General features: G+C 38.8%; 2 protein-coding genes across 2 annotated transcripts; both read right to left on the reverse strand.

Annotated features, from left to right (window-relative positions):
* Positions 1–25,214: 25,214 nt before the first annotated feature.
* LOC103407256 (phospholipase A(1) DAD1, chloroplastic-like) lies at positions 25,215–26,621 on the reverse strand. The gene has a single exon (XM_008346198.4). The coding sequence runs from the start codon at positions 26,577–26,579 to the stop codon at positions 25,215–25,217; it is 1,365 nt and encodes a 454-aa protein (XP_008344420.2). The 5' UTR covers positions 26,580–26,621.
* Positions 26,622–40,601: 13,980 nt separating this feature from the next.
* LOC139191493 (uncharacterized) lies at positions 40,602–42,008 on the reverse strand. Its single transcript, XM_070812380.1, has 3 exons — positions 41,912–42,008; positions 41,068–41,209; positions 40,602–40,932 (listed from the first exon to the last, which is right to left on the reverse strand). The coding sequence occupies exons 1-3, from the start codon at positions 42,006–42,008 to the stop codon at positions 40,602–40,604; spliced, it is 570 nt and encodes a 189-aa protein (XP_070668481.1).
* Positions 42,009–72,089: the final 30,081 nt, after the last annotated feature.

A 72,089-nucleotide genomic window follows, 5' to 3' on the forward strand; every position in this document is an offset into this window, starting at 1 on the left:
GGTCACATCTTGGGAGAGCATGAAACGGGCTTTCTTGGAGAAGTTTTTCCCAACTTCTCGAGTCATCCTCCTACGAAAAAGGATAAGTGGAATTCAATAAGATGAAGGTGAATCTTTTCCTACTTACTATGAACGTTTTAAATCTCTTGTTGCTTCATGTCCACAACATCAGATGAAGGAGGAACTTCTTCTACAATACTTCTACGAGGGCTACTACCAATCGAACGTCAAATGCTAGATGCCTCGGCGGGAGGAGCCTTGGTGGACAAGACCCCCACGGCAGCCAAGACATTAATCTCCAATCGAGCGTTGAATGCCCAACAATACCAAGGTGTTGGACAAAGGAGCAACTTACGGCAAAACCAAGTGAATGAGGTAAGTGCCATAACCGAACTTCAAAATCAAATGGCTAACCTTACTACTTTGCTTTCTCAGGTGGTGGAAGGTCCAAAAGTGCAAAATGTGGCAGCTTGTGGCGTATGCTCCATGCAAGGACACCTTACAGACAAGTGCCCACAATTGATAGAGAATGGAGGTTGGGAGACGCTCAATGCCGTGGGATTTGGCAACCAATACCAACCGAGGAATGACCCATTTTCTAATACTTACAATCCCGGTTTGCGTGATCATCCAAATTTCAAATGGCGAGAACCCCAACAAGGCCAACAACAAAGCACATTTAGGCAACAACCCCCGGGTTTCTATCAAAAGCCGTTTGCACCAACTCAACCCCAAGCACAACCCGCCCAAAAATCAGGTTCTTCTATTGATAATGATCAGATTTTTAATTTACTAACTTCTATGGCGCAGGGCATGCAAACTAGGGACAAGAAGGTGGACGAGTTGGAGAAGCAAGTGGGGCAAATTGCCGAGTTTATGGGGCAGTTTTGAGAGCAAGGCAAGTTGTCTAGCTCAACCGTGGTCAATCCAAAAGGTGGATTCGAATTTGCAAAAGCTATAACTTTGCGAAGTGGGAAGCACGTAGGATCTGACCCCCAACACTCCAAATCACGTTCTAACGAGGTGGAGGAGTTGATGATTGAAGAGGAAGAACAAAAACCACCCACGGCAAAGGTGGAAACACCTTTGCCGCAAGCCCTATGTGATCCTAAGTCATCCAATCTGTCCAATAGAGGTAAGAACGTGTCAAATCCAGTTCCTACTAATGTTTTTCCTTCGAATGTTCCTTTTCCAAATAGGTTCAAGCAAACAAAGAAAGAAGAAGCTGAAAAGGACATTCTAGAGACATTTAGGAAAGTTCAAGTCAACATACCCCTTTTGGATGCAATCAAGCAAGTCCCGAGGTACGCCAAGTTCTTGAAGGAACTTTGCACCACAAGGAAGAGGATGTCGACCAAGGAAGTTGTGAAAGTAAGCGAGAACGTGTCAGCCATCTTGCAACGCAAACTGCCCCCTAAATGCAAAGATCCGGGTAGTTTTACGATTCCTTGTGTCATTGGTAATACTAGGTTTGAATCTGCCATGTTAGACTTAGGTGCATCTATAAATGTCATGCCATATTCAATTTATGCATCTATGAACCTAGGAGAGTTAAAAAATGATGGTGTAATCATACAATTGGCCGATAGATCTAATGCCTATCCAAAGGGAGTTTTGGAGGATGTTTTAGTGCAGGTTAATCATTTGATATTTCCGGTGGATTTCTACATACTTGAGATGGATGAATCGGACCATACCCCTTCATTACCCATCCTCCTTGGAAGGCCATTCATGAAAACGGCCCGAACAAAGATTGACGTGTTTAATGGCACTTTAACGATGGAATTTGATGGGGAAGTGATTAATTTCAATCTTTCTGATTCTATGAAGTTTCCTAGTGAAAATCATTCATGTTTTGCTATTGATATAATTGACTCTTTGGCGCATGACCATTTTGACAATTTGAAGGACGATGCACTTGAATTGGTCATTGCACAAGGAAAGAACATGAAAAACATTGAAACAGCCACCAAGGAAACCCACGGCATGCATGAGGATTCCATTGCCGTGCCCCCTAGTGAAGATATCATTGAGATGGTGGCTGCCCTTGAGTCATTGCCATCGCAAACTGGTAAGTTTTTGGACCCTATTTTAAGTTCGGTTTCGGCTAATAAAATGCTTCCCTCAGTTGTGCAGCCACCCACACTTGAACTTAAGCCATTGCCTAGTCACTTGAGGTATGTTTTCTTGGGAGAGGATGAGACATTGCCTATTATCATTTCATCCTCACTCACGGCACAAGAGGAGAGTAAATTAGTGAGGGTGCTAAAGGAGTACAAAACGGCAATTGGATGGACATTGGCCGACATCAAGGGAATTAGCCCTACTACGTGCATACATCGCATACTTTTGGAGGAGGGGTCTAAAACATCTCGAGAGGCTCAGCGCCTTCTCAACCCTCCTATGATGGAAGTTGTGAAGAAGGAGATCATAAAGCTTCTAGATTGTGGAGTTGTCTATCCAATCTCGGATAGTAGGTGGGTTTCGCCTGTTCAATGCGTGCCAAAGAAATCCGGAGTGACAGTGGTAGCTAATGCCGAGAATGAACTTGTTCCTCAACGCATTCAAACTGGTTGGAGGGTGTGCATCGACTATAGGAAGCTAAACGCCACCACAAGGAAGGATCACTTCCCATTGCCGTTCATTGACCAAATGCTTGAGAGGTTAGCGGGTTATGCTTTCTATTGTTTTCTTGATGGTTATTCTGGTTATAATCAAATTGTCATAGCACCCGAGGACCAAGAAAAAACCACTTTTACATGCCCTTTTGGTACATTTGCATATCGTCGCATGCCTTTTGGTTTATGTAATGCACCTGCCACATTTCAAAGATGCATGATGAGCATATTTTCGGATTATGTAGAGAAAATAATTGAAGTTTTCATGGATGATTTTAGCGTCTTTGGTGATTCTTTTGATGGTTGCTTGCATAATCTAAGTTTGATCTTAAAACGTTGCGTTGAAACTAACCTTGTTCTTAATTGGGAAAAATGTCATTTCATGGTTAAACAAGGCATAGTTTTAGGTCATATAATCTCTAAAAAAGGTATTGAGGTTGATAAGTCAAAAATAGATCTTGTACGTCACTTACCCTCTCCGACTTCGGTTAGAGAGGTTCGTTTTTTTCTTAGCCATGCAGGTTTCTATCGTAGGTTTATCAAAGATTTCTCAAAGGTGGCACAACCTCTTTGCCGTCTCCTACAAAAAGAAGTGGCGTTTGAATTCACCAAGGAGTGCACGGCATCATTCAACCAACTCAAGGAGTTGTTAACCACGGCACCCATCATTGTTCCACTGGATTGGAGCCTACCTTTCGAGCTTATGTGTGATGCGTCTGACTACGCTTTAGGGGCTATTTTGGGACAAAGGAAGGACAAGAGGCCGCATGTCATCTACTATGCCTCCCGGACGTTGAATGATGCACAATTGAACTATTCCACTACGGAAAAAGAACTTCTTGCCGTTGTTTTTGCTTTAGATAAGTTTAGATCATATCTAATTGGTACTAAAGTAATTGTTTTCACTGACCATGCAGCATTGAAGTATTTGCTCACCAAAAAGGAGGCCAAGCCCCGGCTAATTCGTTGGATGTTGCTACTACAAGAGTTCGACATAGAGATTCGTGACAAAAAGGGAAGTGAGAACGTGGTGGCTGACCACCTAAGCCGCATGGTGCATAATGAGGAGTCCCTACCCATTGTCGAGACATTCCCCGATGAATAATTGCTGTCCATAAAGGTTAGTGAGCCTTGGTATGCCGATTTGGTGAACTTTTTGGTGTCAAAACAAATTCCAAGCACTTTCACTAGGCACCAACGTGATAAACTTAGGCATGATGCACGGTTTTATGTGTGGGATGATCCATATTTGTGGAAATTTTGCCCGGATCAGATTGTACGTCGATGTGTGCATGATTCTGAATTTCGTTCAATTTTAAGTTTTTGTCACACATATGCATGTGGTGGTCACTTTGGCACACAAAGAACAACACTTAAGGTGTTACTATGTGGGTTCTATTGGCCTAGTATCTTTAAGGATGCTAGAAATTTTTGCTTAACATGTGATAAATGCCAAAGAATGGGTAACATAGGTGCTAGGGATCAAATGCTGCAAGTTTCTATCTTTAATGTTGAAATTTTTGATGTTTGGGGAATTGATTTTATGGGTCCCTTTCCTTCCTCGTATGGTTTCATGTATATCTTGCTTGCGGTTGATTATGTGTCGAAGTGGGTGGAAGCTAAAACCACCCAGACTAATGACTCTAAAGTGGTTGTAGATTTTATTAGAACTAACATTTTTGCAAGGTTTGGCATGCCACGTGTCATCATAAGTGATGGAGGATCGCACTTTTCCAACCGGACCATAGAGGCGTTATTGAGGAAATATAATGTCAACCGTAGGGTTTCTACACCTTACCATCCTCAAACGAATGGCCAAGCTGAGGTTTCCAACCGTGAGATCAAACAAATTATAGAGAAGACCGTTGGGCCTACAAGGAAGGATTGGAGCTTACGGTTAGATGATGCACTTTGGGCATATCGTACGGCGTACAAGACACCCATTGGAATGTCCCCATTTAGGCTCATCTATGGCAAGCCGTGCCATCTCCCCGTTGAATTGGAGCACAAAGCTCATTGGGCCATTAAGAAGTTCAATATGGACCTAAATGCCGTAGGAAGTCATAGGAAGTTTCAACTCAATGAACTTGATGAGATACGGCATGAGGCGTACAAGAATGCTAGCATTTACAAGGAGAAGACCAAAGCTTTCCATGATAAGATGATTCGAGGCAAAACATTCTCCATAGGCCAAAAAGTGTTATTGTTCAACTCCCATTTACTGTTGTTTCCCGATAAGTTACGTTCTAAGTGGATTGGACCGTTTGTTATTACTAATGTTTTTGTTCATGGTGCAGTCCAAATCCAAAGCTTGAAAACGGGACATGAATTCAAGGTGAATGGGCACCGATTGAAGCCCTATTATGAGCACTTTGAGGAGCATGCCGTGGAGGACATCTCCCTGCATGCCGTGGGCTCTAATGAGGAGTGAATGAGTTCTTCGTCCGGCTGCAAGACGTTAAAGCAAGCGCTTCTTGGGAGGCAACCCATGTATTCAAATAAGGAAGATTTTTTAATCGCTCCACAATCAGTTTTGCGTTTCTAAAAACCTTTCCTTTTCTACAATTTTATTTTGCCTTGATTATCATTTTTATTGTTGCTTGTTTAATTGTTTTTTGTGTGGGTTTATTTTTGAAACACTGATAGTTATGCAAGGTATTTTTACATTCATAAAAAAAGAAAGGAACATTAAGCAGATAAATACAAGAGGGAGCCTTCACAAAGGCTGCTTAGGAGAAGTCTCAGTAGTCGGTGGAGCCTCAGCAGTCGGCGGGGCCACAGAAGGAGGAGGTATCGGAGGTTGATCATTTGGAGCTTCACTACGCGGTACAGCCCAAGAAGACGAAGGCAAATGTTGTTGGAACAAACCCACAAACCTCCGATGATCAAGTAAAATCTGACCATCAGATTCCTGCATCTGGTCAATTTTCCTCTTCATGTTTGTGGCATAGTTGTGTGCGAGCTTGTACAACTGTTTATTCTCATGCTTGAGTCCTCTAATCTCCTGTTTGAGACTTATCACTTCAGCCGCCAACGATTCAACTTGACGGGTTCGAGCAAATAGGCGTTGGGCCATGTTGGACACAGAACCCGCACACTGCACACTAAAAGCCAGAGACTCCTTAACAGCCAACTCATCAGACCGTCTGGAAAGCAGTCTGTTATCTTTAGGAGTGACAAGATTCCGGGCCACCACCGCAGCGGTCATGTCATTCTTCATCACCGAATCCCCAACGGTAAGAGGACCAGTATAGGATATGAAGGATGGGCGCCAAATGTTGTCTGGAGAAGGCGGGACTGCCTCTTCACCAAGGTTCAACTCAAAACGACGGTCGGAAGGGCCAGACATTTTCAGAGGTGTTAAAGAAAGAAAAGGTCAGACAAGTCAAGATCGTAGAAGTGCAAGAAGGGAGTTTTCTATAGGCAAAATTCAAGTGTGCTTTGAACGTCCTGCGTACCTCTATAAAAATCAGCATGTGATGGGATTTCAGAGATTGAAGAGGCGAGTTCAGAAATCGAAGAGGCCAACTAAAAAAATCAAAAAGGCGCTAGCTTTCTCAAAAGCTGGGCTTGCTCAGAAACCACGGCCAATCTTCTTTTCCAGATTTGTCCGCAATTGTCACATGCAACCTCTGCACTCGACGGGATTTCAGAGATCGAAGAGGCAATTCCAGATATTGAGAGGCATCTGCTTTTCCAGACGTGTCAGCATCTGTCACATGCAGAGTAAGCTTTGCGGAAATCACGGGTAGTTTGTCGAAGCGCCGATTCCAACCATCTGCTTTTCCAGACGTGTCAACCTCTATCACATGCAGAGTCAGCTTTGCAGAAATCACGGGCAGAGTCAGCTTTGCGGAAATCACTGGCCGTTTGTCGAAACGCCGATTCCAGATATCGAAGAGGCACTTGCTTTTCCAGACGTGTCAGCGCCTGTCACATGCACACTCAGCTTTACGGAAATCATGGGCAATCTGTCAACGATTTCTGGTGAAGTAGAAAGCACGTGAAGTTTACTGTTCAATTATCCAACAGTTGCCAACAAGAGTGAAAGAACATTACCGGTTATTATTTCCTATAAATGTCGACCTTCACCCTCCATGGCAAGGCAGACATACATAACCTTACATCGTCTCCGAGAATGCCTTTCCAACAATCCCTCTCGAGTCACTCAGTGTTCCTTATTCCTTGGGGTACCTCTGCAAACAACCCATCCAAAGCAAAAGTATTTCATATCATGAAGGTTGAAAGCAAAAGTATCTCATATCATGCTTTCTCCATGTCCTTCTGAAGGAAGATTTTGTGAAAACATGTTCATTTAAGCAACATCAATAAGCATGCAATTAACAATTAAAGGCGGAATCATGCTTGCATGCACTTAAAAACAAAACATTAACCATGAAATTCAAAGCCTAGTAGATTGGTGAACCAAGACTCAACTCAAATCAAAGTGAGTTGAGAAATATACCTTTGTAGATTCCTCTTTGCATAAGCAAAGGCTAATCGCCCAAAGAGAGGGCCTTCATTCCTTGCATATTAAATCTATGGATTTGGATGGAAGAATAGGATTCTCCAAGTTCCCAAAATAGAGAACCTCTAAGTATCTTCACCAAGGTTAGATTGGAGAAGAAATGAGTGACCTTGGAGTAGTGGGATTGCTAGATGCACCCTCCAAGGGGGCCGTCCTCTTTAGAGAGAAATGGAGAGACATGTTCTCTCCAATTTTCTCCAAAACAAAACCCTTAAATGAATTTTGGCTATAAAGTCATATTTATACCTTAATTCATTGGAGTGGCAAACTTGTAAATAAGTCCAAGTTCACTACCCTTAACCATATGGCCGGCCTTAGGGTGTTGTTTGGCCTTTTGGGCTTTTGTGAATTAAGTTGTCATACAACTTAAGTCAATGGGCTTGACGTTCGAAGCCCATTGGGCCTAAACGTCCAAAACTATCCCGAGGTCTTTAACGAACTTATTCGTTTGATTAATTAACATATTAATTAATCCTTGCCATAAATAATTAAACCATTTAATTATTCTTACTCATCTCCATTGTTTCTTCAATCTCCACCTTACACGGTGTACGATCCATTAGGTTCCTTTTAGCGAGGCAGTGGGCGATTCAAACTCTTTCAAATCGATTGTGAATTGAAACTTACTTTCAATTCTCCCTTTAGTGATTATACACGTTTAAGGCTTCCACAAACCAAGAGTGACACCTAGCAGCATATCATGGTTACCCAAGCTAATCAGAAGAGGTGGAGAACCTATTCAGTTTAGGATTACAAATGCAATACGGTCTTTCTCTAATACAATACTCTTGACCACATTGTTTGGTTTGATAGTTTATTTATTCATGTCTACTATCCAATGTGATTCGTGTGCTTATATGATTACCTTGAATGTGATTTGGAACGCATTCCTAAATCTCATTCATACTCTGGCCAGAGATTCTAAATCATATCATAGAGTATTCTCCCTCAAACAGTTTGAAGGTTAGAGATCCCTTGTTGCGCATTCACTTGCCTCCATGGCTAAGTGGCTTAACCCCAACGATGCTGTGAACACTCCAATGGAATGACGTTTGACATAATCAAAGATCAAGGACTTAACCACAAGACAACAACGATGTCTCAGGTCAAATGACTACTTTGCATTATCCCAACCATGAGTTCTCATGTGACATGACTATGAGAACTCTTCGTTGATCGTGTTCAGTGAACTCATTCTCTATTGAGCACCTACGTACTTGTCTTGATGTCACACACACCAATGACTCGAGACTAGTCACTCTCCCTGAGAGAAGATACAACACGTACTGATCTTAACGGACTGTCAATGCCCAATTGGCAATCCTATGATCAGGAACGTTTAGGATGTGTCTACGAAAGAATGGTCTCATGAATCTAACTTATTTAGATAGCATTCTCCCAATCACATATTCCTTGGACTTTATCGTTTAAGCATATAACATTTATATGAGACGGCTCAAACAATAATCTTTGCCCTTTATAGTTAAACTAGATTAGTTTAACATGCGAAATGTCCGTAAAGTATCATCATATGATTGGTTTTAGGGTACATTTCCAACAATCTCCCACTTGCACTAGAGCCAATCAGCTTGGTCATCAGTGATGATACCTCTTCTGTAGTCATTTCATAAATGGCTGAATAGTAGGCCTAGACAATGGATATTTATATGTTATCCATAGAAGCAACCTTGAGAATAACGACGTCACCATTATACATGATTCTCAATCATGTGGTTCAGTCTCTAATTTGAGTTCGGACCTTGATGAGACCTTGATTCCCAGGCTTGAGCTATCGCCCCATTAGTGTCATAGTGTCAGTACACTATATACACTTTCTGGTTGGAACCGAATAGAGAGTTCATAAATGAACTTTCCCATCCAAACAACATTGTTGTAAGCTTCCATATGGCAATATATTTTGCATTCATAATGGAACACACTAAAGTCATTACTTTAATGTTTCCATCCAAATATCTCTTTAGTCATAATAAAGAGATATTTGTTTATCTCTTCATTCATAATGAAGAAACATCCAATGATGGATTAGATTCACAATCTAATACATTTACGCTTCCATTACGTTACTCTAATTCTTCCTCATTCTTTGAGGAATCTATTCTTTAGTATTTCTTAAATACTTAAGGACTCCCTTGACAGTTGCCATGGTTCTGATCCTGGGCTTGCACTGATATCGTCTTGCACCTTTCTAGGTACAACTCATATCAATGTTTTTCATACAATATGAAATACATAAATCACATTTCTGCGTATGCATAAAGGATTCTATTTACGCATTATTTCTTTGGGAGTCAAAGAGTATATTCTCTTTGAGAAGAGCAACTCCTTAGTCTTACTAGAGTTGTCCATTTGATTGAAGTTCATCATCATATGAGAAACTTCCTATCATCTTTTGTCTATATTTAGGGCTTGATATAATCCAATTATATCCTAAAATCTATCAATATAGATTTCCATCCCATGTATATATACTATGTCTCCCATATACATTCTATCTTCATATAATGTTTTTAAAGTCATAACTTTAACGAAGAAGTATTCTTTTCATTTCCAAAATTAATATATCATATATATATATTCATATATATCACATATATATTTATATATATATATATATATATACAAATTTAGGAATATAATTAACTCCCACTAATCTTTTGTAAACCTAGTAAACAAAAGATTCATTTACATCTTTATGAGAAATCAAACGATTTGATCCTTTTCTCATAAGATGCTCATAGCTCCCACTAGCTTGCTAAGATCCATGATGGATGGATCTCTACATCTTACATGTCTTGTGATTTATAGTTTTAGACATATATTATCAAGACTATCTTAATAATGGTTTTGGAAACCCATATAATGTCCAATTATTGAATCACAATTTAGTTGTAGCTAGCAATCTTTGAATTAATTGAAACCTAGACTATCTCAAAGATGGTTTCTTCAAAGTCAACCATTCTCTTTGATTGTAGTCACCTTAAGCTACCAATTAGCTTATGAAGGTTTCATTATTTCGGGTCAAATGATACTTTACCATTTCCTTGAGTATATATCATATATACACTCAATGTAGTCATAAGGATTTTCATTCTTATTTCTTTCGAATTAAGAGGTGCAACTCTATGACATAGTCATAAAGTTCAAACCATTCAACTGAGACGGTTTATAAATCCTTCTCGACTACCTTGGAGCTTTTGGTATAGGAACTAGGTTGTTTATATTTGTTGATTACTTTCTTGTCTCTCAAAGAATCCATTCTTTGAGTTCTATCTCTCGTTCATTTGCTTTTAGGCAAATCACATTGTAGGATTACAATGAACTACCCAACAAAACAACATTTGTTAGTTGGTTTATAGAAGTGATATCCAAAAGTTAATTTAAGGATATCCCACAAGATTTTTATCAAACAAATATTGCTTATTAGCACACAACCCCAAATCTTAACATGTTTTAAGATTTGTCTTTCTTTCCAACTACATCTTATGGAGTCATGAAAATATTGGAAGATCTTCTAATTTACAATCATATTGTTTTAGAAGTATATATCCTATATATGGGTAATAGATAACATCTAACGGACTAAATCTTATTCGAGTTCGTTCTTCTCCTAAAGGAGAAATTCATTATCTTATGATGCTATTTTCCTTGATATCTTTCAAGGAAACTCATCTAAAGTATTACCTTTCCTTGGATCAAATCTAAGGAGGTAAATACTTTAGATGTCTTACTCATCAACTTACATTTCTTGAATTCTTTGAAACATTTTGCAAAGTATTTGGACTTGTGTTTATTCAAAATAAACTATAGTCCAACCGAGAGTGATCTTCGGTGAATGTCATCCAACATGAGTAGTATTATGTTGTGGACAAGTGCCACTAACATCTAAGTGAATTAACCTCAACAACTTTGTGATTCTTTCTTCTTTCCAAAAGAATAAAGATTCAAACATTTCGCCTCTATACAATTTTAACAAGAAGGTATTGGATCCGGATCTAACGATCCAAAGCATCCATCTATCACCAACTCGTAACTTATGTTTTAGAGGTATCACAACTTAGTTGGGATTAGTCACTACCTTGCAACCTTTTGGGTTTTAAGCATCATTATATTCTAAACAGTTAACACCACCATATTATCTCTACTATAGAGACAATCAATTAGATTACCATAATCCAATCATTGATTAATAAAGAACAATGTTTTGTCAAACAAAACATTTATCCATTTCACATAGTGACGGAATTTAGTTCCTTAAAATTGGAATATAAAGACAATCTATGTTTTTCCAATTTCTTTGGTAGTTCATATGAGGAAGTAAGTACTATCTGCTTTCGCAGAGATCTTTATTTTATTCACGTTCCGAATGTGAAGCACCTTTTTCTTCTCTCATATATCTTCTACTTCTTATTAGTCACACTTTTACAACGATTGTAAAACATAGTTACTAATACGGAATCAAGCATTCAAGTAGAAGAACCAACTGTTTTGAACTATTCAAGAACAATTTACAACACCTTCGAAAGGTGTGTTCTTGACACTTGCAAGACATTTCTTGCAAATACCCCTTACAATGTCCATCATTTCATAAAGAAAGTTAGTTCCCTTGGAGTTAATTTTATCTTCTTCATTTGACTTCTCCTTTGACTACAATAGTCATGGTCCCTAAACTCCCACTATCTCTCTTGAAACTTATTTCAATTGTGTTATACACATCAAACATTTTGGAGAGTGTGTGGTTATTGTTCACCATATAGTTTACAATAAACTTAGTGAACCATTAGGATAGGGACACAAAGGTGAAGTCCTTGCCTAGTTTCCGTCTCGTTAAGTGGTTTATCACTTCAACACTCAATGATTCAAAATCATCATAAGTTCATGTTAATGGACTATTTTTGTCAACCAACCATTATGTTCTAAACATAATTACAAACTTTCAAGAGTTGTTCAAGGCAACTCTCATTTCTTCATACAACAATTTGTAAGTGAAGAATCATGGCACATAAAGTGTCCATGCCATTGTGCTTACTTCTAAAGTTCCTTGTTCATTTAACAAAGAAACAAGCACTAATGTTTGCATTGACTAAGGGTTGTTCAAAGCAACTCTTATTTCTTCATACAACGATTTGTAATTGAAGAATTATGACATTAAAAGTGTTGTCCTCTTTATGATAGACCTTTTCTAACATATTCTTCTAATGATACATTATCAATAGGAAGATTGTGAGGATGAGACTACTTAGGTACATTTGCAATCCATTTAAGACAATCTTTGGGATTGTTGTACCAAGTCCGGAAAATAAAGCATTCGGCTTTTCTTTGTCAAGTTTTGGATAGCGTTTGCAAATATATTGGTAAACAAATACATAACGAATATAAATTGATTGATTTTAAGCCATTTGATTCGGGTCTTTAAATCAAATAGCACCACCCACTATTTTTGGCAAATTCCATATCCCTCATTGGAATTCGAGAGTTTTGGAGGAAACTCTTAGTAGGGTATGGGAGACTCACTACTACCAAGCCCACCTCACAATGATATGATATTGGCTAGCATTAATAATAATGAGAGAGTACACTTACTCATTTGCATCTCTTGCAAGTACCCATCTTATTTGGCCTCTAGAGAATGTCACCTCACAATGATATGATATTGGCTCCATTGCACTTAGTTAAGTCATTCCCACCATGCTTAGTTCATGAAGGGGTTCAAGAATAGCCTCACAATGATATGATATTGGCCATCCTCGTTGCCTACACTCACCTCATCAAGTATGTATATAGACTCCTCCTGAGTATAAGCATGCACTTTGCACTCCCCCATGATAGGGTGAAGGCGGTGTACAAGTCATAAACGATTGGAGCTACCATGGTGGAAGGCCACGAAAGAGTGTTCAAAGCACTCTCACGCTTATCAACTTAATAATGGTTTGGTTGAGGGTTTTAGGTCTCATCACATATAAATATTCATTTTAATCTAATTAAAACAATTTTGGTCCTATTACAACTGTTGGTCCATATGATTGTTTTTAGTTGTATATAATACTCCCACTATGCTTATAAAACGTTTTTAAAGCAAGAGTATATGATACTACTAACATAACCTTTGCATTCATTTGATGGACTATATAGTTGCCTTAGGGCCTTAGGATGACTATGAACCTTTGTTTAGATTCAACACGAGCCTTGTGTTGAATCTCGGTCTAGGGATGGTGATTGATTTTAGTTACACGTTTAATCACATTAAGGCGTGTTGTCTTAGGGGCGTTGGACCCAACTACTTCATTTTCATGCATATCAAATAAAGCAAGAAAGAAGTACTTCAAAGTAAATGTGAGCTTATGCTCATTACAACATTTGCATAAAACAAATTACCTTAAAGTAAAGAAGGGCTTATGCCCTTTTACAACATTTGATCAAATCAAATTACAACCAAAATCTAATCTACACATTCCCATGGTTCAAACAAATTTGAAACGGCCTTTCACATAGCTCAATTATCGTAGGCTTAGGTTCATAATCACCCTTTAATTAATTAACACTTTAACTAATTAAATTGAATGCAACATTTTCATTTGGTTTTTGTATCCATAAAATTGATTTAAATGGAGCTAAACAAAATGAAAATCCAATTCTCATTTAAAGAGACAAAACAATTTTGTTCTCAACCTAATTTAGGCCAAAATGCAATTACCACAACTTTTGGGCAATATTGCAAAAACATAAACTTTTGGGGTCACTTTGTAAGAACACAAAAGTCCACTACTTCATGTAATTACACTAGAACCCAAAATTTAAACAATGCAAAAACTTCATTAAAGGAGCAAAACAATTTGTCCTTTAGCGTTTTTGGACCTAAACGTAAAAACGTAAACTTTTGGGCCAAAGTGCAAATACACAAAAGTATCAAAACTTTATGTAATTGCATAAAAGCCCCAAAAGTACTCCCACTTGAGGGAGGGCCGGTTTTAGGAGAAATGGAGGGAAAAAATTGAAGCCACAAAATTTGGAAATTTTTTCAACTAAGTCATAAAGCCTTGCAAGTGGAATTTGGTTGTTGTGAATCATAAAACCATGCATGTGGTGTGTAAGGTGTGTAAGGTGTGTAAGTCTTACACACCCATCACAATTTCTATCACCTTTCAAAATAAATGTTTTGGTGATAGAAAATTCACATCAACCAACACAAAACAAAGACTTTATGAAATTAACCAAAACTTTGAATCAAAACACAAACCTTTTTGTTCTTGGCAAAAATGTCAAGAACAATGAAGAACACTCATGAAAAAACTCAAAATTTTCCATGAACATTTTTCACCCAAAAACATTCAAACTTTAGGGAAATAACATCTAACCAAACTAGGGTACATAGGGGTTCCAAAAGTCACTTGAAAACACTTTTAACAAGTCAAACAAGAACCAAAAAATCCACCCTTTGGATTTGGCCGAAAATCCCCAAAGTCATGGCACCAAATTTTAGCTCCAATATTCATGCTCATATGAACTACATCTACAACATTTGAGATGGCAAATTTTCAAACAAAATTTACATTCAAAGAAGCAAGAATAAAGCTTGTAACAATTACAACTTTTAAATCACAAACTATAAACTACAAAACACAAAAGGATTCACCAACTACTAGACCTAGGCTCTGATACCACTTGAAGGAAGATTTTGTGAAAACATGTTCATTTAAGCAACATCAATAAGCATGCAATTAACAATTAAAGGCGGAATCATGCTTGCATGCACTTAAAAGCAAAACATTAACCATGAAATTCAAAGCCTAGTAGATTGGTGAACCAAGACTCAACTCAAATCAAAGTGAGTTGAGAAATATACCTTTGTAGATTCCTCTTTGCATAAGCAAAGGCTAATCACCCAAAGAGAGGGCCTTCATTCCTTGCATATTAAATCTATGGATTTGGATGGAAGAATAGGATTCTCCAAGTTCCCAAAATAGAGAACCTCTAAGTATCTTCACCAAGATTAGATTGGAGAAGAAATGAGTGACCTTGGAGTAGTGGGATTGCTAGATGCACCCTCCAAGGGGGCAGTCCTCTTTAGAGAGAAATGGAGAGACATGTTCTCTCCAATTTTCTCCAAAACAAAACCCTTAAATGAATTTTGGCTATAAAGTCATATTTATACCTTAATTCATTGGAGTGGCAAACTTGTAAATAAGTCCAAGTTCACTACCCTTAACCATATGGCCGGCCTTAGGGTGTTGTTTGGCCTTTTGGGCTTTTGTGAATTAAGTTGTCATACAACTTAAGTCAATGGGCTTGACGTTCGAAGCCCATTGGGCCTAAACGTCCAAAACTATCCCGAGGTCTTTAACGAACTTATTCGTTTGATTAATTAACATATTAATTAATCCTTGCCATAAATAATTAAACCATTTAATTATTCTTACTCATCTCCATTGTTTCTTCAATCTCCACCTTACACGGTGTACGATCCATTAGGTTCCTTTTAGCGAGGCAGTGGGCGATTCAAACTCTTTCAAATCGATTGTGAATTGAAACTTACTTTCAATTCTCCCTTTAGTGATTATACACGTTTAGAGTTTCCACAAACCAAGAGTGACACCTAGCAGCATATCATGGTTACCCAAGCTAATCAGAAGAGGTGGAGAACCTATTCAGTTTAGGATTACAAATGCAATACGGTCTTTCTCTAATACAATACTCTTGACCACATTGTTTGGTTTGATAGTTTATTTATTCATGTCTACTATCCAATGTGATTCGTGTGCTTATATGATTACCTTGAATGTGATTTGGAACGCATTCCTAAATCTCATTCATACTCTGGCCAGAGATTCTAAATCATATCATAGAGTATTCTCCCTCAAACAGTTTGAAGCTTAGAGATCCCTTGTTGCGCATTCACTTGCCTCCATGGCTAAGTGGCTTAACCCCAACGATGTCGTGGACACTCCAATGGAATGACGTTTGACATAATCAAAGATCAAGGACTTAACCACAAGACAACGACGATGCCTCAGGTCAAAGGACTACTTTGCATTATCCCAACCATGAGTTCTCATGTGACATGAATATGAGAACTCTTCGTTGATCGTGTTCAGTGAACTCATTCTCTATTGAGCCACCTATATACTTGTCTTGATGTCACACACACAAATGACTCGAGACTAGTCACTCTCCCTGAGAGAAGATACAGCACGTACTGATCTTAACGGACTGTCAATGCCCAATTGGCAATCCTATGATCAGGAACGTTTAGGATGTGTCTACGAAAGAATGGTCTCATGAATCTAACTTCTTTAGATCGCATTCTCCCAATCACATATTCCTTGGACTTTATTGTTTAAGCATATAACATTTATATGAGACGACTCAAACAATAATCTTTGCCCTTTATAGTTAAACTAGATTAGTTTAACATGCGAAATGTCCGTAAAGTATCATCATATGATTGGTTTTAGGGCACATTTCCAACACTTCTCCTTGTCGTTGTTTTAAGACAAGGAGAAAGTGAGTAATCAGCCAACACTTGGTATTAATCTTCCGATCTAGAATCGACTGCCTGGAACCCCTTCCTGATTGCTTACCTAGCCTTGCTCTTGAGTACTCATCTTCATCATCTTATGCTTTCTCTTCGTCTGCCACATCTGCCTGGGGAACAGATAAGGGAAGTGAAAATGATACCTCGAAGCATGTGGAGACAATTTACCAATTCATCCTCAGCTAGGGACAAGGAGAAAGAAAGCAAGAGGTGGGCACTTGGAAAGATTGAAGAAAGAAACAGACCAACACCTTTACCTCGTGCCAACCCGCCGTGCAGAAGAAACAAGCAGAGAAGAATGCAGACTGAACAATCAAATCATCCCAGCAGAAGGAGTATGATTTGAAACCAAGGAACTCTCATATTTCTCCCTCAGAATTCCAAACCAGTTCGAGATCAAAGCTGTGGAAAGTCAACAAGATCATCTATCTTCAAAACCAGATTTGCGTTCTTAAACTCTACTCTGTCTGGTTTTTACTTTGCCATATTTGTCATGTTTATTCGTTAATTGTTTGTTTGCTTGTTTTTGTGTGAGTTTATGCTTAAAACATTGAGGACAATGTTTGATTTAAGTGTGGGGGGGTAACCAAGTTGTTTTGCATGAAATTCGTAAGAGTTTATCACCCATTACTTCTAGTGTTGTTCCTTGCTGTTTTAAGTGTTTTTAAGCTATTTTGGAGTATTTTAGTGTGTTTTGACATAAAAATCCGAAAATCTCATAAAAATTTGAAAAATTGTTTTGAAAAAAACCAAAAAGAGTTGTTTTTGTATGTGTCTTAGGGTACCTTCCAACACAATGATGAGGATTTGGTTTTTAATTACATGACTGTTAAAGAGAGTTATAAACATGGATGAACATTTGATTTACTCTTTGGTGTATGCTTGGTTGTGGTTATAATTTATGAATTCACATGCAATCATAAAGGAAAAATCAGTTTTGTAACATGCTTGAAAGAAGGAACTCAAATGTACGCTACAACCTTGTGAGACTTGAGCCTAAACGTTTATTTGGAGAGTTAATAAACTGTGCATCATTGTTTTCTAAAGTCGTTGCATGATCTCATTATTCTTTGCTTGGTTGCTACTTAGAATGTGTTTCATCATTTAGTTCCAAATGCTAGAACTCATGCCTATTTCATTCAAAGCATGTTATTGATTTGCATAACACATATTCAAGATGAAGTTGTTTAGTGAGCCGAGAGCCAAAAAGCCTATCCCATTCATTATATGTTTAAGTTTAACCCCGTTGAGCCTTGTTTAGCCTACGTTCTTTGTTAACCCACACTATCCTCACCTAGCCTAGATTAGGACCATCCATACCCTTGTTCTTGAAGCATAGTAAAGCATGACTCAAATTGAATTCCTTTTGATTAATGTATTGCAGAAAACAAGTGTGGGGGAAGTGATTCTTGTGTGTGTGTGTGCCAAAGTCCTTAATAAGGCACAGGTCGGAAAAAAAAAAAAAAAAAAAAAGGAAAAGTTGTGAAAATGTATGAAAAAGAGTTCTAAAATGTTGGTTGAAGAAAGGGTCCAAAACATTGAATTCGGCCCTAAGTGTTGCTTAAATCTTCCATTTGTGTTAAAAGTTGATTTCTGCATTCTAAAGTGAATTCTAAGTTTCGATTTCATTACTTTGCTTGCTATTGCTTTAAGAACGTTTGTTATCCCTATCTTTCCTTTGTTAACCATTACTCCAAGCCCCGTTACAACCCTTGACTTCTATCTTGAGTGTTATGTGTTTCAATTTGTGGAATTTGAATTTGGTATGAGCATATGGTGTCACTGGTTCTCGCATCTAAGTAGTAGCATTCCATTCATGAGATCATATCTAAACATGCTTAATAACTCCAGAAATTGCTTTCTTTGTAACACATATATGTGAGTGTTCGTTTCCATGTTTACATCAATCTTCTCACATATAACTAGTGTAGGGTGTGTAGTCAGAAAATGTGTGAAAATAGAGAGTATCTTGTAAAGAATTGAGCAAATTCTCTAAGGCATGTTACTACATTCAAAACATCATTTTAATTGGTTAAATGTGAACTAGTAAGTGGTGACTGTGATTAAGTATGTGCTCAAGTGTGAAGATAACTAAAATCTGTGGGAATAATGATTTTTAACATGTCATGTGCATTGTAAATCCCTGAGGCAAATGTTGGAAGGATTAGAATGTGTTTTATTTACTTTGTTTTGTTTGTTTGTTTCGTTTTGCTCGAGGACTAGCAAAAGCTAAGTGTGGGGGAATTTGATAGGAGCATATTTATGCGACTTAGTTAACATGTTTCCTTGCATTTACTTAGTTAGTTATTGCTTATAAGTAAGCTATTTTCGTGTGTTTTTAGGTCCTAATAACAAAGTTGGAAAGAAAGTGCATTTTGGTGCAATTTGGAGCAATTTTGGGCCAAAATGGATTGCATGCATATGGAGCAAGTGGGATGGACGTTTTTGGTGTTTTAAAAAGGGTTTCAACACATGCTAAAATCTGAATAATGAAGTTAAAGTGTGGAAGTGTGCAGATACATACACCTAAGGAACAATTTGAAAGGAAAAGAAGTGAAAGATGCCATTTGTTGGATTGCTTTACAAGATGTATTCACATTTTCAGCAACTACAAACATAATTGCAAGCTGAAATGATGCATAGCATGTGTGTAGAGGTGTAACGTGGTCAAAAGTTGATGTTTGCAAGATGAAATGATGCAAAACATGTGTGTGAAAGTTGTCTAACAGCTAATACATGTGGAAAAGGGATGGAATACAAGGCAAATGCATCAGAAATTGAAGAATGAAGGCACATGGACAGCTACAAAGGAGTTGAATTAGCAAAAAATGAATGATTGCCTTTTGTTAAAGGCAAGACACAATGATAAAAGAGCATGTAAACTAGCTGTTTTTGCATCATTTTAGTCTTTGTTTGTATTGTTTATTGAAGCCACTTGAGTGATTCTTTGCTTTGGAGCTTCTATAAATAGGGAGTGAAGGGAAGAACACTACACATTACACTACATCAAAAACACATCAACCACCCCTCCATATTCAAAATTTTCGCCAGAAGTCATTCCCTTTCTTTGCCACAGCCTTCCACCACCATTCTCCCAAATTTCTGCCAAAATTCACCCCTTGTCGCACCCCCCATCAATCCTAAACCCTTCCATACCATTCCCTACCCATTCTCCCATACAAAAACCACCCAAAAACCTGTCCAAAGTCTCTGTGCCGTAGCAAGGAGGAAGGAGAATTCGTGGATGCACCTGCTGTCCAAATTGGAGTATCTAGGTGTTTTCTTTCTTTGGATTTTAATGTCTAAATTTATGTATCTTTGCTTTGCGAGTATGAGGAACTAAACCCCCCCTTGGCTAGGGGGGAATTTGAAACCATGTTTATGCTTGCTATATGATTTGATTACTTCTAATTGCGTTTCATAAGTTGTGAATTCAATTTACTTATCTACATGAATTAAAACTGATTTGTGTATGTTGGTTGAGAGTGCACACTTAATTTTCATGCATAAGTTTGATGCTAGGATATAAGGGAGTTTCACCTAATCGTTATGAACTTATATTCACAAGTAGTAAAGGTTGTTGATCACAATCGTGTTAAGTAAATTCTTGGCATAAGTTTCATGCAATTCATAGTAACGAGTGCTTCGCCAATGCTTATGATTTTCATAGAACTTAATGATTCTTGCTTGTATCTCTATTATGCAATTCATGTAGGGAACTTGTGGGGAATGCTTTGGGTTGTCGTATGCAATTCATCCAATTCAATAACTTAAGGAAAATCTGAGGGTTAATTAGTGCAATTCACGGTTAAAATGGGGTGTTGGGAATTCATGGTTTATTGAGAAGCAATTGGAAATCGTTTTGTATGCAAGTGTGACATGTGTGGAGAAGAACCCCTTAGCTAGCTTTCCATCCATTCACTTTTCTCAAATTCGTTTTAGAATCTGTTCAATTTACAAGTTTTGTTTTTGTTTTCAATTTTCGTCAAAACCAATTCCCCATTTATTTTAAAGTGTTGGATTAAGTAGAAATTAATTTAGTTTGTGTTTTTAAGGGTCTGGAGTCAAGTCATAACCCAATTTCGTCCAATTTAGTGTTAGGTGTTCAAAACTGCCCAGAAAGTGTTTTTAAGGCAGTTTTGAGTGTTGATTTGCTGTTTTGAGTCTTTTGGTTTGTTTTAGTGTTTTATAGTTTAGTTTTGCATTTTTTGAGTCTAGTTTAGTGTTTTAGACTTTGTTTTTACGTTTTGAGTCAGTTTCAAGTGATTTGGCAATCCCTCCTAATCCCCGGCCTAGAACGATCCCTACTTACATACTTTGCTACAATTGATAAAAAGAGGGTTTAATTTGTGTGCTTATATATTTCGCATCAAGTACCGTAAAGTGGATTGAAAATCATACCATTTAAGGTAATCTCCAATACCAAGACTTGCCACAAATCCTCGTCGATACGAAAACTCTGCTACTAGAACCTGGAGGGATAAAAAAAACAAGAGTGAGTGGGCCTAACAATAAAGCTTTAATAATGACCTTCTAAACGATATAATCTCTCACTGTAATACCTTTATAGTTTCCAGGAAATCATACTACGTATAAGTATGAAATCAAATGTAAATCAACAGTATATCCAGAAATATTCCAAATCACTACATATCGGCAATAGCATAATAAAATTAGGTGCTCATCAATCTATGATAACCCACGAGTCAGAGTTGCCTAACGCAACCTGTACGACTCATAAATCAATCTATGATAACACATGAGTCTGAGTTGCCTAACGCAACTTGTACAACTCATAGATCAATCTATGATAACACATGAGTCGGAGTTGCCTAATGCAACTTGTACGACTCATAGGCAACCTATACGACAGTGTCGGAGTTGCCTATTGCAACCTGTACGACAATGGCGGAGTTGCCTATTATTGAAACATGCACGACAGTGTCAGAGTTGCTTGTACGATAGTGTCGGAGTTGCCTATTGCAACCTGTACGACAATGTCGGAGTTACCTATTGTTGAAACATGCACAACAGCGTTAGAGTTTCCTATTATTGCAACCTACATGACAGTGTCAGAGATGCCTATTATTGCAACCTGTACGACAGTGTTAGAGTTACATAAAACACTAATATAGTCATGCCATAATTCAATCATTTCAAATAACACCATAAACTCACCTGAACTTACTTGTACGTCCCGCATTCACCTTAGCACTTCAAGGCATTCACAACAATTATATGTAGGTAATATGCATATGGTTATGCCATGATGCAATCTAAAACTCAACCATATCATAGTATTTTAGAATATATAAATATATATATATGACATGGCATAAAACGCATAAATCAATTTAAAAGCGTTTGTGGAACTATAAAATATATATATACGATAAAAAGGAAAAGAGTCACTCACCTGAAGTTTGCGCTACAATTCTCTACCACGAATATCGAGGCGTCATGAACCATCGTTGCCTAGAACAATTATCAAATAACATCTCATAATTTCTATCGATAGAACATGTATCTTACATAAAATACATCGCTTAGGACGTTCTAGAATGATTTGAAACTCATTGACCAAAAGTCAACCGTCGGTCAAAGATTAACGGTAGGATCCACAATGCTACGTAACTCAATCCAGAAGATCTGCACCTCAGATTTCTGATCCGTAACTTCCAAAGATCCACATTATGCTTCTAGAACATCATATTAAAATTTCATTACGATCCAACGGTCGGATCTCCGCTAATTGCTAGAATTAAGTGGCGGCCAACGTTTTATTTTAAGAGCTTACAAATCCAGTTCGGGAAAATCTGCATGTCGGATTCTCAATCCGTAAGTTTTCTTGGTCTTCAAATATTATGTTCTACAACACAATAAAGTTTAGTGACAATCCAACTGTCGAATCGTCGATTAATTTAATATCCAAGTGGCGGTCTCTATCAAAACTATAGTCTTACGACGAGATTTTGTCAATCGAACCTCACATATGAAATTAGAGTAAACAAATTAGTCTAGGAATGGTAGGTGGTGCCTCGGCCCACAAGCCGCTGCACACAGTGGCCAGCCGCTCTGACTCGTCGGAAAATTATACTATTTAAAAAAATTCCCAAATTTTACAGGCATGTAGAGAAAATCAAAGGGAACAATTTTTATACCTAGGCTGAGGTCCAATTCGGCCAGGAAGTGTTCCAATTTGTCTCAAACCCGCCGGAAACCCTATAAAGGGTGTGCTTCGATTCGTCGATTCTGAAGCTCCGTCGCCCCAACCATCAGTTGGTTCATGTTCCTGGGTGCAATGGAAGACTAATGGTAGTGGTAATTGACAATAGTGGCTTCAGAAATGGCAAATTGCTGTTGTGTACACCAAAAACTCAACGAGCTTGATCTTGGTGATACGAGAACCAAAACCCATCAAATTTGGGTGGAGATACAAGCTGGAAGGTCACCGAGCTGTATACACATGGTGGATTGCCTTGATTCACCAGAAAAACGGCGAGAAGGCCATCAGAAAACATGGAGGAAATGGGTCGAAGGTTGGGTCACGGTTTGCAGGGGTCCGGGTTGGTTCCCCTCCTTCTCATTCTCCTCTCCTTTCTCTCCTTTCCCCTCTCCTAATTGGACAGTTCCTTCTTCTTCTCCTGATTGGGCAAACCACACCTCATTTCCTCTCCTCCGGTTGGGCAGTAGCCCTCCCTGTCCTCCCTAGTTCTTTTACTCCCCGACTCCCTTATTTTTCCCACTCAGCCACACACATGTGGCATAAAAATCATTTAGTAATAAAAATAGTGTTTTATTCAAAATACTTTCGGGTTGGCAACTCAATAAAATTTTAATCGTAACTCCAAATTCACTTCTGCTTGTGCCTACGCATCCATATCGTTGAGTACTTCAAGAATACACTAAAGGAATATTGCGTACGTCTCACTATACATTGGTCAATGAAAGTCAACACCCTCGCCTCTAAGGGCATTTTCATAAAATCACGCTTTTAAAATTTATAAAATTGTAAAATTAGGGATGGGTTGTCACAATATTATCATTTTTTTTTATCATCATTTGTATTTTTTCTAATAGATGTAGGGTCCGTCAACGAATGTATATCTCATCTCTATTAAAGAGGTAATACAAATGATGGTATAAATAAATGGTAAGAATAACTTTTTTGATACAAATAAATTATAAGTGTAGCAGTACTCCTCGTCCTTGTTCTTTCTTCATAGGTCTTCAACAGAAACACAATAATCCAAATAAAAACGCTATCAAGTGTATAGTCTGTCTCGTCTCGTTGGTCTCCTTGGCATCAAGAGTCGTCAGTACTGAAGAGGCCCTGGCATTACCATCGGGAAATGTTGGAGGACAGCTCGCCGAGCCTTTGGTTGACATCGGTTGGGTTGTCGACGATTAGTCATATATACAGGTTTGACCACAGTTTTATGCTCGTGCGTTATAAAGCTTTGGCTCTGAAGCAGTTACAGAACGGCGCCGAAGGTTATTCCGGTCATTTTCTCCCAAAGCTACTGACAAAGTGTATGGGTATGGACGGCGCTACCCCGGTTCCATTTACGTCAACAACGAAACTAGCAGGACTACGACGCGTTCGTTCTGCGTCCTAAGTCGGTGCAGTCAAAGGACAATATTCCGTAATAATGGGTCGGTACCAAGGGTACTTCAGTCTTCTATGCCCCTCCAGTAAGAAACAAACAATATTGGCCTTTTTGGGTTTTAGTCTTGCTCTTGCCAAAACATGGGCCGGTGGTCTACGTATAAAAAGAAAAGAGTTTTAATAAAATACTTTTGATATTGTTTATTTTTAACAAAAAATCACATTTTTACTTTTAATTAACATTATTTACTATACCTTTAAAAAGAGTTTTTCGTTAAAAGAGAAGTTTTTGGACTTTTTGTTAGTTTTCCTTAAAAAGAGCCCCTGCTCCTGCTGTGAATTTGTGAGTGCACAAGTGCTGGTATTTCTGTGTGTTTTGGGGAGAGTAAAAGCATAAGGAAAAGAAAAATGGTTTCATGGCAACTTCACTAGTTTGCAAGTGAGAAACTTAAGCACGGCTGTTAATGTGGCTGTATTTCAAACAATGCAGCCATAAAGATACCCGATTAGGTTGAAGTCCTTCTCTTATGTTTTAAACTTTTTATTTTATTTTTTACAAATGATAACAGTAGTAGGTTAAATTGTTTGTTATTAGAAGGGAGAAAAATCAATGGAGATCAAACCTGCACTAAAAGTGCATAGAGATGATTCATTTCTGCCACTGCCGAGCTGCGTTTTAAGCTAACTAGCCGTGTAATAGATAAGTCAATTAATGTCACTTTCATTTCCATGACGTTAGAAAAGTCAAACACAAACCAATGATTAATTAGTTAATTTCTCTCGTTTTGTAATTACAAAAAATTGAGACCCCCTCTGCCCCTAATTTGGCGGGAAATACGTTCGTATGTACAGAGAAGATGACTAAAACGATGTCGTCAGCTGTTACTCTCTACGGTTTGTTAAAGTTAATTAGTGTTTTTTGCTGAATAATCTCTTGGCCGTGGCTTTGAACGGACACTTTGAGCTCTGGAAATTGTCGACAAGGTGGAGGTACGTGCTGAGCTCGTGACACGTGCACACGTTGGTGCCCATCAGATACGGCGAGTCCTTGCTACTTAACCTGAGCTCCTTCCCAACCTCCGCGTACGACAACTGCGTGTCCTCCACCTTCTTCTGGATCCAGTTCTGAAACTCTACCGCCTTTCGGAACCCACCATCGCACGCCTTGTGGCGCCTTTCATTGTCGTCGATTACGAAACCCGGTATTTTAGTTATTACATCGTCGGAGTTCACAATGCGTAAAACTTTTGCGCCCTTCTTATCCAGGTTGCGGCGGAAGCTACTGTTTCCGACACGTGGCCCGGCAAACGACATGACGGTGACGAGTGGTGACGGGTTAAACGTAGTTTTAATGTCGCACGCTGCGAGCGTTGCTAGCGCGGCGCCAAGGCTGTGCCCAGTGAATGTTATGCTGAGAGGCTCGTCGCCGTAGGATTGAAGCAACCGTGCAATCTCTTGGCGTACCATTTGTTGCAAGCTCGGGATTAAGTCGGTTCCTGAAGTGTATAAGCTCAAAAATCCACTTTCGACCATTGGTTCACAGTTGTCCAGGCCTGAGTTATTAAGTACGGACGGGAGTTGGGTGAGAGTTGCTCGAAGATTTTCGAGCCACTCCAAGCACGTTGCTGTACCTCTAAAGGCAATCACAACGTCCCGTCTTCCAAGCCTTGCAATTTCCTCCTTGTCTTGACATACCGCCATGTAGCCAATCCAGCTGGACTGTGTCGCGACCCAACTCGGAGCCTTTTCTATCCAGCTAGGAAGCTTGATGCCGGACGTGGCACGTAAATTTTTTGTAATCCGGTAGCCAGTTCCCGGAAGCCCGGAGTTTTCAAACAAGGAGGCTTTCGAGTACTTGCATGTTGCGTATGAATTAGAGTCCGGATCAAAGTCAAACGCCTTGTATGCAGCATCGACAAATTGTCCATACCGTATAATCTCGCCACGTAAATTGGCGTCTAGAGGGTCGAGAAGACCTTCCCAGTTGTTGAAGCCTTGGTACTCCATCCAATTTTTGCGAATGGGTTGTTTGGCAGCTGCGGCGGAGGAGGCAGCAGTAGATGTTGTGGTGGTGGTGGTTATGGAGGTGATAGGGGTGAGTGCTAGGGATCTAATGTCAACTGGATTGAGCAATTGTTGCCAGTTGGGAAGGTTGTGAGTGAAGGTCATCTGATTGGGGTTTACAATTGGTAATTGAGTGAGGGTGTAGCAGGTGAATGTTGCCTTGTGTTTTGGAGTAGGGACTAGTGAGGAGGGTCTGATAGTAAGCTTCATTGTGATCTGCTTGTGAGAAGATCAGAGAGAGTTAGCTGTTTCACTTAGTCTCACTTTGTAAGTGGGTGCCAATTTGTAGTTGCTTTTCGAAGGAGCTAGGGATGGTCCCTTTATAATAACAAAAAGTGTAGAGCATGTGGAGAGAGAGAGAGAGAGAGAGAGTACAGTATGTACATATTAGTGCTTTATGTGATGAGGAAAAAGATTTGAGAAAAATGAAAGTAAAGAAGATGAAAGTGTTTCACACTTGTACTTTGTAAGGGGAGAGAGAGAGAGAGAGAACTTTAACATACAAGTCCACCTTTGAATCACAGGGGAGAGCAATCAAAAGGTAGAGTACTTTATAAGAGAGAGGTAGAGAGATGGTATATATGTTGGTATAGAAAGTCTAATGCAACATGTTTGCATATTATTGTATGTATTAGAATAAGAGAAGTATTTTATTAATATATAAGTGAGTTCATGCAAATAATCAAAAGACAAAGAAATTAAACATTTGACTCATTACATACCAGCAGTAGTTCATTCTTAATTTTATTTTTTTATAGGAAAATAACATTAGTCCTTAGATGTTAGATTAAGAAGCCAACGAGATTCAAACTCACGCTGAAAATCTAAGGCACAATTTTTTTTTATCATTGTGGTAAAGTGCCACTTAAAGTTTATTCTTACATTTAAATTACAGTTTTATCTTGTAAACATTTTTCTTCTACACTACATAACGACTGCTGAGATGATTCTAGGATGAGACTTATTCGGAGATCTTCCCCTTTGAAAAACTGCACCAAAAGTGAGAAGGTACAGAGGGTCAAGCGATGGACGGTAGGATGATGACGAGTAAGAAAGATGTGGTTAGGTGGGGTCAGTTTCATATCCAATGATCCCAAAGGTATGCGCACTAGTACTGGCCCGGACTCCTCGAGTGAGATTCACTGTACGATATGATCAGTTCGACTTCCATTGAGCTTGACTCGCACGGCTTGGTAATTGGTTTGGCCGTTAAAAACGGCATGTCCACGTAGGCACAGCCACATGGGGATTGTTGGACCAAATCAGGCAGTGATGCATGTTTCTGTCACGGAACTGGTAACTGGTTCGTAGGGTTTCAACGTAAGAGAAAAAAAAAAACCATGACAACAACAAAGGAGCTGCAAAATAAAATTTGAAATGCCAACCTCATGCTTCAATTCTTTCCTCCTCGTGCGCATTTGAAATTCTCCAGGTGCTTCAATTGAAACATGCCTATAGTTTTTTCGACCTCTTAATTCTTTTGTTGGTCTCAGAATCTTGCTATTGTTTTTGGTTAACTTTGTGTAGATACCATACATATATATGTGGGTCATGTTTAACAAAAATAAATTCTTTTACACAAATACTCTTAGCCACATGATGTTGCCAAAACCTAGATAGAAAAAAAAATGTATTATTGTGATTTGAACCAAACGTTATATATGTATGTTTTAGTGAAGGATTTCTCTCAAAATTTTCTTGTCTTGGTAGTTTTTTCCATAGTTTTTTCCATTTCCTACATTCAACTAACCAGTTGAAGCATCTATAGTACTCATTTGTAAAGAATCAAATCCATATTAAAAAAATTATTTGGTCATAAAAAGTGTGAAGAAACACGTTGTGTTTGATAAAGGTAAACTACAACAACAACAACAACAACAACAACAAAGCCTTTTCCCACTAAGTGGGGTCGGCTATATGAATCCTAGAACGCCATTGCGCTCGGTTTTGTGTCATGTCCTCCGTTAGATCCAAGTACTCTAAGTCTTTTCTTAGAGTCTCTTCCAAAGTTGTCCTAGGTCTTCCTCTACCCCTTCGGCCCTGAACCTCTGTCCCGTAGTCACATCTTCGAACCGGAGCGTCAGTCGGTCTTCTTTGCACATGTTCAAAATCACCGGAGCCGATTTTCTCTCATATTTCCTACAATTTCGGCTACTCCTACTTTACCTCGGATATCCTCATTCCCAATCTTATCCTTTCTCGTGTGCCCACACATCCCACGAAGCACCCTCATCTCCGCTACACCCATTTTGTGTACGTGTTGATGCTTCACCACCCAACATTCTGTGCCATACAACATCGCTAGCCTTATTGCCGTCCTATAAAATTTTCCCTTGAGCTTCAGTGGCCTACGACGGTCACACAACACGCCGGATGCACTCTTTCCATCCAGCTCGTTTTCTATGGTTGAGATCTCCATCTAATTCTCCGTTCTCTTGCAAGATAGATCCTAGGTAGCGAAAACGATCGCTTTTTGTGATCTTCGCTAGATTGCTCCGGTCATTAGTGTGGATAAGTATATAAATGGATAGAGATAGGAAAGCAAACACAAGATGTACGTGGTTCACCCAGATTGGCTACGTCCACGGAATAGAAGAGTTCTCATTAATTGTGAAGGGTTTACACAAGTACATAGGTTCAAGCTCTCATTTAGTGAGTACAAGTGAATGATTTAGTACAAATGACATTAGGAAATATTGTGGGAGAATGATCTCGTAATCACGAAACTTCTAAGTATCGGAGTGTGGTGTCGTCTTGACTTGCCTTATCTGTCTCATAGGTAGATGTGGCATCTTCTCTAGAAGTACTCTTCCTCCATCCAGGGGTGGTATCTTTAACTGGTGGAGATGCACAAGGTAATGTATCAATTTCACTTGAAGCTTACTTGTAGTTTCAGGCTTGGTCAAGCGCGATACAAACCATGTAGTAGGAGTCCCCCAAGTCGCCGAGCTAGGGGGTCTGCTGAAAGAGGTGACAGACAAGGTAAGCAATCAGAGCTCCGACTGATTGTTCACCTTCTCCCCATCTTGCAGCAGCATGAAGGATAAAGAGAAGAAAAATGAGAAGAGATGATATGAGATACTTTTGCTTTTGAAGAAGTAACTTTCCACAGGCTTATTCTTGAACTGAGCTGGAGGGTTTTCTGGTTTCCTCCAGAGTATAAGGCCGACTGAAGAATTTGAGGGTCAAAACAAGTCCATCAAATCTAGAGTACGTTCCACCCTGCTGATATGGGATACTTTTGCTTTTGACAGAGTAATGAATGTATCGGCACGTGTGCTGTTACGCTTGTCTCCACATGCTTCCTTGTATCCTTCGCACTTGCCCTATCTGTTCCCCAAGCAGATGCGGAATCTTCCCTGGAAACATAAGATGTTGAAGATGAGTACTCGAGAGCAATGCCAGGTAAGTAATCAGGTAAGGGGTTCCAGGCAGTCAGTTCCTGGCTGGAAGCTTGATTCCAAGTGCTGACTGATTGCTCTCTTTCTCCTTGTCTTGCAGGTAAAAACAAGGCCAAAAGAAAAGACAGGGAAAAAGCATGATATGGGATACTCTTGCTTTTAACCCTGATGATATGAGATATTCTTGCTCTAGTATAGCTTGTTTGCAGAGGTATTATCGGGGGGAAAGAAAGCTGAGTATTTCGAAAGGCTTCGTTGGGAGTGCCCTCTCAGATATGATGAAGGGTTGAGCATTTTTGCAGGTCTGCCTGTCCGTTGGGGATGAAGGTCGACATATATAGGAGTCTCCCTAACAACAAGTAGTAATGCTATTCCTTTACCCTGCTTGGTCATAGCACGGTAGTGGGAGCTGCCAGTTTCACATGTTTTAACTCTGTCAGAGCACTTTGAAAAAGTGGTCTGTGGTATCTGGCTCTCGAGATTCGGAGAACGATGCCTCTTCGATTTTTGAGAAAGCAATCATGCTGGGGGTATGACTCTCGAGATTCGGAGAGCAGTGTCTCTTCGATTTTTGAGGAAGTAATCATGTTGGGAGTCTGGCTCTCGAGATTCGGAGGGCGGTGCCTCTTCGATTTTGGAGCAAGCAATCTTGTTGGGAGTGTTGTCTCGAATGTGAGTAAAGGTTGGGCATGTTTGCTAGTCTACCTTGCCACGAAGCACAAAGGTTGACACATAGGGACTTTCCAATTATCCAGCAATGGTACTGTTCCTTTACCCTCTCTTCGATTTTGAGAAAGTAGTCATGTTGGGAGTCTGGCTCTCGAGATTCGGAGGACGGTGCCTCTTCGATTTTGGAGCAAGCAATCTTATTGGGAGTGTTTTCTCGAATGTGAGTAAAGGTTGGGCATGTTTGCTAGTCTACCTTGCCACGAAGCACAGAGGTTGACACACAGGGACTTTCCAATTATCCAGCAGTGGTACTGTTCCTTTACAGTTGTGGGTAATAATATGGTAGCTAGACCTTCAAAATTTATGTGTCTAAACTTTTGTTAGTGCTGTTTCTTTACTATTCTTTTACCTTTCTTGGTCAGAGCGATGTAGTGGGAGCTGCAAGCTTCACGTGCTCAACTTTGGCAGAGAACTTTGGCAAAGTTATTTGTGGTACCCATGAGCTATTGTTGCGTGTGGGAAGTGGGTGATTGAACAGTAAGATTCATGTGCTTTCTACTTCACCAGAAGTCTTCGACAGAATGCCCATAATTTCTGCAAAGCTGAGTGTGCGTGTGACAGGTGCTGACAAGGCTAGAAAAGTAGGTGCCTCTTCGATTTCTGAGATCGGCCCTCGTGGTCTCTGAGCAGCCCAGCTTTTGAGAAAGCGAGCGCCTCTTCGATTGATTCGGAGAACGATGCCTCATCGATTTTTGAGAAAGCAATCATGCTGGGGGTCTGGCTCTCGAGATTCGGGGAGCAGTGTCTCTTCGATTTTTGAGAAAGTAATCATGTTGGGAGTCTGGCTCTCGAGATTCGGAGGGCGGTGCCTCTTCGATTTTGGAGCAAGCAATCTTGTTGGGAGTGTTTTCTCGAATGTGAGTAAAGGTTGGGCATGTTTGCTAGTCTACCTTGCCACGAAGCACAGAGGTTGACACACAAGGACTTTCCAATTATCCAGCAATGGTACTGTTCCTTTACCCTCTCTTCGATTTTTAAGAAAGTAGTCATGTTGGGAGTCTGGCTCTCGAGATTCGGAGGACGGTGCCTCTTCGATTTTGGAGCAAGCAATCTTATTGGGAGTGTTTTCTCGAATGTGAGTAAAGGTTGGGCATGTTTGCTAGTCTACCTTGCCACGAAGCACAGAGGTTGACACACAGGGACTTTCCAATTATCCAGCAGTGGTACTGTTCCTTTACCCTTGTGGGTAATAATATGGTAGCTAGACCTTCAAAATTTATGGGTCTAAACTTTGTTAGTGCTGTTTCTTTGCTATTCTTTTACCCTTCTTGGTCAGAGCGATGTAGTGGGAGCTGCAAGCTTCACGTGCTCAACTTTGGCAGAGAACTTTGGCAAAGTTATCTGTGGTACCCATGAGCTATTGTTGCGTGTGGGAAGTGGGTGATTGAACAGTAAGATTCATGTGTTTTCTACTTCCCCAGAAGTCTTTGACAGAATGCCCATAATTTCCGCAAAACTGAGTGTGCGTGTGACAGGTGCTGACAAGGCTGGAAAAGGCTGGAAAAGTAGGTGCCTCTTCGATTTCTGAGATCGGCCCTCGTGGTCTCTGGGGAGCCCAGCTTTTGAGAAAGCGAGCGCCTCTTCGATTTTTGAGATCGGCCTTCGTGGTCTTTGAGCAGCCCAACTTTTGAGAAAGCAAACGCATCTTCGATTTCTGAGATCAACCCTCGTGATCTCTAAGCAGCCCAGCTTTTGAGAAAGCAAACGCCTCTTCGATTTCTGAGCAGGCGCCTCTTCGATTTCTGAAGCTTCGTCGAGTGCAGATTTTTATAGGGGCTGGCATTAAGTTCCAAAGCACACTTGAATCTCCACCAGTAGAAGCTTCATTCTTGCACTTCTAAGATCTTGATTTGTCCGACCTCTTCTCTCTTCAACACCTTTAAAAATGTCTGGCCCCTCCGACCGTCGTTTTGACTTGAACCTTGTTGAAGAGGCAGCCCCGCCTTCTCCAGACAACATATGGCGCCCATCCTTCGTCTCCCCTACTGGTCCTCTTACCGTTGGGGATTCCGTGATGAAGAATGATATGACCGCTGCGGTGGTGGCCAGGAACCTTCTCACTCCCAAAGATAACAGACTACTTTCCAAACGGTCTGATGAGTTAGCTGTTAAGGATTCGCTGGCTCTCAGTGTTCAGTGTGCAGGTTCTGTGTCTAATATGGCCCAACGCCTATTTGCTCGAACCCGCCAAGTTGAATCATTGGCGGCTGAAGTGATGAGTCTCAAACAGGAGATTAGAGGGCTCAAGCATGAGAATAAACAGTTGCACCGGCTCGCACATGACTATGCTACAAACATGAAGAGGAAGCTTGACCAGATGAAGGAAATTGATGGTCAGGTTTTACTTGATCATCAGAGATTTGTGGGTTTGTTCCAAAGGCATTTATTGCCTTCGTCTTCTGGGGCTGTACCGCGTAATGAAGCTCCAAATGATCAACCTCTGATGCCTCCTCCTTCTAGGGTTCTGTCCAGTACTGAGGCTCCAAATAATCCCCCTCCGGTGCCTTCTCTTTCTGGGGCTCTACCGACTGCTGAGACTTCTCCTAAGCAACCTTTGTGAAGGCTCCCTCTTGTGTGCTTATTTTGACTCATGTATATGTACATATTTGTAGCTTATCGGGGATATCAATAAATAAGCTTTCCTTCATTTCAACGTATTGTGTTAAATACACCAAAGCCTTCTTCGCTAAGTTCTTTGAATTTTCTTTTGTTAAAGCTTGTATGTTGAAGCTTTCTGAGTGGAGCGTGTAGGTTGGGGTAGTGTTCCCTTAATTTCCCGAGTGAGGAAAACTTCTCGGTTGGAGACTTGGAAAATTCAAGTCACTGAGTGGGATCGGCTATATGAATCTTAGAACGCCATTGTGCTCGATCCTGTGTCATGTCCTTCGTTAGATCCAAGTACTCTAAGTCTTTTCTTAGAGTCTCTTCCAAAGTTTTCCTAGGTCTTCCTCTACCCCTACACATGCAGATAATTAAGTGTTACTAATTTAGCTGGTTTTGGCATGAATAATCCTTGAAAAAGAATCTAAAAATTGAACAGCCTGTTATTATTAACACCTCGAAAATAGGATGTCCTCATTTACGAATCATTCATGCAAAAAAAATATGCCAATACAATATTGTTGAATCATATAAAATGTTGAAGGAAAACACCATTTGTTAAATAAAGTTGAAATGAAAATGTAGATGATCAAGCAGCTAAGCAGTAAACAATTTAATTAGGTGATTTTAGGATTAATAATTCTTGAAAGAGAATCTAAAAATTTAAACAGTCTGATTACTGAATGCACCTCGAAAAATAGGGTGTTTGTATTTATACGTCATTCCTGGGGAAAAAATAAACTGAATCCAATACTCTTTTATCATCTAAAGTGTGAAAGAAAAACAAGAATCGTTATGTATAACTTAAATATTACAAATGCAGATAATGAAACAACTAAACGATTATCGACCGATTTAGTCAATTTTGACATAGATAATCTTTGAAAGAAAATCTAAAAACTAAATGGTTCTGATATTGTTGAATCACAGTTCAGAAATAGAATGTGTGTGACTTTTACAGACATACTTATTGTAGAAAGCCTGTCAACGTATATGCTATGTTATACATATTATGTAAACAAGTACATTATGACCATTACCTGAAGAACTGGACTTGGCTGCTGATGATCTTTTCAGCAGCAAAGTTCTATCCTTACCTGAACAAATTCATTTACATAAACACCAACCAGAAAAGAAAAAAGAGAGGCAATAAGACTTACAAAGGAATTAACATTTAAAGGTGCGTCCCCTGCATGGACAGAGGCAATGAAGGCTCACAGGGGTCAGATGTCCCTACTCAACTAATTCGTTTGTTTAGTTGCAAACTACTACAATTATATAATATACACGGGTTATCTTTGAAAAAAATATATGTATCTAATATCCAGCATACATTCATTCTACTTATACTCCATATCAAATATTATATGAGCAATAGTGCTCTTGTTCTGTCATCCAAACCAAAAAAACCTTCTACCGCCTATCATATACTTATATTTTTCTCATCACTTTGCCACTTTCCACTATTATATTAAAAATTTTGTAACATTGGAATTGTGATACATCATCATTTGAAACCATCCTTAATATCATAGTGTATAACCATACTATAATAAGGTTTTCTTAGTTATTTTTTGTTGTTCCCACTATAAGAAATTTCTGGCTCCGTCCCTGGTCCCCTAGTGTTGCACATAAAGTGAAAATATAATCAATCATGGAGTCTGTAATGATATGTAGAACAAGCTAATTCGTTTCAAATGTAGACAAACTTCTCAGGCTACCCAAGATTCACATTTCCACTGACTGAACAGTGGACTGTGTATATATATATATATATATATTTTATAAAAAAAGGGGTCAGTTGGTGGTTTCACTACGGCAGTCCACGCTTTCAGGAGGCCAGAAAGACTCACAGAGGCATTTCAACCTTCTCCTGACTACCTTCATGTGATTCACCAGCGTCGAGAATCGAACCCAAAACATACGTTATAAAATACGGACTTAGAATTCGTCAATAACCACTGGATCACCCTATGACGATGGACAGTGGAGTATATATGTGACAATTCCAGTGTAGTGATAGCAACAGTGCATAATATTTTCCTTTTTGGGGAGGATCGAGAAGATTTCTTCTTTTTTATTCCCCACAACAAACTTTGGTCAGAGTCTATTTTTCGATCCATGTGGAATAAAGTTGTTTGACCTATGTGACCGTGCCTCTAATGATACGATCGACCTGTGGTTTCATCCCAGCCCTACCGTACTTCTTTTAACATTTAGAATTATTGGCACCACCTCGTTGGAAGAAGACTGCATACATATACGGTTGTAGATCTATACATATAGTTCCTTTTACGTGTATACATTTATCATCCCATCAGTCTTATATTGATTGTTGAGAAATCTTACAAGAGTTCGTTTTATCAATGTATTTTACCATGAAATCTCAACCTTATACCAATTGTTGAGAAATCTTATAATACCATAGGCTAGCCCGTTTTGCCCTGCATTCTGAAGGTGATTGTACTTGGAATGATGCTTTTCTCTCTCTTTTTTTTTTTTTTTGGTCAAATGATAGATTTCGTTGATTAGGTGTTAGATTAGTTATGGGCAGGGTTCAAACCCACGCTGTTATGCAATGACTCAATATCTTTTCATCATTATGGTAAATGGCCACTTGCGACGATCTTCCCTCCTTGATCAGTGATTTAATTGATGAGGATATCTCCACCTCTTGTACTTCTTAAGTCTATTCCTGACTCGTTTGAATTATATGTCATCTTTTATCAAAATTAGAGTTTCTGTATTAGCATATGTCACCATATTATTAGTACAATGACTGCATAACCACCTCAATAACTCCCTATGTGACAACCCGTCCCTACTTTTACAATTTGATTAATTTTAAATGAGTGAATTGACGAAATACCCTAGAGGCGAGGGTATTGACTCTCGATGACTAGCTTATAGTGAGACTTACAAAATGTTCTTTAGTGTATCCCAGTAGTACTTGACAATACGAACGCGTGAGCGCAAGTAGAATTGAAATCAGTGTTATGATATGGGTTTTACGGAACTACAAATCCGGAAAGTACTTTTGTAAAGATTACTATTTATTATTTTATATATTTCTCATAATTATTATATTATTATGTTAACATTATTTGGTTGTTATATTATTATTTTAATATTAGTTGATAGAAAATAAGGGGAATGGTGGACGGAAGAAGAGGATAAAAGAGAGGGGTGTTGCCAAACGGGGAAAGACAAAGGAAAGGCAGCCAATCGGAAAAGAAGAGAAAGAGAGAGTGACCAACCAGAGAGGGAAGAAAGGAGGGAAATGAGGGAAAGGAGGGAAGAGAAAAGGAGAGGAACTCGGTCCTTTCCCCTTTACCCGTGACCTGCTTTCCCTAACCCGACTTCCAGCGATGAATCTGATGGTTTTCCGTCGATTTTCTAGCTAGTTTGACACCATCTAACACCCTAACATCACTCCACGACCTCCCCCTACCTATTCCACCCCAAGATTTATAGAATTTGGCTCGGTTCCATGAAGAAAGTTTGGGGGCGTCGGAGTTTGATTTGAGGTCGAATTGAAGTGCACCATTTTTAGGGTTTTCGGCGGGTTCGAGACAAATTGGAGCTTTTCCCGCCCAAATTGGACTTGGCCATAGGTATAAAACTTGCTCTACTCATTGAGATATTCATTTGTGTAAAATTTGGGAATTTTGGGAAATAGTTAAATTTTTCGGCTAGTCGGGGTGACCGACTGCCATGTGCGGCGGCGAGTGTGGTTGTGCGTGGCCAATGGGCAGACGCTACCTTTTTGAGTTAAATTTGATGTTCTAATGTCAATTTGATAACCGTTTGTTATAGTTCGATAGTTTGAACCTAGTATGAAATTTGATGTTCTGATGTTAATTTTATGATTCCACGATCCGACCATTGGATCGTCACCAAACTTTAATAAGTTATAGTACGTAATATTTGAGGACATTAGGAACTGACGGATTGGGAATCCAAAGTGCGGATCTTCCCGAATTGGATTCCTAAGTTCGTAAAATAAAACGTTGACCGCCACTTACTTTTAGTAACTGGCGGAGATCCGACCGTTGGATCGTTCCGAAACTTTAGGATGTTGTTCTAGAAGCTTATTGAAACCCTTGGGAAGTTACAGATCAGAAATCCGAGGTGTGGATCTTCCAGATCAAGTTACGTAGGGTTGTGGACCTTACCGTCGACCTTTGACGGTCGGTTGACTTTTGGTCAATGGGTTTCAAATCATTCTAGAACGTCATTGGAGGATTTGTTTCATGTTAGTTACATGTTTTATCAATAAGAATTCTGAGACGTGATTTGATATTTGTTCTAGGTGACGATCATTCGTGATGCCTCGATATTCGTGTTAGGGAATTGTAGCGCGGACTTCAGGTGAGTGGGTCTTTTCCTTTTTATAGTATATATATAAACTTTATAGTTTCAACAAATGGTTTTGAACTGATTTATGCATATCATCCCATGATTAAATAATGTTATAAGAGATGTTGTACTATTGTGAAAAGCCAAAATAATCCTACGGGATGCGTAGGTAAGTTTATTATGTTGATTAGAATTATTGCATCATTATGGCATGCTTATATTCATGTAGTCTGCTTATCATTCCTGCACCCCGGGTCAGGGCCAGTCTTTCACGTGTTTGTTCACCTCTGCACCACACACTCGTCTTAGATCCAAGTAGGTGCCAGTCCTATCGTACAGGTCGCATTAGGTGATCGTGATTATCGCTAGTCTTCACGTGATCGTAGCACCAGAGCGTATATTATTACCAAGGTTCTAAAAAACGCTAGGCGCGAGTAGGGTGGCAGGCCAGCACCTAGCGCCTAGCGCCTAGACGGCCAGGCAGGGTCTAGGCGGGCGCCTAGGCGAATTTAGGTAAATTTCTTGTATATCTTGTAAATAAGTGCATATTGACACTTACAAAAAATTATACTTGTATGAAATTCATGGATCAAATAATAAAAGAATGATAAAATGCAAAAAGAGTATCCAACAAGTCCAAAATTTAAAAACACATTAAGCATATATGTCATATAACCATAGTGAGGAGTATTGTAGGATGACACATGTACAACAAGTTCACAATTTAAAACCACATAAAATGCAAAATAGGAGGAAAATAAGGAAATATAGTAATGTAAGATACTTATCTTTAGTAACCAAGATGTCAATTAAGAGGTTTTGTTGCAACCCTCCTTGATTTCAATTAAATAAATTTACTATATATATATATATATATAAGTGCTTATGTGTAGCATCCCACATCATTCAGGGAAGTGGATTATGTAAGCCTTATATGTATATTCCCATCTATACCTAGCACGAAACATTTTGGGAGCTCATTGACTTTGAGTTCCATTGGAACTCCGAAGTTAAGCAAGTTCGCGCGAGAGCAATCTCATAATGGATGACCCACTAGGAAGTTCTCGTGTGAGTTCCCATAAACAAAACCGTGAGGGCGTGATGGGGGCCTAAAGCAGACAATATCGTGCTACGGTGGAGTTGAGCCCAAAATGTGGTGGGGGCCCGAGCTGGGATATGACAATTATTGTAACATCCCACATCGCCCAGGGGAGTGGATCCTGTAAGCCTTATATGTATATTCCTATCTCTACCTAGCACGAGGTCTTTCGGGAGCTCACTAGCTTTAGATTCCATCGAAACTTCGAAGTTAAGCGAGTTCGGGCGAGAGCAATCCCATGATGGGTGACCCACTGAGAAGTTCTCGTGTGAGTTCCCAGAAACAAAACCGTGAGGGCTTGGTCGGGACCCAAAGAGGACAATATCGTGCTACGGTGGAGTCGAGCCCGGGATGTGGTGGGGGCCCGGGCCGGGATGTGACATTATGCACACTTAAAAAATAGAAAGAAAAAAAACACAATTATTAATTAAATAGTTATAAGTATGAATATATGGATTTATGTATAAAATTTTAGGGTAAATGTTGGTTTTGTAATATTTTTAAAGTTTTAAACCCATATGTTATAAATAATTGGTGGGCCTCATTTTCAAATAAATAAAGGCTGGGCTTTGTTTGTTGTGAAGCCATCTTTGTTTTTTCTTATGTCAGAACCATATTTGTTAGGCTTTTACTAATTAGGATGTTAGGTGGCGCTTCCTTATTAGGCAGCAATTTAAAACAAAATTGAAAAAAATGAGGCTTTGTCACATGGGTGTGGCTCAGTGTCTTCTTCTTCCTTGGAAAAGCAGCTTTCTTCATGGAGTTGTAGAGTTAAAACAGAGTCTTAGCGTTGCTTCTTTCTCACCCATGCCTAGACTGCCTAAGTCTTCGGGGCCCACCTAGACACCCCAGTCGCCGCCTAGCACTCTTAGGCGCCCGCCCAAGCCCCTTAGAGTAAGTCCACCGGAGGGCTTTTGGCCCAGCACCCTGCCGAAAAAATAGGCCACCCCCCAGTGAATCCCCTCTAGCCGACCCAATTGACTGGCACCCGGCCCATGCCAGTCTCTAGCCCAGTCCAAAATTGACTGAGGCGTGGCCCGGTCCATCTGATGCCAGCGTGGCGTGAGACGGCATTTAAAATTTTTTTTTGCACCAGGCGCGTACAGTTGACTCGCGCGTGGGCGCGAGTGGCCGACAGGTTGGGCCCGCGGTGCAGGCGCACTCACTTCTCATCGGGGAGGCGACGTGGCGCGCTATATGCCGTTGGATTTCCAACGGTAAAAAAAATTTAAATTTTACTTTTAAACTGGACTGTCCGATCACAAATCAACGGTCCACGTTTTTTCCCCCAAAAATAAATAAAAAATCTAAAAAAAAGGCCCAACGGTAAGATTTATTACCGTTGGCCACGTGGCAGCTCCTTGGCTCTTGGATTTGAAAAATTTTCAAATCCAACGGTCCAAATTAATTAACTACATTAAAATTAATAAAAAATTATTAAAAAAAACAGAAAAAAATAAAAAAAAAAAACAGAAAATTTTTAAAAAAGTTATATTTTTTTTTTCTATAAATACCTAACCCTCATCTTCCACCTTTACACCACATTTCAATATTTTCTACACTTTCTATACTATCTACATTTCAATATTTTCTACAAGTCAAGGGGGTTCTAGCTACACAAATCATGGCAACAAGGATCCTAGCACCACATATCCTAACTCGAGAGACTTTGTATAATTTTTATGTAATTTCTTATTTTTTTAGAATTTTATTTAATTTCTTATGTAATTTTTAGGTTTTTTCTTTCTTTTTTCTTTTGAACTTTATTTAATTTCTTATGTAATTTTTATGTTTTTTCTTTTTTTAGGTTTGAATTTTGTTTAATTTCTTATGTTATTTCTTATTTATTTTTAAAACTTAATTTATTTTTATTTAATTTATTATGCAATTTTAATGTAATTATTTATTTATTTTTGTACTTTATTTAAAGACATGAAATAAGATTACATAAACTCACAAATTAAACTTAAAAACAAAACACACTACATAGAATTACATAAAATTAAAAAAAATACAATTTATTCTTCAATCACAAGCCTCATTTTAATTATCTTCGCCTTCATGCAATCCCCACTGGTGTTCAATCAAGTCATTATGGCGGGTTATGTGCCAGTATGGCTCTTGCACATCAGTGTACCGTTGAACGATCAATTCATTGTAACGTCCATCGCGTTCCAACGGCTCGTGTTGCACTGGATCTTCGGTCCGGTCATGAGCACAGGTGATACGTGTTCTTGAGTTGTTCATCGAATCCGGCTCATATTCATCGACGGCATCATAATCATACTCATCTTCAACAATCATGTTGTGGAGAATAATACACTTCATCATGATGGATCGAAGAGCCTCGACATCAAACATTCTAGCTGCAACCCTGATAATCTATCAACGAGCTTGCAGGATACCAAAACAACGCTCGACATCCTTCCTACACCCTTCTTGACATTTTGGAAAGTGTTTTTCCTTTTCAGTCTGTGGATGTGGCAGTGTTTTGACAAATGTTGACTACCTTGGGTAAATGCCATCTGCAAGGTAGTATGATCCCTTGTATTGGGTACCATTAACCCAATATGTGCATCTCGGCGATTTTCCTTGCAACAGTTTGTCGAACACTGGGGATTGGGCAAGGACATTTAGGTCATTCTGAGCTCCTGGAACACCAAAAAAAGCATGCCAAATCCATGTATCAAATGAAGCCACCGCTTCCAAAATGATGCTTTTGGCTCATTTTCTGTCGCCATATGCTTCTTGCCACGCACTTGGACAGTTTTTCCAAGTCTAGTGCATGCAGTCGATGCTTCCAATCATGCCAGGGAAGCCTCGCATCTCACCCTTCCTCAGAAGCCTTCATATGTCCCTTGGCGTGGGTGTTCGGAGGTACTCATTGGTGTAGAGGGCTTCAATTGCAGAGCAAAACCGCATCAGGGACTCCAGAACAGTTGTTTTTCCCATCCTCGCGATTTCATCCACTTGATCTGCATATGCTCCATATGCAAGCATTCGCAAGGATGCCGTAATTTTTTGCTCGGGAATAAGACTTAGAACATGAAAAACATTATCTTTTTGCACAAAGTATGGATCATGGTTGCAAATATCACTCATGATTTTGTTGAACAAATTTCGTTGCATTCTAAAACGCCGTCTAAAAATATGATCAGGGAAAATGCTATTGGGAATAAAATAATCTTCCAATAGATTTTTACCTCGTTTTTCCCTTTTTCTATCAAGGTTTGCAACACGTCTTGGTTTGGCTATCTGACCCACGGCTTCCATGACACGGCGGGAATGTGAGGCCTTCTGCCTTCTATGGTGATCATCCTTATCCTCCTCCATGAAGAAAGCCTCATCTCCACCTCCACATTCCTCGAGATTGGCCAATTTTGCCTGTTGTGCCAACAACCTTTTCTGTTGCTCATGCGACTGTTTATACACTCTTCTTGAAGAAGACATTGTAATAAGAACTCAATATTTGAAAACGATGAATAAGGATTCTGAGCTAAAAAGAAGGATTGAGCTTGGTGTGAGGATGGATGTAAGGATGTAGGGTTTATATGGACAAAAAAAGAAAGGATGAGGTTCTAGACAATGCCACGTGGCACTATGTGATTGGTTGAAAATCTTATCGAAATCTTGGCTAAATTATTGTAAACCGGAAGTGACACGTGGCTTGTTGGGATTGGTCGAAAATATTATCGAAAATCTATCCACAAAATAGTACGTTCGGGTAATGACACGTGGCATGACGTGATTGGTTGAAAATCTTATCGAAATCTTGGCTAAATTATTGTAAAACGGAAGTGACATGTGGCGTGTCGGGTGATAGGACTTTTACTACTCATGTGAACGGGCTTAAATCTCCTATTTTACTTGCAAGAATCACAAGGTTATTGTAGTATAAACAGATCTCGCAAGTTCGTCTCCACAGGGATTATTAAATAATTTGAAACTAACCGAATAACAATTAATTATTGTAAAATAGAAATTGAGGGGGTTGATATTATAACCTAACTAAAATAAAACGAAATTAATTAATTAAAATAAACAATCTGCAATATTGAAAACTAGAAGGAAAAGAAAACAGTTTTGGGAGAATAAAATTAAGAAAACACTAGGGTTCCACCATCACCTAGCAATCCTATGAATTTTTACCAATTACTTATAATCTACACATGCCACTTTGAAGGTTAAATTTTCCTAATTCATATTCTACTTGGAACCTCCAACATAGAACGTATATCTAACATGCAACCCGTCCGGACGTTCGGATCAAATCTAAACATGAAAGACACATTATGCTTTATGAAAATCCTTTGAAAAACCATGCAATCCTTAAGACGTGATATTCATCCTAAGAGAAATTACAATTATTAATCACAAGAAGCCAGTGTCAATTTCAGGGAACCTTCCGACCAAAATTGCATCAAATTACTTTTCTAAAGATCCTAATGGTGATCAGGCATTAAGACAATTAGATAGTTTTTATCCCGGTGATTAACAATTCAAAGTATGCATGCAATCAATCATAAGCAATTAAATAAAAATCACATACTCATGCTAAGGCTCAAGGTTTCGCCCTAGCAAAAGGAATTAGTTACGCATACTCATAATTGAAATCATAGAAAATATTATTAAGAAAAAGATTGAAAACACCTTCAAGTAGAAAATCTCCAAAACCCTAGCAATTCTCTCTATCTCCAAAGTTGCATAAAAAAAAGCGTAAAGAAAAATGGTAGACGGCCAAGCAATATATCTGCTAAGCCTCCCCACAAACCCTAGGAAACTAAAATTAATAAAAACCCTAAATTAAAATAGTAAAATTCGTCCAAAATCTGAACAGCCATGTTTTTGACCCATAAGCTAGTCCAAAACTGGCCCAATATAGCTGGATTTAAGGTTTGGAATATTCTGAACACTTCTCCAGAAGGCCACGAACCCATCCGAGGTCATCTTGGGCTCCAAAAATGCAGTTTAAGCCCGAAAACGTCATTTTCTAGCACTGCGCACTGCTTCTTTATTTCATCGTCATAAAATAACCGCTTGGTGGAAAAATCCCAAATTTTGATACAATCAAGCTAAGTGACTCACGAACGTCCTCCAACTGGAATTACTCCAAAATTCGTCCATTTGGTCCTGTTTTTCTCCAGAGGAAGTCGAAAGTCCTATATTGAAAATACAATTCAAAGTATCAAAATTCTTCCAAAATATTAACCAAAATATACTAAGATTAGGGTAAAATATATAATATAAAATCTACTCATCATCGGGATTGGTTGAAAATCTTAGCGGAAATCTATTCACAAAAGAGTACGTTCAGATAATGACATGTGGCGTGACGAGATTCGTTAAAAATCCTATTCGAAATTAAAACTATTTTATTTTTTTATTCTTTTAGAAAAAATTTAAAAATATTTTAAATGGGCTGGGTGCCAGCGCATTTTGTAGGGGTGGAGATTGTTGCCAACGCATTTTTTCACTAGGTGCCAGCGCATTTTTTTAAGGGTGGAGATGCATTGGCCTATTACTATTCATTGGAGTCTGTTACTGTTCACTGGAGTGGATAAATGGGCTGGGTGCTGGCACAAAGTCCTTAGGGGTGGACTTGCTCTTAGGTGCCCATCTTATCTTTTCCCCGATTTACATTCCGATTTGAGCTTAATCCGGGCGGACGACCACCGTGTAGCGCCGATTTTTAGAACACTGATTATTACACCCAGTCCTGTCGTACATGTCACATTAGGTGACTTCAACTCGTATGCTAACATAGATTGATGAGCAATATGTTCAGTTATACAAGTTGCATTAGGCGACTCCGACTGGTGTGCTAGTAGATTGATTGAGCACCAAATTTTACTTATATTACTGTTGAGATTTTGTGATTTTAGATGTGTTGCCCATAGTTACAAGATATTGTGCCGTAATGAATTCTTGAGATTTTGCAAGCTACGGTAAGGATTTTTATACTATACGTAGTAAGTATATTTTGGAAACTATACTTGTTTTATGGCGAGGGGTTACAATGTTTTCAGAAATGATTTTATAAAACATTATTTTCAAGCCCACTCACCCTTGTTTTTTGCCCCTCCAGGTTTTAATAGCTGAGCTTTCTTATCGACGAGGATTCGTGGCAAATCTTGGTATTGGAGATTACCTTCGATGGTATGATTCTCAATCCACTCTACTATACTTTACTTATGCTCTGACATCACATGTGAAATGGGTTCATTCCCGCTCACAATGCACTCTTATATTTAGGCACTTTTAGGTTAAATTTATTCACATTTTCCACTACACTACACTACACTTTATGGTTTCGTCACCTTCCAGGTGTTGGCCAACCCAACTCAATTCGAAGTCCAAATGAACATTGCGGGTAGGCGTGTGTCACACTAACTGTAATTCAACGATACGTAATTAGATTTATCAGTCTTGTGATACGTGTCACCATATGCATATGACACTTTAACAAACACATAATAGCGAGGCTAATTATGTGACACCTGTAAGATATGAACCAAACTAGCTACACTCTAACGGTAAAATGCTAATATTTATGAATAATGTTAGACATACTAAATTTTTATCAACTTAACAAACAAAATGGTGTGTCATCAATAGAAAATAAGCACATTAATTGAAACTTAATCAATAGTTCAATCATCAACAACTACATTATTTGATTTACACAATTTTGTTTAAAAATTTGATCATTTTTGCTTTTTTTTATTTTTTATTTTTTATTTTTTTATTTTATTTTTTTATTTATTTTTCTCTTTACAAGTTGCCATTGGCACTTTTATAATGAAGCCCCCTTATTCTAATAATGTTCTTTTATATTCAGCGGATTCCAAACCTCCCATTTGATCGTTTTGGTCGTTTTTCTTTCTTGTTGATGTGTAAGAGCTTGGAAGCCATCACAGAAAAGTGAGAATGTCACGCCCTGCACTTTTTTTTTTGGCACTCGTCCTACACTTGAAGGCCCACCTCTTTTTTTCTTTCTTATTGAATTTATAAAAGTAGGTCATCTTATAATTGGTGTTCCATTTATGAAGGGTAAACTATTAATTTAGTCATTGAATTATTATTTTAGTAGAAATTAGATCTTTAAATTAATTTTTTTTTGGTAAATAAGTTCATAAATTCATGAAAAACTGCTAATTTCATTCCTAATGCTATATTCAAAGTTATTTTATTGAATTTTTCGTCAACTTAAGTTACGTGACACATTTGAGAGGATAATACTGCCATTTTCTTACCTATAAACTCTTAACGTTGCACGTATGTTGCAAATCTGACGTCTAATTTACCCATCAAAGTTAACTCCATACATTATTTCTTCGAGAAAAATAAGTTCTTAAACTATAAATAAAACTACCAATCTACCCTCCAAAGTGTATAACATGCAAGTTACATAACTTAAATTGACGAACAATTAATTAGTAGCTTCAAATCTAATAATAGGAATGTGTTGACCTTAAAAATATATCCTTCAGTTGAATGCGGGGGGTGCAAACTCGTTGGCCGAGCTCGGTCGGGGAGTGAATGTGTGTTCATGTGGTGTTGGGCGTGTTACTAACTTCTTGATCTTGTGACTGCGGCTGAGGAAGGAACACGTCTCGACCTTTGAGTTCTAAAGCCTAAAGGCATGGTTACTAGTTCTGCGAAGTTCAATATCAAATTTAGCTTTCAACGTGCCAAATGTTGTAACCTGGTGACACATCACTTCGCCGAGAAGGTTGATAAGATGACCTCTACCAACAAGGACTCAGAAATTCTTGTTGACCGAGACTTGGATAGGTAACCATTCGGTCTCGAAGCAGTGCTGTTTGTCTAAACTGAATGTGCTCCTTGGTCGGTTGATTATACAGCTCCAGTGCTGTTTATCGAAACTAAAGATGTATATTGCTACTGCAGTGTTGTTTATCCAAACAAAAAGTGTGTTGGCGGGAAAAAGGTGTTTGTACCATACTTGACCAACCCCGAAACTACTAAGCACCAGTCAACGTTACACTGTCAAGGAACCAGAAGAGTTTCCCTCTAACCAGGAGGCCAACCATAGCGCGACACGTGTTGACATCAGAAGCCAATCGTAGCGTGACACGTGTCAACATCAGAAGCCAATCACAACACGATATGTGTCAATGTCAGAATGAAACTAGAAACTCTCTTCTATAAATAGAGATCATTCTCTCACAATATTTCCTAATGTCATTTGTACTAAATCATTCACTAGTACTCACAAATGGAGAGCTTGAACCTATGTACTTGTGTAAACCCTTCACAATTAATGAGAACTCCTCTATTCCGTAGACGTAGCCAATCTGGGTGAACCACGTACATCTTGTGTTTGCTTCCCTGTCTCTATCCATTTACATACTTATTCACACTAGTGACTGGAGCAATCTAGCGAAGGTCACAAACTTAACACTTTCTATTGTACCAAAGTCCTCACTGATTTTGTGCATCAACATTTGGCGCCGTCTGTGGAAACGACACTTATTCCCACTCTCTTCAGCTTTGCCAAGCTGGTTTCCACCATTCGTACACTTTCTTTTAACCATACATCCCTTTCCAATATGGGGAGCGAAGGAAGCCACATCACACAGAATGACACCCCTCTTGCACCTAGTGCGAGGCAACGAAAGAAGGAAGGAAAGAAGGTTGCTCTTCAAGCTAAAGTCGATGAGCTAGAAGCTCAGAACAACAAGATAACAATGAAGAATGAGGTCCTCCAGGAGCAATATGAGAAGCTCTTTGAGACACTCCACGAAACTAGGCGTACTCAAACACTCGAGCTCGTTGCCCTTGTGGACATCAACCATCATCTAGGTGCCCCCCAACACGGAGGGTCACCTCCGTTCGACATGGGTATCCCTGATGAGGAGCGAGCTAATCATTAAACATTGATCTACATGAGACTTATCTCAACCCAGATGCTTCGACCCAAAGTAGAAGAAGTGGAGGAAGACACCTCCTTGCAGAAGGGTTGGAAGGATCGAAAGCCGTTTATCGTGACTGCCGAGACTTCCTAAAGCAACGTCGAGAGAATCCCATCCACATATGCTCAAAGATCAATGACCCAAGGGTTTCTGAAAGACTCGGTCCCCTTCCACGACCTAGGTCAGTTGCCAATCTAAGGAAGGAACGATAGGTTATAGAGGAACATGAAGGTATGGGGGACTCTGAGGTATTCCGACAGACTCACCCTAGAAGTCAGTACGGCGAGTCCAAGAAAAAACCACACGCCCATGCTCAAACTTTCCTACTTCCAAGAGGCGATGGAAACTTACGAAAGAAAATTCCAGTGGTACATAACTTCACTCATGACCCCATTGTCCTACAGCTCCTCGAGGAAGTAAACAAGTTGAAGGTCAAACGTCAGGCCGAGATACCTGACTGGAACCAACCCAGGCCTGACCCTTTCACAAGAAGGATCCTCGACACCCCCTTCAAGCGAAAACAAAACAAAAGCTTGGTTTACAACTCTATACTGGAAGGGAGGACCCAATTGAACACCTTAACCTCTTTGAGTCCACCATGGCATATTGGATACACACCGACAAAGAGCGATGTCTTCTCTTCCCCTCCACCCTCTCTGGCGGAGCTCTAAACTGGTATTGCTGTCTTCCACCTGAGACAGTAGACTCATTTAAGGAATTGAAGAAACTGTTTGTCTCTCAACACATCTTCCAGACCGATCACTTGCATTCTGCAGATGACTTATACACTATTCGCCAGAAGTCAGACGAGTCACTACGAGAGTATGCCGGTCGCTTCAGCCATAAGTATTCTCACTATGCTGAGGCAGATGACAATAGCGCTCTCAAGGCCTTCACGGCAAGCCTACATGATTGTTTCTTCAAGTACATGATCAATGCCAACACTTGGAAGACTTACTCTGAGGTGATGGCACAAGCTTACAACCACGCCTCCACCGAAGCAAGGACATACCAAGGGAACCCCCATATGGTTAACCCCTATTAACAAATGGGAAGTGGAAGTCAAATTCTACCAAGTGAGGAGATATTGGCCATTCAGACACCCATTGCATCATCTTTTGCCTCATTTAGCTACTCGCTAAGTCACCAAACGTATCTGTCTCTTGGTAAGAGGAAGGATTTTTACTCTCAGCAAGCCCATTACAACAAGAGGGATAAAAGTTCGTATCAAGACAACTAAGGGTGAACGTACTGTCGACTATTATGACTATGGGGCCAAGCCTTACTCTTTCAAAGTGAAGGACTAGATATTGAAGGAAATGCTACTATAAGAAGGCATACACATTACAAATGTTTTGACTCTCAACCGCTTGAGATCTTTTGTCACACAAGAAATTCGGCATATATTTAAAGAAGAGGGAATTCAGACAACTTCTTTTGAGTTTTTTGCGTTGCTAGCACTGGAACACTTGGTCTACGCTGACCTACCCTTATACTCCAACTCAGAGCTTCAACATGCGTACTTTAACACAAAGTATGTGATACCATTCCAACACATTTATACATAAACATTATACATTCCAACACATCCATACATAAGCCAACTGTGCTTCGAAAGGGTTCAACATACTTTGTGTTTTAGACACTTGCTACAATGTGCCTCGACACCTTGCCCTTATTCTCACCAACCAGGTGATGCAATGTGAAGAAGGAACTCATCTTCATGCCACCAACCAGGTGATGAAATGTACAACTTGTACTCTCTTTCATGCCACCAACCAGGTGATGAAATGTACAACCCGTACTCTAATATCATTTGGCAACTTGCCATTCATGCCACCAACCAGGTGAAGAAGGAACTCATCCTCGTGCCACCAACCAGGTGATGAAGGAACTCTCACCTTCGTACCACCAACCAAGTGATGAAAGCAACTCACCATTCATTCTACCTACCAGAAGACGAGTGGTACAACTTGTACATGTGAACTCCTTGCGTTCACAAATAATAAAAACCCCTCAAGCTTGACAACTCAACTAGGGGAGCACTTATGCCCAATAAGAGCTATAGTCACCAACAAAGTTTTATTTCAAGCCAACAACAACTTCAGTGCATGGCATACGAAGATCAAGCTATTCAGCCCTCTTGCATCTGTTTCAGACATTTCCCCTCTGTAACAATTCAAACACTACAACTCGTAGAAAGCTTCACACTCTTAATCAAGACAGTTTGAAGCAAAACCAATTTATGGTACCAACAAGAGCTTCATCAAAGGAGTTCAACCACAATTCTCAAAATCTTCACACACTCTTGATCAAGACAGTGTGAAGCAAAACCAATTTATAGTGCCAACAAGAGCTTCATCAATGGAGGGCAAACACAATTCTCAAAAGCTTCACACACTCTTGATCAAGACAGTGTGAAGCAAAACCAATTTATGGTGCCAACAAGAGCTTCATCAATGGAGGGTAACCACAATTCTGAAAAGCTTTATACACTCTTGATCAAGACAGTGTGAAGCAAAACCAATTTATGGTGCCAACAAAAGCTTCATCAAGGGAGTTCAACCACAATTCTTAAAAGCTTCACGCACTCTTGATCAAGACAGTGTGAAGCAAAACCAATTTATGGTGCCAACAAGAGCTTCATTAATGGAGGGCAACCACAATTCTCAAAAGTTTCACACACTCTTGATCAAGATAGTGTGAAGCAAAACCAATTTATGGTGCCAACAAAAGCTTCATCAATGGAGTTCAACCACAATTCTCAAAAGCTTCACACACTCTTGATCAAGACAGTGTGAAGCAAAACCAATTTATGGTGCCAATAAAAGCTTCATCAATAGAAGGCAACCACAATTCTCAAAAGCTTCACACACTCTTGATCAATACAGTGTGAAGCAAAACCAATTTATGGTGCCAGCAAGAGCTTCATCAATGGAGGGTAACCACAATTCTCAAAAGCTTCACACACTCTTGATCAAGACAGTGTGAAACAAAACCAATTTATGGTGCCAACAAAAGCTTTATCAAAGGAGTTCAACCACAATTCTTAAAAGCTTCACGCACTCTTGATCCAGACAGTGTGAAGCAAAACCAATTTATGGTGCCAACAAGAGCTTCATTAATGGAGGGCAACCACAATTTTCAAAAGCTTTACACACTCTTGATCAAGACAGTGTGAAACAAAACCAATTTATGGTGCCAACAAAAGCTTCATCAAAGCAGTTCAACAACAATTCTCAAAAGCTTCACACACTCTTGATCAAGACAGTGTGAAGCAAAACCAATTTATGCTGCCAACAAAAACTTCATCAATGGAGGGCAACCACAATTCTCAAAATCTTCACACACTTTTGATCAAGACAGTGTGAAGCAAAACCAATTTATGGTGCCAACAAAAGCTTCATCAAAGGAGTTCCAACCACAATTCTCAAAAGCTTCACACACTCTTGGTCAAAGACAGTGTGAAGCAAAACCAATTTATGGTGCCAACAAGAGCTTCATCAATGGAGGGCAACCACAATTATCAAAAGCTTCACACACTCTTGATCAAGACAATGTGAAGCAAAACCAATTTATGGTGCCAACAAAAGCTTCATCAATAGAGGGCAACTACAATTCTCAAACCTTCGAGGCAAATTCAAGACTGTTCGAAGCAAATTCAATTTATATGGTTCATCCAAACCTTCGACTACTACAAGGTGTGGCTTGCATCACAATCTCTTGCTCAACAGTGTGGAAGCAAAATTTGTATATGTTGTCTCTCCCACATTTTCAAATTTCTAGTTTCCAAAAAAAAAAAGGGAAAAAAAAAGGGAAATTCAACAAAGCTTCATCAATTGAGGACAACTACAAATTCTCAAAAGCTTCACACTATCTTGATCAAGATAGTGTGAAGCAAAATCAATTCGTGGTACCCAACAAAGCTTCACCAACAAAAGCTTCTTCAATGGAGGACAACTACAAATTCTCAAAAGCTTCACACTATCTTGATCAAGATAGTGTGAAGCAAAATCAATTCATGGTACCCCACAAAAGCTTCAACTCTAAAGCTTCACCTACAAAGCTTCAACTCCAAAGCTTCACCTACAAAAGCTTCACCCACAATAGCTTCACCTACAGAAGCTTCACCCATAAAAGCTTCACCCACCACAAAAGCTTCACCCACAATAGCTTCACCTACAAAAGCTTCACCCATAAAAGCTTCACCAACAAAAGCTTCACTAACACAAGCTTCACCTATAAAAGCTTCACCAACAAAAGCTTCACCCACCACAAAAGCTTCACCCACAAAGGCTTCACCTACAAAAGCTTCACCCACAAAAGCTTCCCCCACCACAAAAGCTTCCCCCACCACAAAAGCTTCACACACCACAAAAGCTTCACCTACAAAGCTTCACCTACAAAAGCTTCACACTATCTTGATCAAGATAGTGTGAAGCAAAATCAATTCATGGTACCCAACAAAGCTTCACCACAAAGCTTCACCTATAAAGCTTAAAATATATATATATATATATATATATATATTTTTTTTTTCAGAAATTCAAAAATTCAAAAATTCGAAAATTTGAAAATTCAAAAATTCAAAAATTCAAAAATTTGAAAATTCGAAAATTCAAAATTCAAAATTCAAAATTCAAAATTAAAAAAAAAAAAAAACCTAGGCCTCATCTTCTTTGGGCCTAACAACTTTCATAACAAATATATATGAAGGAAGAGTTTTGGGCTACCACTTAGAAAGGGAAATGGTGACTTGGCTACTAGCAAGACACCTCCTTCGTCAACTCTCTCGACCGGAGAATTGGGGGACTCATACCATATGCTACTGCACCTTGATACTCGGAAGTCTCACGACCACTCAGTGACTTGGATTTTTTCAAGTCTCCAACCGAGAAGTTTTCCTCACTCGGGAAATTAAGGGAGTACTACCTCAACCTACATGCTTCACTCACAAAGCTTCAACATACAAGATTCAACAAAAGGAAAAATTTAAAGAACTTAGTCAAGAAGGCCTTGGTGTATTTAACACAATACGTTGAAATGAAGCAAAGCTTGTTTATTGATATCTCCGATAAGTTACAAATATGTACATATACATGAATCAAAATAAACAAACAAGAGGGAGCCTTCATAAAGGTTGCTCAGGAGAAGTCTCAGCAGTCGGCAGAGCCCCAAAAAGAGGAGGCACCAGAGGGTGATTATTTGGAGCCTCAGTACTAGGCAGAACCCCAAAAGGAGGAGGCACCAAAGGTTGATCATTTGGAGCTTCATTATGCGGTACAGCCCCAGAAGACGAAGGCAATAAATGCCTTTGGAACAAACCCACAAACCTCTGATGATCAAGTAAAATCTGACCATCAGATTCCTGCAGCTGGTCGAGCTTCCTCTTCATGTTTGTAGCATAGTCATGTGCGAGCTTGTGCAATAGTTTATTCTCATGCTTGAGCCCTCTGATCTCCTGTTTGAGACTTATCACTTCAACCGCCAATGATTCAACTTGGCGGGTTCGAGCAAATAGGCGTTGGGCCATATTAGACACAGAACCTACATACCGAACACTGAGAGCCAGAGAATCCTTAACAGCCAACTCATCAGACCGTTTGGAAAGTTGTCTGTTATCTTTGGGAGTGAGAAGGTTCTTGGCCACCATCGCAGCGGTCATATCATTCTTCATCACAGAGTCCCCAACGGTAAGAGGACCAGTAGGGGATAAGAAGGATGGGTGCCATATGTTGTCTTGAGAAGGCATGGCTGCCTCTTCACCAAAGTTCAAGTCAAAACGACGGTCGGATGGGCCAGACATTCTCAGAAATGATAAAGGAGAAATGAGGTGCAATAAATCTATGGAGTAAGGGGAAAATTCTTACAAGCAATAACTTTCTGAATGTACTTCGTGCACACAATTGGTGCCCTCATAAAAGAAAGGGCAACAGGGCCGTTGGTTCAAAAATCGAAGAGGCACCACTCTCCGAATTCCGAAGAGGCACCACTTTCCACACGCAACATCAGCTCCTCAGGTACCCCAGATAACTTTGCCAAAGATCTCTGACAAAGTTTAGACACATAAATTTTGAAGGTCCAGCTACCTTACTATTACCCACAAGGGTAAAGGAACAACAACACTGCTTGATAACTAGAAAGTCCCAATGTGTGACACCTCCGTGCTCCGTTGCAAGGCAGACTGGCAAAAATGCCCAACCTTTACTCACATTCGAGAAAACACTCCCAACAAGATTGTTTGCTAAAAAATCAAAGAGGCATCGCCCTCCAAATCTCGAGAGGCAGACTCTCAACATGATTACTTTCTCAAAAATCGAAGAGGCATTGTTCTTTGAATCTTGAGAGCCAGATCCCCGACATGATTACTTGTTCGAAAACCAAAGAGGCACCGCTCTTCGAACTTCGAGTGCCAGATTTCCTTGGATAAAACTTGTCTGCAATCTTCACACGTAACATCAGCTTTCCAGATACCACATACCACTTTTTCAAAGTGCTCTGACAAAGTTAAAACACGTGAAGCTTGCAGCTCCCACTACATTGCTATGACAAAGAAGGGTAAAGGAATAACACTACTACTTATTGTTAGGGAAACTTCTATATATGTCGACCTCCATCCTCCATAGCTAGGCAGACTTGTAAATAAAAAAAATGTTCAACTTTTCTTCACATCCGAGAGGGCACTCTTAGCAGAGTATTTCAAAATACTCAGCTTCTTTTCCTCCCGATAATACCTCTGCAAATAAGCCACACCAGAGCAAGAGTATTTCATATCATAAGGGTTAAAAGCAAGAGTATCCCATATCATGCTTTTTCCCTGTCTTTTCCTTTGGCCTTGTTCTTACATGCAAGACAAGGAGAAAGAGATCAATCAGTTAGCACTTGGAATCAAGCTTCCAGTTAGAAATTGACTGCCTGGAACCCCTTGCCTGATTACTTACCTGGCATTGCTCTCGAGTACTTATCTTCAACATCTTATGCTTCCAGAAAAGATACCACATTTGCCTGAGGAATAGATAGGGCAAGTGAGAAGGATACAAGGAAGCATGTGGAGACAAGCGTAACAGAACACGTGCCGATACATCCACTACTTTGTCAATAGCAAAAGTATCCCATATCATCAGGGTCGAACATACTCTAGATTTGATGGACTTGTTTTGACCCTCAAATTCTTGAGTCAGCCTTATACTCTAGAGGAAACCAGAAAACCCTTCAGCCCAGTTTAAGAATAAACCTGTGGAAAGTTACATCTTCAAAAGTAAAAGTATCTCATATGATCTCTTCTCCATTTGCTTCTCCTTATCCTTATTACTATTTACAACACAAGGAGAATGAGAACAATCAACCGGAAGCCGAAGTTGAACCTCCAATCCAGGTTGCTTGCTTGGAAGTTTGATTGCTTACCTTGTCTGTTACCTCCTTCGGTAAATCTCCTAGCTCGGCGACTTGGGGGACTTCTACTATAGGGTTTGTATCGCACTTGACCAAGCCCGAAACTACAAGTAAGCTTCAAGTGAAATTGATACATTACCTTGTGCATCTTCATTGGTTAAAGATACCACCCCTGGATAGAGGAAAAGTACTTCCAGAGAAGATGCCACATCTATATATGAGACAGATAAGGCAAGTGAAGATGATACCACACTTCGGTACTTAGAAGTTTTGTGATTACTCAATGGCTTGGATCTTGCAAGTCCCCAACCTAGAAGCTTCCTTCACTCGGGAACTTAGGGGATCACTGTTTGTACCATACTTAACCAACCCCGAAACTACTAAGCACCGGTCAACGTTATACCGTCAAGGAACCAGAAGAGTTTCCTTCCAACTAGGAGGCCAATCACAACGTGACATGTGTCGACATTAGAAGGCAATCATAGCGTGACAAGCCAATCACAACACGACACGTGTCAATGTCAAAATGAAACTAGAAACTCTCTTCTATAAATAGAGATCATTCTCTCACAATATTTCCTAATGTTATTTGTACTAAATCATTCACTAATACTCACAAAAGGAGAGCTTGAACCTATGTACTTGTGTAAACCCTTCACAATTAATGAGAACTCCTCTACTCCGTGGACGTAGCCAATCTGGGTGAACCACGTACATCTTGTGTTTTCTTCCATGTCTCTATCAATTTACATACTTATCCACACTAGTGATTGGAGCAATCTAGCGAAGGTCACAAACTTAACACTTTCTGTTGTAGTAAAGTCCTCACTGATTTTGTGCATCAACAAAAGGAAAATAAAAATCTCAAGATTTTTGAGAGGTTTTGCGTAGGGCGAGAGTTTCCGTAGAGTAGTTGTGTGTTGATTTAGAGGGGGTTTGAATTATCCACTGCCATCTCTCTTTAATCACTCAGATTCAATCCTTGATTCTCGGCATCTTTTCTAACTCAAAGCATCCTTAGCTTCTAAAGAATCCCTATTGTACTAGGATTCGACCACTTCACCCTTATCCAAACGGAACCATCTTCTGATAGGATTCGACCGAACTCTACTGGGCCAAGCCCAAGGTGGGAATACTCTTGATACTTCTTAACCGACCGAGAAAAATCATGGGCTTAGCCCAAAGTATTATTTTGGGTCCAAACAGAATGTAATTGGCATTCTTTAAAATTGATTGACTAAATTTTTTGAAAAAAAAAAAAGTTTAAGGACCCAATTTTCACTTGGATAATAATTAGATTGTAGTACTAAGTCGTAATTGAATGACGGTTTTATAATGTACACGTAACAATCTACCTTTCTTGCAATGATACGTAATACCAATGTCGTTTGGTGTTCTTTACTATAGTCCTACCAGTATTGTGTTAGGAAGTGCTATTTGCACAACTTTGTTTATCTTCTATAAACTTATGTTAATTTTGTTCATTGATTTTTTTCAATTCATTCGATCTGACGGCTGAAAATTGAGAAGACTATAAAAAGTAAAAATAAGCATGAATAACATTATCCAATTGTGTTCTTTACTTTGTCCTACCATTGTTATACAATTTTAAATTGTAAACGTCTATTCTATGAATACGTGCCAAAATAGAACGAGAGTATTAAGTAATTTCATGATTTCCACTAGTAATTTACTAAAACAAATATCAATATTACAACCACAAAAAGTACTGTGGTTCACGTGTAATGGTTAGAAAACAGTACATCCGGAGGCTCCATGTTTAGCGTATCTACATTTACACACATTTAATTAAAAACTAGCATATGCTCCATATTTTGTGTGCGAAAATAATTCTTTGGGTGAAGTTTTGAAAAAAAAAAAAACTGTAAAATTTAGTTTGTGTGAATTTACTTTATGATGTGATTTTGTTTTGTAGTAGAAGATAAAATTATCTTTTTACTCTCTTTTGATTAACAAAAAAGGATTTTATTAATGTAGTTTAGATTAGCCATTATATTAATCTTATAAGCTTTGATCTATCACGCCAGAATTATTGTATTACATCAGCATCCTATCTCTCAGACTATCGTTTCTCTGATGACAAATTTAAAAAATTTCAATCCAGTTCCTGGTTAAAAGTCCCGATCCATGTATCAGTTCTCCTTCCCATTTTTTATAATCTCACAGGCCAAAAATGCCTCTCTTTTTTTCTCAAATCAGCCGAAATGAAGGAAATAAATATAGCCCTTAACATAAATTAGAAAAAAAAAATGGAGTTGAAAAGCTTTTTTGGGTTTATGGGTTTAGGTTTACTGGTTTTGGATGAACTGAAAAAATAGGAAAAGGAGGAAGACGATCTGAAGAGGTGGAATTACTGGAGAGAACAAAGAGTTCTAAATAATCTAAAGTGATAAATTTATGAGATTGTTCATGGGAACTGTTATTGGCACTTCAAAAATCTCATTTGACACTTCTCACAAGTGTATTTTTTTCCTTCTAAATATAGAAAGTTTGGAATGAAAAATGAGAATTTTGGAGTGGTAATAACAATTCCCTTATTCATTACTCTTCGTATTTCAAAACGTTGACATGATCTGATTTTATGGAGGTCATGAGTACTCATGGGTTTATTATTAACGTTGCTCGTATACTCCATGAGAGATCTTGACAAATCCTAAATATTGTTAGAAATGTGGCCTAAAGTCAATTATAAGATGATACTTCACGGATATTTCGCATAAAAACAAATCTATTTTAACTAAAGACAAAGTGTTTTAGGGCCTATTTAACTGATGAATATAGTGAGGGAAATAGGGAGGTGCAACGACAAGGGGAGAGAGAGAAAGGGTTTGATGTAATTCTGAAGTGTATATTATCTCACCCCATTGTGCCTCTATTCATAGTAGTAGGAAATGTAAAATCCTTACCCAATAAGTATTACAACTTAAATAAGATACTATCTAAAAGATAAGATATGGTAGAATCTCATAAAGATTTTCTAGAATTTACACAATTACATTCTTAACTAAATTAGGATTGCAACACTCCCCCTTGAGTGTGTAAATGCTTAAACAAAACATCGCATCAATTCTTCAGTAGTGAATTAAGATCAGTTGATGAAGTTAAGGGGACAATGGGTATATGCGAGTCTCAAATTAATGAAAGTACGCATTGTAGTAAAGCTCACAAAACCTCACAATAGTAAAACTCAATATGGGAGAAAAACTCGTAGACTAAGGAGAAACGTGAGAAGTATGCATAATGTCAAACTAAACGTCATATGGGGGGAAGTATGAAGCCTTACAAGGGTACGACTAGCCGGGTTTGTGCCTCGTTAAAACCTTGTTAGGTAGCAAAAACCTAATGGAAAAATGATCCTAATTGTAGGAAAAAGAATACATTAAGATCAAGTTAGTATACTTATGGATCCTACCCTTGAGTTTGACAAAACTTCCAAAAAATGAGAACTACAAGCTATTCAAATAAGAAATTTTACACATACCGATTCCTTGTGAGCTTTTGAATAGTAGACTTTGGAAATGACTTCTGGATACTCTTGTTGCTGATGTGAAAAGAAGAATTTCAGTGCAATGTGCTTGTTGTTGTCTTCCTTGATGTATCACTTCTGAATCTGGTTGATACATGTTGCGTTGTCTTCAGAAATAGTTGTAAGAATGTCAATGACGAAAGAAAGACCACTAGTACTTCAAATATGTTTTTATTACTGCTCTCAGCCAAAAGCATTATCGAGTAGCTTCATGCAGGGCGAGAATTTCAGTATCGTTCAAACAAGTCGCAACTAAGTTTTGCGTGGTAAACCTCCAAGATATTGTTTTATCCACAATGGCAAAGACGTAAATCATTTGAGAATGTGCCTTGTGCAGGTCAAGTGAGTAACCTGCATTAGTGTAACCAACAAGGCGAAAATCAACCTGAGGACCGAGGGGGCGATAGCTTTTCTCAGGGATTAGTAGGGGTAAAACATTTTAGTGTCTGCGTGTATGTGCATTGCTATATCTTGCCAAATATTCACAACGAAGGAGATGTTCGGTCTAGTGCACTAAACTAAGTACAATAAAGCATCAATTGCACTCATGTATGAAAATTTAGGCTCGAAAACCTCTTCCTTATCCTCTTTAGGACATAAATGATGCTTAGTATCTATTGTTCAAACTATCATAGGAGCACTTGAAGGCTTTGCTTTATCCTCATTAAAATGATGCAACACTTCCTAATTGTAGTTTGACTGATGTACTAGAATTCCATCCGAACAATGCTTGATCTTTAGGCCGAGACAATATCAAGTCTTCCTAAGATCTTTCATCTCAAATTCCAACTTTAAGTGCACATTAGTTTTCTCAAGCTATTCAGGAGTCCCAATGAGATTCATGTCATTGACATAAACTTTAACTATCGAAAATTTAGAATTTGACTTAATTAACACGCATGGGTATAATTCATTGTTCATATAATCCTTAGTTATTAAATACTCACTCAAACGGTTGTACCACATCTGTTCGGATTGTTTCAATCCATAAAGTGATCTCCTCAATCGAATTGAGAGGGTGTTCCGTGGTCTAAAACTATTTGATCCAGTAAATGTAAGTCTTTCTGGAACTTTCGTGTAGATTTCCCTATCAAGATTCCTATAGAGATACGCAGTTACCACGTCCATAAGCTGCGTATTTAGTTTTTCAAAATTACCAAACTAATAAGGTAGGGAAACATTATGACGTCCATTACAAGGGAATACGTCGCCTCATAATCAATCCCAAGATGTTTGGAGAATCCTTGCATCGCGAGGCATGCCTTGTATGGCATATTTCATTCTTCCCATTATGCTTCCTACAAAAACCCAATTGTAGCCAACGGGCTTTACATGTGGAGGTGTAAGAGCTACTGACCCAAACATTTTTGGTTTCTTAAGTGTATCGAATTCAACTTGGATTGCTTGTCTCTAGTTTGACCAATCATTTCCACGTTGATACTTATCAAAGAAACGTGGTTCAATGTCTTCACTTAGCATGATAGCAGTAGCTACCATGTATGAAAAAACATCATCGACTATCATCTCAGTTTGATTCCAAACCTCATCCAAATTTGCATAATGGACCAAAATCTCACAATGATCGGATTAGTCGATGATCTAGAAAAACCTCATGCATTAGAGTGGTTGAGTAGGCAATGATCAAATTGACACTAGGTTCACTATTTTATGTCATTTTCCTCCTCCAAGATTGTGAATCCTTTGAACCAAAGACTCTACCATGCTTCAAGGTACGAGCAGATGATTAGCTAGCTACTTATGTTTCGGGCTACGCAACATGTGTAGCCACACCTCCTTTAGGGATGGCTCGTCTTTCCGAGGCAATGTTACAATGTACTTTTGGTACCTCGATCCTTGCATGCACATTCGTAGTAGGTATAATCTCCTCAACTTTGCTAGATCGGTAAAAGCAGTTGGCATGCTTTACAAATGCTCTGTAGATCTCGCAACGCATTTTAGCTTCAGACTGCGTAGTGCAAGGATCTAAATGAGATATAATAGGGGTCATATGTGACAATTCACAGCATTCTTATCTCCCCTTAACGACGGGAAGTCTGTCTTATCGAAGTGACAGTCTGCAAAACATACGGTAAAGAGATTGTATGTCAAGGCCTCTAAATAGTAAAGAGATTCAATATGACAATTATTCTCTTGAATATCTCTAAAACTCATCAATGTTCTTTTAGATTGGGGAGAATAAATGGCCTCTTTAATGGTTAATTTAGTACAATTGAACAACATTATATAGATCGTTATGTACCCTTCAATCAGGTTGGATGAGCCTGAGAGGGTTGTCAATGGTGCATTTTTAGGTACGAAGTTTGAGAAATAGTGTAGCACATGCAAAATTATGTGCTTAGTTGCACTAGCTACCAAACAACTGACTTCTCCACAAGGTATACCTAAAAATAAATTAATTGAATCAGTCACGTGCATAAATATAATTTCATTCATTCGATTAATCATTCAAGAAATAATATCCATAATTTAATATCCAAAATTCAAAACAAAGCAACCAAACAAATAATCCAAGTACTTGGAAAATTGTTCAAAAATTAAACCACAAGAAAAATAAAAAAGAGGGGGGTTCGGCCAAGCCTAATGGGTTCGGCCACTAGGGGGAATCCCAGCCCTAACACGTCATGAAATTTATTCTGCCATAGGAGCAGATGCCTCTTGAAAATCTGAAGTCTCCATTGTGGTGGTGGTAGTATCTTTGGGATTTTCCACTTGAGCAAAGCTAGTCTCACGACGTAAATGATACTTGACAATGGCCTTAGGGCTCGGCAGACGCATAACCAATGTTTTCTTGATCCACAGCAATAACACATGTCCTGTTTAATAGAATTCGATTGAGCTGTAGCTTTACCCTTGTTCTTGAAGTTCAAAGCCTTATGGGAAAGGAATCACGCTTCGGGGTTGAATTTCCCAGCTTGGTTAGGCCTTTGCTCAGTTGACCATGGACCCATGGCTGGGATTTGCATTCCTTTTCACGGCCATGATGGTGCCCTTGCCGTTTGTGGCTATTAAAAGTGGTCGTTTGCTCTTTAGGCGTAGCGTTCGAGCTAGTAGGTCAAGCTTAGTGATTTTTCTTCAATAATTAGTTCTGCTTTTAAGTGAATAGTAAAATAGAGATCTAATTCAAAAATATCGGAAACTTATGTGTCATATATTGTTGTTGTATGACAATATTGGTGGCATGGAAGATCAAATAGGTTTTCTATAGGAGATCTTGTTCAATCAAGTCTTCGTTATAAAACTTGATTAATGATCTGATTCGACAAATTTTAGAGTTATATTTATTTACAGACTTAAAGCCTTGGAAGCATAAGTGCTACTAGAGCAAGATCTTGTTTAATCAGGTCTTCGTTATAGAACATGATCATGTCTTGTTTCAGGCAAGAATATATATTTCTAGTGATCAAAGTATTCAGATAGAGCGAGCTAGAGAGCACGTGGATACTCTTCAAAGTATAGGAATCAAATCAAGATTGGCGATAGTTTTGTCAACTTCACTGACCGGATCGTCTCTAGCCTCTTTAATGATGGCTCTAAGACTTTTGGTGGTGAGATGGAGCTTCACATCTTGAACCCACTTCAAGTACTTTCTTTTGAATACTTCCAAAGCTGTAAAGTCGAGTTTATTCAAATTCGACATGTCCCTGCAATGGAGGGAGTAAGATCGTGGATAGTCTTACGGAAAATCAAAGATCCATAGAAATGCAGTTTGAATAATTTGGTTTTGTAGACATGTATTAGTTTAATTTAACATGAAAACTTTGGGTTTCATAGTGTATGTTTTGAATTGAAAACTTCTGGTTTCAAAGGCGCTAAATTCGAAACTACTGGTTCAAGTTTAGTATGAACTTTCGGTTCATAAAAAAGGGTACCTGCAAGAAAAAATAAGACAATATACAATTGAAGTATAGTGAATTTGAGGTTTGCTTCAGGAACCGAAGTATGAGTTGCTTGGGGACTACAAAAGGATGTCAACGATTTAAAGGAGGAAATAAAATTTTAAATTGTTAATTCGAAAAGTAGACTTCAGGCCAATACTTTTGAATTTTTGTGGAATTAATGAATTGCTGGTTACTTAAATTAATCCAATAAATCAAGACCATTTGGGGTCAATCGTGGAAGCAGAATAATGACATTCCAATTATATTAGCTTTGGTTGGCTTCGAGCCAAGCAATTAAAAAAATATAACCTAATAAGGCTTTAGCTGGAGGATGCCCCAAAATATTTGCATGTGGCTAAGAAGAAATGGATGCCAAAATATGGCATTAGGTCGTAAAGGTATCGCAACCCAAGAAGAATTACTGGCTGCTATGACACATAACCGTGTAGCAAAGTTGCAATGTGGGCTCGGGGCAAGCTATTCCAAGCATAACTACTAGGCTTTGATTTTCATGGGTTAAGTTTTGTTTTTGAGTGCATACAAGCATGATTCCGCCTTTTAATTGTTAATAGCATGCATAGATGTTGCTCAGAAGAGCTTGTTTTCACAAATATTTCCTTAAAGTGATATCAGAGCCTAGGTCTAGTAGTTGGTGAATCCTTTTAGGTTTTGTATTTTCATAGTTTATGATTTGAATTTTGTAACAATTACAAGCTTTATTCTTGCTTCTTTGAATGTAAATTTTGTTAGAAAATTTGCCATCTCAAATGTTGTAGATGTAGTTCATATGGGCATGAATTTTGGAGCTAAAATTTGGTGCCATGTTTTTGGGGAAATTTGGCCAAAACCAAAGGGTGGATTTTTGGGTTCATGTTTGTCTTGTTAAAAATGTTTTAAAGTGACTTTTGGAACCCCTAAGTACCCTAGTATGGTGATAGGAGCATATTTATGCGACTTAGTTAGCTTGTTCTTGCGCATTTACGTTGTGTTTCCTTAGTTATTTTAGTGTTTAAAGTCATTTTTGTGTGTTTTCAGGTTCTAAGGACAAAGTAGGCAAAAAGATGCATTTTGGAGCCTTTTGGATCATTTTTGGGCATGGAATGGATAACACATGCTTGGAGCCAAGTGAATGGACGAAATTGAAGACCAAAGGAGGCTAGGAATGAATAATGAGATGAAAGAAATGAAGAAATGAAAATGAAGAACCAAGAGTTCAGAATTGGAAGCCAAAGTTTCTAAAGTTGGAAGTTTCTATTCTTGGAGGTTTCCATTTGTGAAGGTTTCTATCTTTGGCTCTAAACTTTCCTAATCCTAATTCACCTATGTTCCAGCTGCAAGGAGGCTTCCTAAATATTTTAGGACACTAAATAAATGCTTCTAGAAGACCTAGACCTATCCCTAATCCTTGCCGCACAAGGGAGAGTTTCCTTTCCTATTTTCTGACTTTAATTCACATTCCCCTTTAGTTCTAGGCAATGCCGCACCCTACCTCCTCTCCTTGCCTAATTTCTGACCCAAAATTACATTCCCCTTTGTTCTAAAGCCTTGCCATGCAAGGGGAAAGGTTTCTTACCTATTTTGTGCCTCAAAACACATTCCTAAAATCTGCCCTACAATTTCTGCCGAATTTCCCTTTCCTATTCTCTTTAATTCCTGCACCTTTCTTGCCTATTTTCAATTGATTTCTGACTTTTAATTATAGGACAAGATAGCTAAGTTATTTCTTTCCCTAAAACACATCAAAATCGTGCCTTAGCCTATATAAAACCCTTTTGCCGCAAGTTCTGACTCTCTCTTCTCTTTTCTGACCATCCACGATTCCACCCTTCACCATAACCTACCTACACCCCTCCACCACCACAATTCACCACAAATCATCACCAAACACCCTTGTGTCGCAGCAAAGAAGAAAGAAGGAGACCCTTGGACGTGCTTGCCATTCAAGACGTTGGATTGTTGGAGTGTTTCTAGGTGTTTTCATTCTTTGTTTTCAATGTCTAAATTTATGTATCTTTGTTTTGCGTTTATGAGGAACTAAGCCCTTCTTAATTAGGGGGCTATTCAATACCATGATTATACTTGCATTATGAATTGATTACCTTCAGTTGTTATTTCATAAGTTGTGAGTTCAATTCGTTTAACTGCTTGATTGATAACGTATTCGTGTATGTTTGTTAAGAGTGCACGCTTAGTTTTCATGCATGAATATGATGCTAGAATATAAGGGAGTTTCACCTAATAGTTACAAACTTATATTCACAAGTAGTGGAGGTCGCTTATAAACGATCGCGTTAAATGAATTCTTGGCATAAGTTTCATGCTCATCATAGTAACGAGTGCCTCGTCAATACTTATAGTTTTCATAAAACTTAATGATCTTTGATTGTACCTTTATTGTGCTTTTCATGTAGGGGACTTTTAGAGAATGCTTTGGGTTGTTGTATGTGCTTTCCCATCCAATTCATTAACTTAAGGAGAACTTGAAGGTTAATTTAAGTGGACCTAATTAACCTGGGGTGTTGAGTTTCATGATTTATTGAATGAATAACTGAAAATTGGTTTGTATACAAGTGTGTCATGTGTGGAGAAGAACCCTTTAGCTAGCCCATCATCCATAGTTTGATCCAAATTCGTCTAGAATCTGTTTTCAATTTACAATCTGTTTTGCAAGTTTAATTTCGTCCAAAATCAAAACCCCCTTGACTTTATTGAGTCATATTAGTTAGAAAGTACTTAAGTTTGTGTTTTTAAGTGTTTTGGTTCAAGTTATAAGTCAATTTCGTCCAAATTAGTGTTAGAGTTCAAAACTGCCCAGAAAGTGTTTTTAAAGCAGTTTTGAGTGTTTTTGTACTGTTTTGAGTCTTTTGGTTTGTTTTAGTGTTTTAAAATTTAGTTTTGCATTCTTTGAGTCTTGTTAAGTGTTTGTAACTTGTTTTTAGTTATTTGAGTCAGTTTAGAAGTAGATTAGCAATCCCTCCTAATCCCCGGTCCAGAACGATCCCTACTTATCCATACTACAATTGTCAACAAGAGGGTTTAATTTGTGTGTTAAGTTAATTTATGCATCAAATTTTGGCGCCGTTGCCGGGGATTAGCAATTTTGCTAATCCCTCGTTGTTTCTTTTTATTTTATTTTCGTTTGTTTTCTATCTTAGTTACTGATTTTGTTTTGCTTTGTTTTATTTACTTTTGATATTTGATATAGTTTGGTTTATTTGATTTCAGGTACTAGAGAAGTAAGACATGGATTTTGCTAAAATTCAAGCTCAATTGGCGAATCTTACTTCTCAATTGTCACAGATTGCCGGAAGGACCACAATGCAAAGTGTCCCTACATGTGGTGTTCCTATGGCCAAGGATATCCAACTCATCAATGTTCTCAATTCACTGCAAATGAAGATGCTTGGGGTTATCAATGCCATAGCCAATCATGGGACAACATGTTTTCCAACGCTTACAATTCGGATTGGAGAGATTATTCAGATTACATGTGGGGAGAACCTCAACAATTCCAACATGGTGGATATTGGCAGCAAGAAGAGTTCTATCAATGGCCATATGCACCATCACAGCCACCACAACAATCTGCCCAATTCAATTCAGGTACGTCTCTGGATAATGATATGTTGAATAAGTTACTCACCTCTTTGAATCAGGAAGTAGAAAATCAAAACAAAGAGATGCAAAATCAAGCCACGAAGACGGGCGAATTGGAGGAGCAAATTGGGCAGATTATGGAGTTCATGGCACAAATTCAAGAGCAAAGTGAACTCTCCAACTCAACTATAGAAAATTTGAAGGAAAATTTTGAAATCCATGATGCTATCACTTTGGAAAGTGGCATGGAGGTTGGAACAAGCCCAAAAACATCCAAACCAATCCAAAACATGGATGAACAGCTGTTGTTCGAAGAAGAAGAGGATGATAAGGCCACGGCAAGGGAAGAACCACCCTTGCCGCAGCCTCCCAATGCTCCACCACTGTCCAATACAGGTAAGTTGGGTCCAATTTTCGTTAATTCTAACCCTATTCCACCCAATGTCCCATTTCCTCGCAGGTTTTTTATTCCCAAGCAAGAAGAGAGTGAAAAAGACATTGTGGAAGCTCTTTCCAAGGTGCAAAGTGATATCCCAATTCTTGGCACACCAAATCAAGTTCCAGATTGTGTTGAAGTATTCAAAGAACCTTGTTCACCAAGAAGAATGATTCAAGAGAAAGTAGTGGCTGGAGAATATCAAGAATTCATCAAAGAGGACGTAGTTGAAACAACAAAGTCCAAAGAAGTTGAGTTTGATGACACGGGACAAATCACAACCATCATAGTAAATCTGGCTAAATTCAAAGTCCCTGAAACTTTCAAAGATATGGTGTTCGTCCTTGAGTTCTTAACGGAGCGAAAAAGTAAGCCCTCTACTCCACTTTCCATTACGTTTTATACTTACATGTTGTTAATGATTCAGGCACCCACTCTCGAATTTAAACCATTGATGGATCACTTCAAGTATCACCTTCCATTCAAGGATCAATTCCATGCTATGGGACCTAGGGGAGCTTAAAGAGAAGCATCGTCCGGCTTCAAGACGTTAAAGCAAGCGCTTCTTGGGAGGGAACCTATGCATTCAACTTATGAACGATGGAATTTGCACTCCACACTCAGATTTGCGTTCTTAAACCCTTCTCTTTGTTGCTGTTTTCCAAATCTGCCATGTTTAGTTGTTTAAGTTGCTGTTTGTTTATTTCTTTGTGTTTTGTGTAATTTTATGCTTGAAACATTGAGGACAATGTTTGATTTAAGTGTGGGGGGGTAACTAAGTGTTTTTGATGCAAATTCATGGGATTTTATCACCCATTACTTATAGACTTGTTCCTTCTGTTTTTAAGTGTTTTAAAGTAGTTTTGGTGTGTTTTAGTGTGTTTTGACATATAACTCCGAAAATCACATAAAAATTTGAAAAAAAGTGTTTTGAAAACGTTTTTGTGTGTTTGTGTCTTAGGGTACCTTCCAACACAATGATGAGGATTCGGTTTGTAATTCCATGGCTGTTAAAAAGAGTTATAAACATGGATGAAAGTTTGATTGACTCTTTGTTTATGCTTGGTTGTGGTTATAGCTTATGAATTCACATGCAATCATAAAGAAAAAATTAGTTTTTGTAACATGCTTGAAGGAAGGAACTCAAACAAACGCTACAACCTTGTGAGACTTGATCTTAAACATTTATTTGGAGAGTTAAAATCTGTGCATTATTGTTTTCTAAAGTCGTTGCATGATCTCATTATTCCTTGCTTGGTTACTACTTAGAAGGCGTTTCATCATTTAGTTCCAAATGCTAGAACTCATGCCCATTTCATTCAAAGCATGTTATTGATTTGCATAACACATATTCAAGATGAAGTTGTGTAGTGACCACCACCAAAGCCAAATTGCCGTGTATCCTACTTCATTATATGTTTAAGTTAACCCCATTGAGCCTTGTTAGCCTACATTCTTTGTTAACCCACGTTATCCTCACCTAGCCTAGATTAGGACCATCCATACCCTTGTTCTTGAAGCATAGTAAAGCATGATTCAAATTGAATTCCTTTTGATTAATGTATGGCAGAAAACAAGTGTGGGGGAAGTGTTTCTCATGTGAGTTAGTGTGCCATAGGCATGGGTAGAAAAGAAAAATTCGTGAAAAGAAAGAAAGAAAAAAGAAAAGTGTGAAAAGTATGAAAAAAAAAAAGAGTTGAAAAGATGTGAAAAAGAGTTCTAAAGTGTTGTTTGTTGAAAGAAGGGTCCAAAAAGTTGAATTTGACCCTAAGAGTTGTTTAAATCTTCCCTTTGTGTCTAAAAGTGATTTCTGCATTTTAAAGTGAATTCTAAGTCTAGATTTCATTACTTTGCTTTCTATTGCTTTAAGAACGTTTGTTATCCCTATCCTTCATTTGTTAACCAATACCCCAAGCCCCATTACAACCCTTGACTTCAATCTTGAGTGTTATGTGTTTCAATTTGTGGAGTTTGAATTTGGTATGAGCATATGGTGTCACTGGTTCTCGCATCTAAGTAGTAGCATTCCATTCATGAGAACATATCTAAACATGCTTATTAACTCCAGAAATTGTGTTCTTTGTGATACATATATGTGAGTGTTCGTTTTCATGTCTACATCAATCTTCTCACATATAACTAGTATAGGGTGTGTAGTTAGAAAATCTGAGTGAAAATTGAGTGCATACCCTGTAAGGAATTGAGCGAATTCTCTAAGGCATGTAACTACATTCAAAACATCGTTTTAATTGGTTAATTGTGCACTAGTAAGTGGTGACTATGATTAAGTATATGCTCGAGGGTAAGGATGACTAAAATCTGTGTAAGTAATGATTTTTAGCATGTCATGTGCATTGGAAATCCCTAAGACAATTGTTGGAAGGTTTAGGTTGTGTTTTATTTGTTTTGTTTCGTTTTGTTTCTTTGTTTTGCTTGAGGACTAGCAAAAGCTAAGTGTGGGGGAATTTGACAGGAGCATATTTATGCGACTTAGTTAGCTTGTTCTTGCGCATTTACATTGTGTTCCCTTAGTTATTTTAGTGTTTAAAGTCATTTTCGTGTGTTTTCAGGTTTTAAGGACAAAGTAGGCAAAAAGATGCATTTTGGAGCCTTTTGGAGCATTTTTGGGCATGGAATGGATAACACATGCTTGGAGCCAAGTGAATGGACGAAATTGAAGACCAAAGGAGGCTGGGAATGAATAATGAGATGAAAGAAATGAAGAAATGAAAATGAAGAACAAAGAGTTCAGAATTGGAAGCCAAAGTTTCTAAAGTTGGAAGTTTCTATTCTTGGAGGTTTCCATTTGTGAAGGTTTCTATCTTTGGCTCTAAACTTTCCTAATCCTAATTCACCTATGTTCCAGCTGCAATGAGGCTTCCTAAATATTTTAGGACCCTAAATAAATGCTTCTAGAAGACCTAGACCTATCCCTAATCCTTGCCGCACAAGGGAGAGTTTCCTTTCCTATTTTTTGACTTTAATTCATATTCCCCTTTAGTTCTAGGCAATGCCACACCCTACCTCCTCTCCTTGCCTAATTTCTGACCCAAAATTACATTCCCCTTTGTTCTAAAGCCTTGCCATGCAAGGGGAAAGGTTTCTTACCTATTTTGTGCCTCAAAACACATTCCTAAAATCTGCCCTACAATTTCTGCCGAATTTCCCTTTCCTATTCTCTTTAATTCCTGCACCTTTCTTGCCTATTTTCAATTGATTTTTGACTTTTAATTATAGGACAAGATAGCTAAGTTATTTCTTTCCCTAAAACACATCAAAATCGTGCCTTAGCCTATATAAAACCCCTTTGCCGCAAGTTCTGACTCTCTCTTCTCTTTTCTGACCATCCACGATTCCACCCTTCACCATAACCTACCTACACCCATCCACCACCACAATTCACCACAAATCATCACCAAACACCCTTGTGTCGCAGCAAAGAAGAAAGAAGGAGACCCTTGGACGTGCTTGCCATTCAAGACGTTAGATTGTTGGAGCGTTTCTAGGTGTTTTCATTCTTTGTTTTCAATGTCTAAATTTATGTATCTTTGTTTTGCGTTTATGAGGAACTAAGCCCTTCTTAATTAGGGGGCTATTCAATACCATGATTATACTTGCATTATGAATTGATTACCTTCAGTTGTTATTTCATAAGTTGTGAGTTCAATTCGTTTAACTGCTTGATTGATAACGTATTCGTGTATGTTTGTTAAGAGTGCACGCTTAGTTTTCATGCATGAATATGATGCTAGAATATAAGGGAGTTTCACCTAATAGTTACAAACTTATATTCACAAGTAGTGGAGGTCGCTTATAAACGATCGCGTTAAATGAATTCTTGGCATAAGTTTCATGCTCATCTTAGTAACGAGTGCCTCGTCAATACTTATAGCTTTCATGAAACTTAATGATCTTTGATTGTACCTTTATTGTGCTTTTCACGTAGGGGACTTTTAGAGAATGCTTTGAGTTGTTGTATGTGATTTCCCATCCAATTCATGAACTTAAGGAGAACTTGAAGGTTAATTTAAACGGACCTAATTAACCTGGGGTGTTGAGTTTCATGATTTATTGAACGAACAACTGAAAATTGGTTTGTATACAAGTGTGTCATGTGTGGAGAAGAACCCTCTAGCTAGCCCATCATCCATAGTTTGATCCAAATTCGTCTAGAATCTGTTTTCAATTTACAATCTGTTTTGCAAGTTTAATTTCGTCAAAAATCAAAACCCCCTTGACTTTATTGAGTCATATTAGTTAGAAGTACTTTAGTTTGTGTTTTTAAGTGTTTTGGTTCAAGTTATAACTTAATTTCGTCTAAATTAGTGTTAGAGTTCAAAACTGCCCAGAAAGTGTTTTAAAGCAGTTTTGAGTGTTTTTGTGCTGTTTTGAGTCTTTTGGTTTGTTTTGGTGTTTTAAAATTTAGTTTTGCATTCTTTGAGTCTTGTTAAGTGTTTGTAACTTGTTTTTAGTCATTTGAGTCAGTTTAGAAGTAGATTAGCAATCCCTCCTAATCCCCGGTCCAGAACGATCCCTACTTATCCATACTACAATTGTCAACAAGAGGGTTTAATTTGTGTGTTAAGTTAATTTACGCATCATATGGTAATATGTTATTTCCCTATACTTTGAGAGTTTTTGGGTGAAAAAGGTTCATGGAGCTTGTTTGTACCATACTTAGGGCCTCAGTATTTAGACCTCGTATAAATACTCGGGGGACTCAAATGTAATTATGTAATAAATGAAAGGGTAAATATGTAAAAAGGGGAGGAGCCCTTAGTCTATAAAAGGGCCTCCTCACCCTCATAATCGGGAGGCCAATTCTTAGGCCATGGGAATGAGCTCTCTCACCCTCAAAGAAGCTCTCACTCTCATAATCCTCTCACAAACAGAGAAATACAATATTAGTGAGGACGTAGCCCAAACATTGGGGTGAACCACGATACAACTTGTGTTCTTTACTTTCTTATAGATTCACGGTCAGATTTACGTTGTTCCAAGACCCTTTCTGGTTTTATGCATCAACATTTGGCGCCGTTTGTGGGAATCGATACAAAAAACTATGTCGGTTCTCTTTCATTTTTTCACCTTCACCGTGAATCTGCAAAATCTACAAAAACCTAACAACCCAGAGCTTTCCTGGAAAAACCCACGTATTCCCTTTCCTGTTTTCCCCTTAACCAAAGTGGAAAGCTTCAGGACTGCTATGGCCGTCATAGACTTCAACATGTGTGGTGCAGGGAGATGCGAACACATGTCCCTGATCCTTCAGAGAAAAATTAGCTTGATTCTTGGGTTTTCTGCATCTCATCTTTTCTTCAATTCCAAACCCCAAAACCCCGTCAAGCTAATCTACTGCACCAGCACGGTTCACGAAATGGAGAAGGCGCTCACCAAGCTCGAGCTCCTCCACAATTACCAAGTCAAGCATTTAGGTCCGCATGATCTTGGCGGTCAGGCTCTCGTCGTGGAAGAACCTATGTGTTATTTCGATCGTATTGGCGGCAATCTGAAAGTGAAACAAGATGCAAAGCCCAAATCCAACACAGAGGACGAATACTAGGCCGTCTGCTGAGAGGCAGATTAGAATTCCTAATAGAAATCCAACGGTCGTTGTTTTCCTTATTCTCCTTGTCAACTATCAGCTGTGCTCCGTCGTCTCCTGGAAAAGAGAAGAATTCAGGAACTGTAACCAAACCCATTTTGTAAACGAGCCAGTAGCCG

Source organism: Malus domestica, chromosome 02 (assembly GCF_042453785.1).
Source record: "Malus domestica chromosome 02, GDT2T_hap1".
NCBI classification, from domain to species: Eukaryota; Viridiplantae; Streptophyta; class Magnoliopsida; order Rosales; family Rosaceae; genus Malus; species Malus domestica.

Excerpts from the sequence above, each read along its gene's own strand:
- LOC139191493 (XM_070812380.1), bottom strand. The coding sequence starts at position 42,008 with ATGTCTTCTTCAAGAAGAGTGTATAAACAGTCGCATGAGCAACAGAAA. Across the intron at positions 41,210-41,911 it reads CAATCTCGAGGAATGTGGAG|GAGCTCAGAATGACCTAAAT; the intron begins GTGGAGATGAGG and ends TTGGTGTTCCAG. Across the intron at positions 40,933-41,067 it reads GCAGATGGCATTTACCCAAG|GGTTGCAGCTAGAATGTTTG; the intron begins GTAGTCAACATT and ends ATAGATTATCAG.
- LOC103407256 (XM_008346198.4), bottom strand. The coding sequence starts at position 26,579 with ATGAAGCTTACTATCAGACCCTCCTCACTAGTCCCTACTCCAAAACAC.